The 72,089-nt window shown below is 33.6% G+C and overlaps 1 protein-coding gene and 1 non-coding gene across 5 annotated transcripts; one reads left to right on the top strand and one right to left on the bottom strand.

Annotated features, from left to right (window-relative positions):
- The first annotated feature begins 28,838 nt into the window (after positions 1 to 28,838).
- Positions 28,839 to 28,945, top strand: LOC121219752 (small nucleolar RNA R71). Its single transcript, XR_005916643.1, has one exon. It is a non-coding gene; the product is annotated as a small nucleolar RNA R71 (small nucleolar RNA).
- Positions 28,946 to 33,788: 4,843 nt separating this feature from the next.
- On the bottom strand, positions 33,789 to 47,798 carry LOC107940548 (probable LRR receptor-like serine/threonine-protein kinase At1g56140). Of its 4 annotated transcripts, XM_016873992.2 has the most exons (24): positions 47,528 to 47,798; positions 47,196 to 47,385; positions 46,959 to 47,030; positions 46,251 to 46,322; positions 45,363 to 45,434; positions 45,201 to 45,272; positions 39,411 to 39,482; positions 39,215 to 39,289; positions 39,022 to 39,093; positions 38,810 to 38,881; positions 38,616 to 38,687; positions 38,469 to 38,540; positions 38,286 to 38,351; positions 37,244 to 37,306; positions 37,011 to 37,055; positions 36,811 to 36,872; positions 36,318 to 36,697; positions 35,984 to 36,179; positions 35,720 to 35,881; positions 35,388 to 35,506; positions 35,079 to 35,289; positions 34,766 to 34,997; positions 34,480 to 34,630; positions 33,789 to 34,370 (listed from the first exon to the last, which is right to left on the bottom strand). In XM_016873992.2, the coding sequence occupies exons 1-24, from the start codon at positions 47,721 to 47,723 to the stop codon at positions 33,972 to 33,974; spliced, it is 3,195 nt and encodes a 1,064-aa protein (XP_016729481.2). In that variant the 5' UTR covers positions 47,724 to 47,798; the 3' UTR covers positions 33,789 to 33,971. The 4 variants fall into 4 exon arrangements, with proteins under 4 accessions (XP_016729481.2, XP_016729482.2, XP_040953572.1 ...); XM_016873993.2 differs by lacking the exon at positions 39,411 to 39,482; XM_016873994.2 differs by lacking the exon at positions 34,480 to 34,630 and having other exon boundaries at positions 34,115 to 34,370.
- Between the last annotated feature and the right edge of the window lie 24,291 nt (positions 47,799 to 72,089).

The raw sequence follows: 72,089 nt of genomic DNA, 5'->3' as shown, positions 1-72,089 counted from the left end.
TAGTGTGATGATTTTTGACAATTTAAAATTTTGTTTTATATAATAAATAGATCCTGACCGAAGTGTAGCAGATGATGTTGAGAGTAACGCGCCGGCTTCCACTCAAGGGACCGCGCATGAAGAAAGTAGACATGAGACGCATAGTCAGGATGAGGCTCGGGAAGCCTTCCTTCGAATGATGAGTAATTGGTATACAAACTTTGTTCGTGCAAATCTGAATGTTCAACCTCCTCCACCCCCTCCTATTCCTTAACTGGTCCTCGTAGCTCCGCAAAGTGTTGATTTGGTAAGATCAAGTAAACCTCCCGTTGACAAAATTCGAAAGCATGGGGCTGAAGATTTCAGGGCTAATATTGATGATGATCCAGAAAAAGCAGAGTTTTGGCTTGAAAACTCTATCCGGGTATTTGATGAACTATCTTGTACTCCTAAGGAATGTTTGAAATGTGCTGTATCTTTACTGAAGGATTCAGCATACCGTTGGTGGAAAACATTAGTATCGGTGGTTCTAAAAGAAAGAGTTACCTGGGACTTCTTCTAGGAGGAATTCAGAAAGAAATATATAAGTCAGCGGTTTATTGATCAGAAACGCAAGGAGTTTCTTGAGTTGAAGCAGGGCCGAATGTCTGTGGCAGAGTATGAAAGGGAGTTTATTAGCCTCAGCAAATATGCCCAAGAATGTATACCTACCGAGGCCATTATGTGTAAAAGATTCGAAGAGGGTTAAACGAAGATATCAGATTGTATGTTGGGATTTTAGAGTTGAAAGAATTTGTAGTACTGATTGATCGAGCTTGTAAAGCTGAAGAACTGAGTAAAGAAAAGAGAAGAGCAGAGATTGAAGCTCGAGATGTAAGAAAAAAGTCAATGAGCAGGACATTTCAATCTCAACCAAAGAAGCTTAAAGGGATGGATTCGCGATCAACTGGTTCAGCTGGGTATTCATGTAGAGATCGAGGGAAATCATACCCCAGAGCTAAAACTCAAACTACCTCGATGGCAAGTGTGGGCAATGTGGGGAATACTAGACCGGAGTGTCAACAGTGTGGGACATGCTGGAGAGTGTTGGGGATTTAGACGAGCCTGTTTCGAGTGTGGTTCTCAAGAACATTATATAAAAGATTGCCTTGAGAGAATAGAGGAAGAAAGATTGCAGAGAGCTAGATCAGGTGATATTGTTTGTAGAGGTAGACCATCGAGGATGTTGAGAGCAAAGTCAGCGGTAAAAGTGTGGTGAAAGATATAGTTGTGAAATAAAAAACTAGAGAGTCTGCCAGAACTTATGCCATACGTGCTCGTGAGGATGCATCATCTCCTGACGTAATTACTGGTACATTTTCTCTTCATGATATTGATGTTGTTGCTTTGATTGACCCTGGGTCTACTCATTCATATGTATGTGTGAATTTAGTATCTAGTAAGAATTTTCCTGTTGAAAATACTGAATTTGTGGTTAAAATATCAAATCCTTTAGGCAAATATGTCTTAGTCAATAAGGTTTGTAAGAATTGTCCTCTGATGATTCACGGTCACTGTTTCCCGGCTAATTTGATGTTGTTACCATTTGATGAGTTTGATGTTATTTTGGGGATGGATTGGTTGATATTGCATGATGCCAAGGTAAATTGTAGACAGAAAATTCTGGAATTGAAATGTGAAAATGGTGAAATTCTCCGGGTTGAAGCAGAGGAGCCGAATAAATTGCCTGTGGTGATTTCACACATGTCTGCTCAGAAATACTTGAGAAAAGGATGTGAAGCTTATCTTGCTTATGTGTTGAATACTGATATAACTGGGTCGAAGCTTGAATCAGTGCCGGTAGTTTGTGAATTTCCGGACGTATTTCCAAAGGGATTGCCTGGGTTACCTCCGATTAGAGAAGTTGAGTTTGTTATTGATTTATTACCTAGTACTGCACCAATTTCTATTGCACCGTATCGGATGGCTCCGATTGAGTTGAAAGAATTAAAAGCTCAATTACAAGAGTTAACAGATAAAGGATTTGTGAGACCAAGTTTTTCTCCTTTGGGTGCTCCTGTATTATTTGTGAAAAAGAAAGATGGCTCTATGAGACTTTGTATTGATTATCGTTAGCTTAACAAAGTGACTATAAAGAACAAGTACCCTTTACCAAGAATTGATGATTTGTTCGACCAACTAAAAGGAGCAACAGTGTTTTCAAAGATTGATCTGAGGTCGGGTTACTATCAGTTAAGAGTTACGGAGTCCGATGTGCCAAAGACCGCTTTCAGAATGAGGTATGGCCATTATGAATTTCTGGTAATTCCTTTTGGGTTGACTAATGCTCCGACTATTTTTATGGATTTAATGAATCGAACTTTCCAGCCGTATCTAGATAAGTTTGTGGTGGTGTTCATAGATGATATTTTAATTTATTCTCGGGATGAATCCGAGCACGCCGAACATTTGAGAACTGTGTTGTAGATTCTGAGAGAGAATAAATTATATGCTAAATTTAGCAAAAGTGAGTTTTGGCTTCGTGAGGTTGGATTCTTGGGGCATATAGTTTCAAGTGAAGGTACTCGGGTTGATCCAAGCAAAATTTCAGCAATTGTTGATTGGGAGCTACCAAAGAATGTGACCGAGGTTAGAAGCTTTCTGGGCTTAGTCGGATATTACAGACGGTTTGTCAAGGGATTCTCGATGATTGCCTCTCCTATGACTAAGTTATTGCAAAAGAATGTCAAGTTTGAATGGACCGATAAATGTCAACAAAGTTTCGAGAAATTGAAGGCTTTATTGACTGAGGAACCAGTGTTGGTACAACCTGAGTCAGGGAAGGAGTTTATAATTTACAGTGATGCATTGTTGAATGGACTTGGGTGTGTGTTAATGCAAGAGGGCAAAGTAATAGCTTATGCTTCGAGACAACTAAAACCGCACGAGAAGAATTATCCAACGCATGATTTAGAATTGGCTGCCATTGTTTTTGCTTTAAAAATTTGGCGTCATTATCTGTGTGGTGAGAAATGCCGAATCTTCACTGATCGTAAGAGTTTGAAGTATTTAATGAATCAAAAAGACTTGAATTTGCGACAATGAAGATGGCTTGAGCTAATAAAAGATTATGAGCTAGTGATTGATTATCATCTAGGAAAAGCTAATGTTGTTACTGATGCCTTGAGCAGATAATCTTTATTTGCTTTGAGAGCTATGAGTACGAGATTAATTGTATCTAATGATGGTTCAATTTTGGCTGAATTGAGGGCTAGACCGTTATTCCTTCAGCAAATTCGGGAAGCACAAAAGAATGACAGTGAATTGCAAGCCAGGGGAGCTCAGTGTGAAGCAGGTGCTGATTCAGATTTTCAAATTAGATCAGATGATTGTCTAATGTTTCGAGATAGGGTATGTGTACCGAGTAATGATGAGTTGATCCAGACCATTTTATGTGAGGCACATAGTGGTGATTTGTCAGTTCATCCAGGTAGTGTGAAAATGTATAATGATTTGAAGAAATTGTATTGGTGGCCGGGCATGAAAAAGGATATCTCGGAATTTGTATCAAAGTGTTTAATTTGTCAACAAGTGAAAGCTGAGCATCAAGTACCATCGGTTTTACTTCAGCCGGTAATGATTCAAGAGTGGAAGTGAGATAGCATCACGATGGATTTTGTGACGGGATTGCCTTTGACTCCAAAAAAGAAGGATGCTATTTGGGTAATTGTTGATAGATTGACAAAGTCAGCCCATTTCATTCCGGTACGCGTTGATTACTCACTTGACAGGTTGGCGGAGTTATATGTTGCTGAAATAGTGAGACTACACGGGGTGCCTAAGTCTATTATATCGGATAGAGATCCGAGGTTCACATCGAGGTTTTGGATAAAGTTGCAGGAAGCTTTGGGTACAAAATTGAACTTTAGTACTGCGTTCCATCCGCAAACTGACGGGCAATCAGAAAGAGTGATTCAAGTTCTTGAAGACATGCTCCGGTGTTGTATTTTAGAATTTGAAGGCAGTTGGGAGCTATCAGTCAAGTATACGGATGACACCGTATGAAGCATTATATGGGCGTAAGTGTAGAACTCCTTTATATTGGACTGAGCTCGGTGAGAACCGGATTCATGGAGTTGACTTGGTGAAAGAAACTAAAGAAAAAGTAAAAGTAATCCGTGACTGTTTAAAGGCTGCTTCAGATCGGCAAAAGTCATATGCAGATTTAAAGAGGAAAGAGATTGAATTTCAAGTGGGCGATAGAGTGTTCTTGAAAGTATCTCCATGGAATAAGATTTTGAGATTTGGTTGTAAAGGAAAATATAGTCCACGCTTTATTGGACCGTATGAAGTTATTGAAAGAATTGGACCTGTAGCTTATCGGTTAGCTTTACCGGCAGAGTTGGAAAGAATACATAATGTATTTCATTGTATCGATATTACGACGCTATCGTTTTGATCCTTCACATATAGTTTCTCCTACAAAAAATGAAGTTCGACCGGATATGACTTAGGAGGAGGAACCGATAAAGATTCTGGCTCGAGAGGTCAAACAGTTAAGAAATAAAAGTGTAGCCTTAGTGAATGTGTTGTGGCAAAAACATGGAATGGAAGAGGCTACGTGGAAGCTGGAGGAAGTTATGAGGAAACAGTACCCAAACCTCTTTTTCGGTAAGATTTTCGGGGACGAAAATCCCTAAGGGGGGAGAATTGTAACAGCCCGATTCTGGGCCTAGTCGAAACAGTGATTTCGGGACCAAAAATCTGACAAGGGAAAATATTATTATTATTATATTTTTATGATCTACAATTTCACGGAAAAATTTCGTAAAAATTTCGTTCAAAAATTTCGACGTTTGGGCACTCAATTTAGTAAAAAGGACTAAATTGTAAAAAGTGCAAAAGTTGAGTTCTACATGTTAGAAGTGTCTAATTGTTATGAAATTATAAATTGGTGGTCCTTATATGGTAGTTATACCATTAATTAATTGATGGACAAAAATAGACATAAGAAATGGGTGAAATAGATTTTTTTAAATGGGGGCATTTTAGTCATTTAGTAATAAAAAGAATTAAAAAGGGAAAAAGATGGAAAAATGTGCTCATCTTCTTTATGGTGAATGAAATCAGCAAGGGGAAAGCCATAGTTAGGGTTTTTAAGCTTCCAAGCTCAATAGTAAGTGCATCTTAGCCTCGTTTTTAATGTTCTTCGCATTTTTGAAATCCTCGTAACTCGGTTTAACTTATTCCACCATTAATTCATGTTAGGGGTTCATTTTTGGAAAAATACCCATAGGAGAAATGTGTTTATTTTTCTGTTTTATGGTAGAATATGAAGCTAGAAATTATGTTAAACAACTTTTGCTAAGCGATTTTAAGCGAAAACGAGTAAATAGACATAATCGGTAAAAATAATTAATGTTCAAAAGTATGTGTTAGAGTGAGAATTTGATGTTGTCATAGAAGGGAAAAATGTTCAGTATGTCATAAAACATAATAATAAGAGATGAAGATTAATTTTCGAGCTTAGGGACAAAAGTGTAAATATGCAAAAGTTTGGGGGCAAAATTGTAATTTTTCAAAAAGTTGGGTGGAGGACTATTTTATTAAATGTGAACATTAAATGAGTTAAATTTGCTATTATAGATCAAGAAAGACGAGAAGACCACCTCAAACGGGGAAAAGAGAAGATAGTGAAATAAATTGCAAAATTACGATATTTTGCACCGAGGTAAGTAAACATGAGAATTAATGCATTATTTTGATATTATTCATTATATGTTGAGACTTAATTGAACATAAAATAAATACTTGGTATAGATACTAAAATTGTGGTTAAGTTGGGAAATGTGGTAAAGTGTTGAAAAACACGGTTTTCGGTTGAACACTCGGAATAGGCGGAGTACATTGAATATAAAGGGGGTTGCTAAGTGCTGATTCCCCGATTCATTGGTGGTTGCTAAGTGCTGATTCCACCGTATTTTAAATGTGAAGGGGGTTGGTAAGTGCTGATTCCCCCAAGGGGTTGGTAAGTGCTGATTCCCCGATTCATTGGTGGTTGCTAAGTGCTGATCCCACCGTATCTTAAATGTGAAAGGGGTTACTAAGTGCTGATTCCCCGATTCATTGGTGGTTGCTAAGTGCTGATTCCACCGTATCATTGAATGTGAAAGGGGTTGCTAAGTGCTGATTCCCCGAATCACTGGTGGTTGCTAAGTGCTGAATCCACCGATAACAGATAACATTCCGTGTGTTCAACGAGAAAATTTGAAAGGTGAATATATATATGGTGGACAAGATTAAGTGGGAAATGTTTGGGTTTGAAACTGTATCAACCCATATGTAAGATGGGAGGAAATATCAAAAGTACAAAAGAGCAAATTTAAATACAAAACTGTTTTGAACAACAACAGTGGGGCAACTTTGAAAAATCACTATAAAATGGTGGAAAATGAATTAGAAGTTGAGTAATATATGAAATTGAAGTTGAATGAGTCTATATGGAAGAAAAAGGGGAAGCAAAAGAGTTGTATATTTTGGGATATTTTAATTTTTTTGAGACGGGGTTAAATTGATTTCGAAATCCCCTGTTCCAACTTTGAAAACTAGCCAAAACTTGTACAAAAATAATTATGGATTTAAATTTACATGCTTGAATTAATGAATGAGTCTATTTTTAAGAGAAAGAAACGAGAACATTTTTTGAATTCTTTACAGGGATTTAAGTAAATTTTAGTAAGGAGAGGTCAGAACTGTTGAGTAGTGAAATAGGGGAATATTTAGAGAATAAACTGTACTAATTGGCGAAACAAAAAATTCTTAAAATTTTGTGGTGGAAAGGTATATGAATATAGTTTTGGGGAAAATTTACAGAACTTAATTTGGAGCCGTGTAGCTCCAGATAAAAATAAATTAGTGACCATGATGCAGAAAAATAGCTTGCTGGAAATTGAACAAACAATGAAATTTATGTGTGATTAAATTTATGTTACTATGTAATCATGTGAGGAATTTATTTATTTGTCATATGTTTACTTACTAAGCTATATGCTTACTCGTTTTTATTTTCCCTTGATAATAGTGACATCAATCAGCTTGGAACTTGAACGACGTCAGATAATCATCCACACTATCATCAACTTTTTGGGTATTTTGCAATTAATACTTTGGAAACATGGCATGTATAGATGACTTTATGTAATGTGGTATAAATATGTATATATTTAGTATTTTTCGGTTTAATATGTTGGTGTTTATTAATGGATAAATTATGTCTGAACATATAACTGTAATTGGTTAGAAATATTGAAGTTGTTTGAAATTGTCTTTGAAAATTTGCAGGGGGTTTTATGTAAAAATAAGCAGAAATACTGTCAAAATTTTTATAAAAAAAATTTATAAGTGTTTGAGTTCTAGTAATACCTCATACTCTGTTCCTGCAAGGAACACTGGTAAGGGGTGTTACTCATAATTCTCATAAATGATGTTTCGTCATAATTCACAAATAATCATACATTGATAATTCAACTAAAAGAGCACTAAAGATTCAAACAATCCAAGACGAAAATTTTTAAAGCATGAAAACATAGGTATTTCCCCTTATCTAAGTAATTAGCTTTAATTCAAAATAGACAAGAATCGACATCCTCACTAAAGATTCACTCAAATCACTCAAAGTGTTTAAGGTTCAAGAATAAGCACTCAATAGTCAAAAATGAAAAGTCATTACCAAAGGCTTGCATGAAAATCATATCTCCACCACTATAAAATGAGATGATACACAAATCAAAAGACCTTTAAGAGGTTGTAATTGAGCTTAGGTTAAGGGTGTGGAGAAAGGCTGAAAAAGTTAATTAAAGTTGAGATCGAATTGATAAATTACCAAACTAGAAAAATAAACAAATGTTGAATTAAAAACAATTACATCAATCGAAAACTGTTCAAGAATAACACGGGCTTCTTCTTAAAATATGAATCTAACTGTTCAAGCTCAATTAACATAGAACTAAATAATAATCAATATATTTTTTCTTCAACTTTTTTTTTACTTTTTTTAGAATGAGAAATAATTCAACAAAAAAACTAAAGGGGCTTAATTAGGCAATTAACCAAGTCAAATATCGATAAAAAGGGAGTTAATAAATCGAAAAAAATTCTCAATGAGCAAAAAAATGAGTTATGGGTTAACATTAATAGATAAATTAAGAAACGATGTGTTAGACTCAATGGGGTTCACTAAAGGTTAATTATGTAGGTCGGCTTTTTATGGGATAAGTGGGTTAAACCTAAGTGCCTTTATCATCTTAGTATATCAAATCAAAGGTGTGGTCTCGACATGCATAATCGAAGCAAGTTCTAGAAAAACAAATCAAATTGACAGACTCATAACCAATAATAAAAATGAACAAGAAAAATGTATGCTCTAAAGGCTCAAAATCTCACACAAAAAATTATGGTTATTGATGTCAATCTTGAAAATCTCAAACTTCAAGGTAATACCTCAATTCCGGGAAACAACCTACAGATTTTTAATTCTGAAAATAAACTTATCAAGCTTGATTCTCTCATGTCTTAAATTTTAAAACAACCAATACATGTTTATCTATAAATTTAATCCAAAACACATCAATAAAATCACAAATCGATAAAAATTCATTCTAATAGAAGTATGAGAAAATTACTTAAACACAAGACATAATTTAGGGATTTTCTAATAATTATATAAATAACCTCCCCACACTTAAGATTTACATTGTCCTCAATGTACAAACATAGATAATCACAATATAAACAAAATATCATAAGAGAGGGAGAAAACTGAAACTACCTCGAATATTGGATGAAATCCCCAGTATAGTGAAAAGTGGAATTAAGGGATTAAAACTTGATTAGAAACAACCATAAAATAGAAATATAGTTCAAAAGATAAAAACGAATTAAGTTTAAGAAAATAACATTAAACATAAAAATAAAAATAAAAATAAAAATAATAGACTAGTGGTCCTCATCATTAGAAGCGTCGGTGTCATGAGTCGTCAGTGTTGAGGAGGAGATATGGAGATGCTGACAGATCTGTTGTAATGTCGCGTCAATAGTGTCGAACCTTTGAAAGCAATGCTGCTCGAAATGAGTGAACCACTCTGAGAGGTCCACTAAAGTAGCAGCAGAAGAAACAGGACGGTGACTCGAAGGTGGAGGATGAGGTGGGTCCTCGTGATGCAAAGGGACATCATCAGTGAAGTCCGTTGGTTCATTCTGAGAGTTAGAATGAACTAATCGGTACTGAGGAGGATCTACTCCACGACGCCGCTCGATCATCCTCATATGGATCATGCTCGAGATTTTCTATAAAGACATCTGACCGGCGAGTGTAAGCATAGAGGATTGCTCCGGTGTGTCAAGGAGACCGAAGTGTCGAGCTATTCGAGTCATATAAGGGCCTAAATAGATAGGACCCTTCCTGTTGCCGTCTATCTGATGGCGGAAAGTGATGGCAATGAAGTAAGCTAAATAAAAAATATGCCCAGTGGTCATACTCCATAAAAAAGGCATTGGTAGTACTAATAACTCCGGTGCTCTCTTTCTTACCAGTCAAAGTTTGAGCTAAAAGGGCTTGAATATACTGTAAATCCGGAGGGAGAGAAGTTGCCTTTGAGCGACTCACGTCATAGGGTGTCATAGTCACTGTAAGATCTGTCTAACAACTAGCTGGTGAGTAGTGGATGTGTCAATGTAGGTGGAGGAAGATTTCGGAACTCATAAACTCCTCAGTATATAGACCCAAAGCAGTGCCAAACTCAGTGACAATCATATGGCACACCAAGCCACCAAGTCTGAAAGTTATGGTGCCAGGCTCATCATGAGTCTTCATCGCATGCTGGAGTGTAAATGTCGAGTAGAACTCTAAATTCAACTCCATATATGTCGGCTCGATGATAGAGAAGAACTGGTTCCACGGGGCTGTGGCAAGAAAAGGGCCAACAAGATTAGATAGCTAGACTTGCTCCAAAGCGGCCCAATCAATACATTGGCCTAAGCCGAGTGGTCGCACTTGAAGTAACTATAATAAGTCCTCCTAGGGACTCGTTGAAAATAGGAGATAAGGGTGACAGGCTTTAGTAGGGGCGATCGAGGAGGAAGTCGCGCTAGGGGTCCTCCACTTTTTTAATGTGGGGACAGCGACCTTGAACTTGGTTCGTGTGTTCGTCATAATGAATTTACAATAAATCAATCAAAATAAATTAAATGGACAAACAAACATAATTGAGGCACGCTAATAAGAAATAAAAAATCTAAGTGAAGCTCAACAATCAGAGTAAAAGAGAAATTGACTTGGAACATAATAAAAATAATAAACAAAATGCTACTACCAAACAAAAACCTAGTAAGAATAAATAAAACTAATAATGATCAATAATAAAATGAATAATCAAGACTAGCAAGAATAAAATCAAAAATAAAATCAATTAAAACAAAATAAATGTATAATACTGTTGAATGAAAGGAATAAAATAAACTAAAGTAAAATAAAATAGTAAACATGTCTAGAACTACATTAAGAATAAACAAAATCAACATTAAAGAAACTAAATAATTAATAATAAATAAAGAAACAAGTAAAAGAAGTAAAAATAATAAAATAAAATAATATTAATAAAGAAATAAATAATAATAGAGCAATGGAGAAGGGTCGCGCGGCGGCTGGTGGTCGACGCAATGGAGAAGGGCTGAATATAAGAAGGTGTGGTCTGTGCGATGGGGTTGAGTGGTGTGTGTGGTTGAGGCTAGAAAGGGTAAGGTGATGAGAGAAATAAGGGGAGAAAGGGTGAGGAGTGGTGCGTTCGGGGGAAAGAGAAGGGGAAAGTAAGGGAAAGGGAAGAAAGGGAAATGAGAGGGGAGAGGGTCGTGGGTGGTGGTGGTGAGCGGAGTGACGAGGTAGAGATTTGGGGGGCAAGAGGGCGGACGAGATGGGTGAGGGAAAAGTGAGGGAGGAGAAGGGGAAGGGGAAAATGGTGGGTGCGACGATGGGGGCTTGGAAAGGGAAAAAGAAAGAAGTAAGGGGGTTGGGTTCGGTGAGAGAAGGAGAAGGCCGAGGGAGAACGTGGAACAAATAGGGACGGTGGCCAAAATGATAAGCAGCGGTTAGGGTTTTAGTGTTTGGAGAGCGGCGACAATGGTTGAAAAGGGGAGGAAGAAGACAAACTTAAAAAAATAAATTAGGGTTTGCTTTAAAAAGGGTGACACGGTCGTGTTTAGGCCCGTCCGTGTACGTTTTAAAAATATAAGCCTAGTCTTCACACGACTGTGTTGCCTGGTCGTGTGCGACCTCTTTCGCTTCTTCCATGTCGATGTGCACTTCCGCACGCCTGTGTAGCTAGGTCGTGTCTTGCACACATTCGTGTGCCTTGCCCGTGTAACGCTCTGACTTGTTTAAAAATTGAAAAAATTAGTTTCGAGTTTCACACGGCTTTGTTGCACGGTCGTGTAGACTATTTCAGGCCATGTCTCTGTCAATTTTTTTGAAATTTAAGTCCCAAGATTCATACGGCCAAGGACACATCCGTGTGTCCAGGCCGTATAGGTCACAAGGCCGTGTAACTCACTATTGATTTTCTTAAAATTTTAAAAGTAAGTCTTAAGATCTACACAACCAAGGACACACCCGTGTGCCCAGGCCCATGTCGCTAGGCCATGTAACTCACTGTCAAACCCTTTTTAGTGCAGATGGCTTGGGACACATGCGGGCGTGTCCCAGGCCGTATGGGTCAAAAAAACACTTTCTTTTATATTTAATTAATTTTAAAATTTCCATGAAATAAAAATAAGAAAATTAGCAATGTTAACACTCGAGTTGCCTCTCGAGAAGCGCTTATTTAAAGTCTAAGCTTAACTTACCTTGTGCGTATTATTACAAAGGTTCGTGGAGCCGAAGCTCCTCTATATCATTTCTAAATTTGTCACCACTATAAAGTTTGAGTCGATGATCGTTTACCTTTAATGTGCCATATGCTGGATGGGTTACCTATATCATACTGTATGAGAAAATAGTTTGTACTACGAATGGGCCTGAACATCTTGATTTAAGCTTTTTGGGAAACAACTTGAGCTTTGAATTGTATAAAAGGATAAGATCTTCAACTGTGAATTGTTTGGGCTACTTCAAACGGGCATCGTGGCGTCGCTTTGTCGCTTCTTTATATAGTCGTGAGTTTTCGTAAGCATTTGCTCGCTACTCATCTAACTCGTTCTGCTGCATCAATCTCTTCTCACTTGTAAGTTTAAGATCATAGTTTACGAATTTTATTGCCCGGAATGCTTTGTACTCTAGTTCAAATGGTAAATGTTTTCCATATACAAGTTTGTAAGGAGATGATCCTATGGGTGTTTTATAAGCAGTTCTATAAGCCCATAAAGCGTCATCTACTTTTATCACCCAATCCTTTCTACTTGAGTCTACAGTTTTTTCTAGGATACGTTTAAGTTCTCGATTCACAAGTTCAACTTGTCCACTAGTTTAAGGGTGATAAGGGGTAGTTGTTCTATGATGCACCCCATAGTTCTTAAGAACTTTATCAAATTGAGCGTTACAAAAATGCATACCCTATCACTAATAATTGTTCTAGGTGTTCCAAATCGAGAAAAGAGCTTCTTAAGAAATCGAACTACCACTCTAGCATCGTTGCTAGGTAAAGCTTGTGCTTCTACCCATTTTGACATATAACCGACTGCTACTAGGATGTATTTATTACCAAACGAGCTAGGTAATGGGCCCATAAAAGCAATGCCCCAGATGTAAAAAATTTCACATGAGAGCATATAAGTTTGAGGCATTTCATCACGTTTAGAAATATTACCTGTTCTCTGGCATCTATCACAAGAACATACTTGTTAGTGTCCTAGAACAGTCGGGCCAATAAAAACCTAATTCAAATGTTTTATGTGCCGTCGTAGTCCCACTGTAATGCCCTCCTGTTGGTCTTGAGTTGCAGTGTTCCAAGATTTTACTCGCTTCTAATTTTGTAACATACCTTCGAATTACTTGATTTGCACATACACGAAAAAGAAAAGGATCCTCTTAAAAATAAATTTTCACATCAGCAAAGAATCGCTTCTTTTCATGATCTGTCAACCCTTTTGGTAGGATGTTAGCAGCTAAGTAATTTGCGATATCCGCAAATCAAGGGGCTTCAGAATCGGTTATAACCAATACTTTTTCCTCTGGGAATGAGTCGTTTATCTCATTCTCATTAAGCTTCTTGAGATGTGAATTATCTAGTTTAGAAAGGTGATTTGTTGCAAGATTTTCAGCTCACTTCTTATCCTGGATTTCCAAATTGAACTCCTGCAATAATAAAATCCATCTTATAAGTCAAGGTTTTTCATCTGATTTAGTAAGGAGATAACGAAGAGCTGAATGGTCAATGTAAACAACAACTTTAGATAATATCAAATATGGTCTAAATTTATCGAATGCAAAAACCACAGCTAGCAATTCATTTTTTGTAGTTGTAATAGCCCATTTTCTGTGAAATCGGAACAGTGGTTTCGGGACTATAGATCCAAAGTCAAAAAAATTATTTTAATATTATTTTAATATCTATAGCATGATAGTATTATAGTATAAAAATTTTGTTAATAAATTTTACTGTTTGCATGCTCAAAAGGTGTTAAATGGCTATATAACTTTATGTTGGAGGTCCTTATATGGTAATTAGACCATTAAAGGTGATAGTGGATGTGCATGGCTTAACAATTATGAAATTTTTAAAGTTAGGTAAGGGTAATTTGGTAAATAGGTAATTAAAGGTTAAAATTTAATAAAAACAAAATGGTCATCTTTATTCATCTTCCCCAACTGAAACTTATAGCAAAAAGGAAGGTTTTGGGAGCTTGAAACTTTTGGTTAAGAAATCTCTTGCATGTAAGTGATTTTTAAGCTCGTTTTTAATGATTTTTATGTTTTCAGGATTGCTGTAACTTAACCTAGCTAACTTGGGGACTAATTTGCAAAATGGTTAAAAGTATAGGGTTTTACCATGAGAGCATTTTAGTTGTTTTTGAAGTTTAATGGAAGAAAATGAATCTTTGTTGTTAATTAAACAACTTTTGTTAAGTGATTTTTTATGAAATTGCCAATTAGGGGTTAAATTGAGAAATGTGAAAATTATTTGCTAAATGTGTGAAACTGTAAAATATATAGGCTGTTATGAGCATGTATCAAATTTGGCTAGGCTTAGGTATAGATGAAATTGCATGAATTTCGTTTTATGAGCCTAGGGACTAAATTGTAAATAAGTTAAAAATATAGGGGCAAAATGGTAATTTTTTCATAACATGAATTTTGGATTGAATTGTATAGAATAAATATTAAATTAGTTAAATTTGATTATATATATCAAGAAAAGCAACGTTCGGAATTAGATCAGGGGAAAGATAAAGTAGTGGATTGATTAGTCAATTTTCTCCATATTAATTCGAGGTAAGTTCGTATGTTAATAAGCATTAAATTATATGTGTTTTAAATGATTTATTATTATAATTGGGATGATATGAATCCATGAAAATATTTGATGAAATTTCGACGACGTAAGGATCCCGGTTGAACCTTAGGAATAGATAGGATACAAATGACATGTTATTTGGGGTTACCGTGTTTTGGGTGCTGGTCTCATATGTCCTACCGGTGGCTGAGTTTTTGGCTTGTGTTGCAGTTACTTTACAGCTTGTGTGAGTAGCACCATGTAGCTACGTCTTGACTGACAGCTTGTGTGAGCAGACCTAGTTATGGCTCGAGAAAGAGCATTGGTACTAGATATGAGATAGTGGTGGTTTTAACCACGTATTGGCACTTAGTGTGCGAGATACCCCCGTATTCGATAGTATTCCAAATGGTTCAATGGGCACAGTGTTGTTATGAGGATTATACGAGTTCAATACGAACTAGTACAGTTATTTATGAGAAATAAGGGAAGTGGTATATATTGACATATTGATTCATGGCTAACATGGTTAATGATTATGTGTTAGGCTTTTGGGCCAAATTGAGTTGTATTATGCTTTAATGTTATTTACCTAAATTGTGGTTGATCGGTAAGTTGTATTTTTAGTTATACGAACTTACTAAGCTTAATTGCTTACTCTGTTTTATTTATCGTGTTTTATAGTGCCTCAGAAGCTCATTTGGTTTGGAAGTTGTCGAATATTGCATCACACTATCAAACACTTATTTTGGTACTTTGGGCTTTATATTTTGGTTAAATGGAATGTATAGGTTATTTGGCTAATGTAGCCTATATGTTTTGGTCATGTACTTAGCCATTTGATTTTACATGTTTTGGTATATTTTGTTATGTATAGATGAGTAAATGGCCTTGTCATGTTGATGTTTGTTTGCTATGTGAATGCCTTAGTTGTGAATTGGTATTTTGAGTACCAAATGGTTGAAATTGAGAAGTGGCATGCATATTAAGTTTTAGGTACAATGTCTCATATATATGTTTGACCATTTAGGTAAAGGTTGGAGACAAATTTTGGCATGTTATAAATGGTCTATTAAGGTACCTATGAGTATCATGATTGTGTGTGATATTATAACATGTTATAAAATTCATATTGGTTAGTTTTGAATGCCTATTTATTCAATGATTGTATGTACATTGTTGAGCTTAGGTTGGTACCAATTTGGGTGAGAAATATGGCATGGAAAATTGCCTATTTTTGTCCACAAGGGCAGAGACACGGATGTGTGTCTTAGCTGTGTGTGACACACGGCTAGGTGACACGGCCATGTGTCCCCTGATAGTTATATAGAAAGAAAGCTAGTAGGTTCACACGGCCTAGCACACGGGCGTGTGGCACAGGTTAGTATACCCTCTAGTTTTCAGACGGCCTAGCACACGGCCTGACACACGGGTGTGTAAGGCCATTTCAAAGGGTACACGGTGTGGCACACGGGCGTGTAGTCTAGTTGTGTGACCCAAGTCAGTGAGTTATACAGGTGCGGACACGGGCTGGGACATGGCTGTGTGTCCCCATTTTGAATGCCCACACGGCCTGAGACATGGGCGTGTCTCTTAGCCGTGTGAGACATATGGCCTGGCTACACGAGCGTGTGTCCCCTACACAATCATGTTTTTATATAGTAATGGATTCCAATCGAGCAGACTCTGGTGATGTAGAAAGTTATGCACTGGCCTCCATTCGCGGAGCAGCGTCGTCTGGATCGAGACTGTATCTGAGGGTCGTGGATGAGAGGCTAAGGAATCCTTGTTCCAAATGATGAACGAGTGGTTCACTGAGTTTGTCCAAACTAATCCGACTGCTCAGCAATCTCCACCCTCACCTTTTCCCCAACTGGTTCTCGTAGCTCCTCAAGTGTTGGAACCTGTATGCATGAGCAAACTACCAGTAGATAAAATTCAAAAATATGGGGCCAAAGAGTTTTGAGCTACTATTGAGGACAATCTGGAGAGGGTCGTGTTTTGGCTAGAGAATACAATCAGAGTTTTTGATGATTGTCTTGTACGCCAATAGAATGTGCCAAATGTGTTGTCTCTTCTGAAAGATGTCGCATACCAGTGGTAGAGCACGTTAATTTCTATTGTACTGAGAGAACGAGTCACATGGGAATGTTTTTAGACAGAGTTGAAAAAGAAATATATAAGCCAACAGTTTCTTGATCAAAAGCGCAAGGAATTTTTTAGAGCTAAAACAGGGTCGTATAACCATAGCCGAGCGTGAAAGAGAGTTTATCAGACTAAAAAAGTATGCCTGAGAGTGCATTCCAACCGAAGTGGTTATGTTTAAACCTTTTGAAGACAGGTTGAATGAAGATATTAATCTTTTAGTTGGAAACTTGAACTGAAATAATTTGTGATTTTAGTTGATAGAGCTCACAAAGCTGAGGAGCTTAGAAAGGAAAAGAGAAGAGCCGATTCTGAGGCTAGAGATTTGAGAAAGAGGTCAACGGGTAAATCATATCATTCATCATCAAATAAATTAAAGGATTTCCATAATCATTCAACAGCTTCAGTGGGGTATTCTAATAGAGATCACAAAAAGCAATACGCAAGTCCAAAAGCTCAAGCCACTTCAGTAACGAACGTTGGTAGTGTTAAGGCCAACTGACCTGAGTGTCAACAGTGTTGAAGATGACATTTTGGTGAATTTCAGATGAATGACAGAGCTTGTTTCAAATGTGGCTCGCAGGAACATTTTATTCGGGACTGTCTTGAATTACTCGAAAAAGATAAACTTTAGACTACTCGACCAAGCAATACAGCTGCAAGAGGGAGACCACCCCAAAATACTGGAGATATGAGTGGTAGCCGAGGTGCAACGAAGGATTCTGCTGTGAGATCCAAGGCACGGGCGCCATCCAGAGCTTACGCTATTCGCGCTCGTAAAGATGCATCGGCGCCAAATATTATCATCGGTACTTTTTCTCTCTATAACACTGATGTAACTGCTTTGATTGATCCTAGATCAACCCATTCTTATGTATGTACGAATTTAGTGTCTAGTAAGAGTTTACCTATTGAGTTTACTAAATTCGTGGTTAAGGTATTGAACCCCTTAGGTCAATATGTCCTAATTGATAAAGTTTGTAAGAATTGTCCTTTGAAGATTCGGGGTTACAGTTTTCCAGCCGATTTTATGCTTTTACCGTTTGGTGAATTCGATGTGACTTTGGGCATGGATTGGTTGACTTTGCATGATGATGTTGTAAATTGTAGACGAAAGCTTATTGTATTAAAATGTCAGAACGGTGAGACTCTTCGTATTGAATCCGATGATACGAGTGGGTTGCCTATTGTGATAACTGCTATGTTAGTGCAAAAGTATGTGAGAAAAGGTTGTGATGCCACCTTGCATATGTACTGGATACTAAAGTGTCTAAATCGAAGATTGAATCAGTGCCAGTAGCTTGTGAATATCCAAATGTGTTTTTAGAAAAGTTACACGGGTTGCCACCGATCAGACAGGTCGAGTTTGCTATTGAGTTAGTACCGGGAACATCACCGATATCGATAGCTCCATACAGAATGGCTCCTACAGAGTTGAAAGATTTGAAATCGAAGTTGCAAGAGTTGACAAATAGATTCTCGCCCTGTGGTACACCAGTTTTGCTTGTAAAGAAGAAATATGGATCTATGAGATTGTGTATCGATTATTGATAGCTTAACAAGGTTGCGATTAAGAATAAGTATCCATTGTCGATAATTGATGATTTATTTGATCAACTAAAGGGTGCATCGATATTCTCAAAGATTGACTTACCTTCCAGATATTATTAGCTGCGGGTTAAAGATTCAGATTTGCCGAAAACTACGTTCAGAACCGGGTACAAGCATTATGAATTTCTTATTATGCCATTTGGGTTATCTAACGCTCCTACAGTATTCATGGATTTGATGAATCAAATCTTTAGATCGTATCTGGACAGATTTTTTTTGTGTTCATTAATGATATCTTGATTTATTCCCGAAACGAGTTTGAACATGCCGAGCATTTGAGAATTGTGTTACAAAATCTAAGAGATAAACAACTGTTTGCGAAATTCATCAAATACGAGTTTTGGCTCTGAGAAGTTGGATTTTTGGGACACATTGTTTTGGCAGATGGCGTCAGAGTTGATCCGAGCAAGATTTCATCAGTTATTAATGGGAGACCACCAAGAAACATATTCGAGGTTAGAAGTTTTTTAGCATTAGCGCACTATTATCAGAGATTTGTAAAAGGGCTCTCCATGATAGCTACACTGATGGCTCGATTATTGTAGAAAGATGTAAAGTTTGAATATGTGATTGACTTTGTCTGATGATACCTCAATATTAGCTGAGTTAAAAGCTAAACCGATGTTTCTAGAGCAAATCTACGAAGCTCAGAAATGTGATAATAATTTGCAAGCTAAGCGAGTACAGTGTGAGTCGACTTCTGATTCAGAGTTTCAGGTCGACCTCGATGATTGTTTGTTATTCGGAGGTAGAGTTTGTGTACCAAAGAATCCAGAGCTTATACAAAAAAATTTGCACGAAGCTTACAGTGGTAGCTTGTTTATTCATCCGAGGAGTAATAAGATGTACAGTGATTTGAGACATATGTACTGGTGGCCGAGTATAAAACACGACATTTCTGACTTTGTGTCCAGATGTTTGATTTGTCAATAGGTCAAACCCGAACATCAGGTGCCTTCAGGACTGTTACAACCAGTGATGTACCAGAATAGAAATAGGATAGAGTTACGATGGATTTCACATCGAGATTACCCTTATCTCCGAAAAAGAAAGATGCTATCTGGGTTGTGGTTGATCATTTGACGAAGTTGACACATTTTATTCTAGTACGTACAAACTTCTCTCTTGTCAAATTACCTAAGTTGTATATTTCTGAGATTGTCAGATTGCACAGAGTGCCGGTCTCTATTTTTTTGAATAGAGATCCGCGGTTTACATCCCGATTTTGGAAGAAGTTACAAGAGGCTTTGGGTACCTGGTTGCATTTTAGCACTACCTTTCACCCTCAAATCGATGGTCAGTCTGAGAGAGTGATTTAGATTCTTGGCTTCGTTGTTGTGTTTTAGAGTTCAAAGGTAGTTGGGAAAAATAATTACCGTTGGTTGAATTTACGTATAATAATAGTTTTCAATCGAGCATAAAGATGGCACCATATGAAGCTTTATATGGTTGTAAATGCTGAACTCCATTATACTGGACCGAGCTTAGTGAGAAAAAGGTACACAGGGTTGATTTGATTAGAGAGACCGAAGAGAAAGTGAAGGTGATTCGTGACAGTTTGAAAGTAGCTTCAGATCGACAGAAATCGTATGCGGATTTGAAATGTAAAGATATTGAATTTCATATCGAAGATAAAGTGTTTTTGAAAGTATTGCCCTGGAAAAGAATTCTCCGTCTTGGTCACAAAGGAAGGTTGATTCCGCAATTTATCGGACTATACGAGATTATCGAGAGAATAGGGCCAGTGGCATATCGACTTAAATTATAGTCAGAGTTAGAAAAGATTCACAATGCGTTTCATGTATCTTTGTTACGACGGTACCGGTCAGACCCTTCGCATATAATTTCTCCGACAGAGGTTGAGATTTAGCCTGACATGTTGTATAACGAAGAACCGATCAAAATTATGGCACGAGAGATCAAAGAGTTAAGAAACAAAAACATAGCCTTAGTAAAAGTTCTTTGGAAACGTCACGAGATTGAGGAGGCTCCTTGGGAACCCGAGGAAACCATGAGAAAACAATACCCTAACCTATTTTCTGGTAAGACTTTCGGGGACAAAAATTCCTAAGGGGGAGAGTTGTAACAGCTCATTTTCTGTGAAATCGGAACAGTAGTTTTGGGACCACAGATCTAAATTCAAAAAAAATTATTTTAATATTATTTTAATATCTACATCATGATAGTATTATAGTATAAAAATTTCGTTAAGAAATTTATCGTTTGCATGCTCAATTTGATGAAAAGAACTAAATCACGTAAAGTGCGAAAGTTGCGTTCTATTAGCTAAAGGTATTAAATAGCTATAGAACTTTAAATTAGAGATCCTTATATGATAATTAGACCATTAAAGGTGATAGTGGATGTGCATGGCTTGGCAATTATGAAAATTTTAAAGTTTGATAAGGGTAATTTGATAAATAGGTAATTAAAGGTTAAAATTTAATATAAACAAAATGGTCATCTTTATTCATCTTCCCCAACTGAAATTTTCAGCAAAAAGGAAGGCTTTCAGAGCTTGAAACTTTTGGTTAAGAAATCTCTTGCATGTAAGTGATTTTTAAGCTCGTTTTTAATTATTTTTTTGTTTTCGGGATTGTAGTAACTTAACCTAGCTAACTTGGGGACTAATTTGCAAAATGGTTGAAAGCTTAGGGTTTTACCATGAGATCTTTTTAGTTGTTTTCTAATTTTAATGGAAGAAAATGAATCTTTGTTGTTAATTAAACAACTTTTGTTAAGTGATTTTTTATGAAATTGCCAATTAGGGGTTAAATTGAGAAATGTGCAAATTGTTTGATAAATGTGTTAAATTGTTAAATGTATGGGCTGCTATGAGCATGTATCAAATTTGGCTAGGCTTAGGTATGGATGAAATTTCAAGAATTTCATTTTAGGAGCCTAGGAACTAAATTGTAAGTAAGTTAAACGTATAGGGGTAAAATGGTAATTTTGCCATAACATGAATTTTGGATTGAGTTGGATAGAATAAAGAGTGAATTAGTTAAATTTGATTGTATAGATCAAGAAAAGTACCATTCGGAATTCGATCTGGGGAAAGATAAAGTAGTGGATTGATTGGTCGATTTTTTTCGTATTAATTCAAGGTAAGTTTGTATGTTAATAAGCATTAAATTTTATGTGTTTTAAATGCTTTATTATTATAATTGTGATGATACGAATCTACAGAAATATTAGACAAAGTTTCAACGACGTAAGGATCCCGATTGAACCTTAAGAATAGATAGGATACAAATGACATGTTATTAGGGGTTACCGTGTTTTAGGTGTTGGTCTTGTACGTCTTACCGATGGCTAAGTTTTCGACATGTGTTGTGGTTACTTTACAGCCTGTGTGAGTAGACCCAGTTATGGCTTGAGAGAGAGCATTGATACGAGATATAAGATAGTGGTGGTTTTGACCACGTATTGGCACCTAGTGTGCTACATACCCGCATATCCAATAGTATTCCAAATGGTTCAACGGGAACAATGTTGTTACGAGGATTATATGATTTCAATACGAACCAGTACAAGTATTTATGTGAAATACAAGAAGTGGTATATATTGACATATGGATTCATGGCTAACATGGTTAATGATTATGTGTTAGGCTTTTGGGCCAAATTGAGTTATATTATGCCTTAATATTGTTTACCTAAATTGTGGTTGATTGGTAAGTTGTATTTTTAGTTATACGAACTTACTAAGTTTAGTTTCTTACTCTGTTTTATTTTTCGTATTTTATAATGCTTCGGAAGCTCGTTCGGTTCGGAAGTTGTCGGAGATTACAACACACTATCAAACACTTATTTTGGTACTTTAGACTTTATATTTTGGTTAAATGGCATGTATAGGTTATTTGGCTAATGTAGCCTATATGTTTTGTTCATGTATTTAGCCATTTGATTTGAGTTGTTTTGGTATATTTTGTTATGTATAGATGAGTAAATGGCCTTGTCATATTGATGTATGTTTGCTATGTGAATGCCTTAGTTGTGAATTGGTATTTTGAGTACCAAATGGTTGAAATTGAGAAGTGGCATGCATATTAAGTTTTAGGTACAATGTCTCATATATATGTTTGACCATTTTGGTAAAGGTTGGAGACAAATTTTGGCATGTTATAAATGCTAAATGGTCTATTGAGGTACCTATGAGTATCATGATTGTGTGTGATATTATAACATGTTATAAACTTCATTGGTTGGTTTTGAATACATATTTATTCCATGATTGTATGTACATTGTTGAGCTTAGGTTGGTACCAATTTGGGTGAGAAATATGGCTTGGAAAATGAGCTATTTTTGTCCACATGGGCAGAGACACAGCCGTGTGTCTTAGTCGTGTGTGACACATGGCCAGGTGACATGGGCCTGTGTCTTAGCCGTGTGTCTTGTGTCCCCTAATACTTATATAGAAAGCAAGCTAGTAGCTTCACACGGCCTAGCACACGACCTAGCACACGAGCATGTGAGGCCATTTTGAAGGGTACACGGGCGTGTGGTCTGGCCGTGTGACCCAGGTCAGTGAGTTACACCGGTGTGGACACAGGCTAGGGCACGGCCGTGTGTCCCCATTTCGAATGCCCACACGGCCTGACCATACGAGCGTGTGTCCCCTGCATATTGAAAAATTTCAAAGTTTTTCTAAAAATTTCTTGAGTACTCGATTTAGTCCTGAACCATTTTTAATGTCTATTTTGGGCCTCGAGGGCTCGTATTAGGAACTATATGAATGAATTTGAATGGTTTTTGATTCGAATGAAAAATGAACATGAAATGTATGATTGTTTGATCTATAAGTCCGATAATGCTCTGTAACCCTGTTCTGGTGTCAGATACGGGTTAGGGATGTTACGGTAGTAGTGTAATTTTCCTGTGCATCTGTCAACGTCTTGCTGGCATAATAAATTGGTTGAAAATGCTTGTCTCTTCGCTATCCAAGAACTGCACCTACTGCAAAATCACTCGTATCATACATAAGCTCAAAAGGTAAATTCCAATCAGGTGCAACCACAATCGGAACATTAATTAATTTTTCTTTAAATGTATTAAATGCTTCTAAGCATTCCTAACTAAAATCGAAGGCTACATCTTTTTCTAGCAAATTTGTTAAAGGCTTAGATATTTTAGAAAAATATTTAATAAACCTTCTATAGAACCTAGCATGTCCTAAAAAGCTTCGAATAGCCTTAACTGAACTAGGGGGAGGTAATTTTTAAATGGTTTCAATTTTTGCTCTATCAACCTCAATCTCTTTACTAGAAATTTTATGGTCCAACACAATCCCTTCTCGAACCATAAAGTGACATTTTCCCAATTTAACACAAGGTTTGTTTCCTCACATCTCATTAGAACTCATTTTAATTTTTGAAGACAAAGATGGAAAGAATTACCAAATACCGAGAAGTCATCCATAAATACCTCCATAATGTCTTCTACAAGTTCATCAAAGATCGCCAACATGCATCGCTGAAAAGTAACAGGAGCATTACATAATCCAAAAGGCATTCTTCGATAAGTAAACGTACCATATGGACATGTAAATGTCATTTTTTCTTGGTCCTCAGGAGCTATCGGGATTTGAAAGTAGCTAGAGAGTTCATCTAGGAAGCAATAATACATATGCCCAGATAATCTTTCCAACATTTGATCTATGAATGGCAGAGGAAAAGATATTTTCTTGTGGCATCGATAAACATCCTATAGTCAATACAAACTCTCTGTCTCGTGACTGTTCTCGTTGGAATCAACTCATTCTTCTCGTTGGCTACAACAATCATGCCTCCTTTCTTAGGAACAACCTACCCAAGACCTACCCAAGTACTATCAGAAATAGGATAAATAAATCCAGTATCTAGAAGTTTAATTACTTCAGCCTTAACGACTTCCTTCATGTTAGGATTTAGCCGTTTTTGAGCTTGCACACATGGTTTGTATTCATCCTCCATTAAAATTTTATGGGTGCAAAAAGAAGGAATGATCCCTCTAATGTTAGAAATCTTCTAAGCTATAGCTCTTTTATGCTCCTTTAATACTTGCAATAACTCATCTTTCTCATTTGGCTGCAAATCTGAAGCAATAATCACTGGTAATGTAGAATTGTTTCCAAGAAACGCATACTCTAGGTGATTTGGTAATTGCTTCAGTTCCAATTTTGAGGTTCTTCAATAGGGGGTTTTAATTTTAATTCATCATTTACCTCAATGCCCTCATAATTCTTCTGTCTCAGTGAAGACTTATTAGAATCTAAATCAATTTTTGTCTCACTTATCACAACAATGTTGTCATCTACCTCCTCTCATTGGACAAGACACAGTTCCAACATGTCCTTATGAACAATTTCCTGTAATGAATCTTGAATAACATGGTCAATAAAGTAAATAAAATAATAAGAATCATTTTGTTCTCTAGAGAATCACATGGCATCATAGATTTTAAAAATAATCTCTTCGTCACCTACCCTAAGCACAAGTTTATCATCACCTACATCAATGATAGCCCTAGCAGTGGCTAAAAAAGGGCGGCCTAAAATTAAAGGCACCTCAACATCCTCATCAATTTCAAGCATAAAAAAATCAACAGGGAATGTGAATTTAACTACTTTTACAAGGACATCTTCAATAATACCTCTAGGATATTTAACTGATCTATCAGCTAAATAAATACTTATCCTAGTGGGTTTTGGTTCTCCAAGACCAAGTTGCTTGAACATTTTATAAGGCATCAAATTAATGCTAGCACCCAAATCAGCTAATTTTTTTCTCAATGTTTAAACTACCAATAAAATAGGGAATAGTAAAACTTCCTGGATCTTTCAGCTTAGTTGGTAGTTTATTTTGAAGAATAGCTAAACATTCCTCGTTGAGTTCCACAGTGGATAGCTCTTCAAACTTCCTTTTATTTGTTAATAGCTCCTTCAAAACTTTTGCATATGTGGGCATCTGCAAAATAGCTTCAACAAAAGGTAAGTTAATATGCAATTGTTTGAAAAGTTTAAGAAATTTACCAAATTGTGCATCCATGCAGTCTTTCTTTAACCTTACTGGATATGGGATTGGTGGTTTATATTTTTTAAGCACCGGTGTTTCAATCACTTTGGGATTTACCCCATCGCCATTTTCCTTATCAGATTCATGTTCCAGCATTTTTTTAGGTTCAACCAACACTTTCCCATTCCTTAGTGTAACTTCTTTCACATGCACTTTTGGGTTGGGTTCGGTGTTACTAGGTAAACTACCTTGCTGCCTTTTTGAAACCAATTTAGCAAGCTATCCAAGTTGATTTTCGAGCCCATGAATTTACACTTGCTAATTTTTTAAAGTTGTCTCGGTGTTTTGAAGATGGGTCTCTGACACCGAAATAAAATTTTCCAACATCTCTTTAAGGTTCGATTTCTTCTCTTGCTGGTAAGGTTGTTGAAAGCCTGGAGGGGGTTGTGGTCTTTGGTTTCCTCGACCACCCCCATGAGAAATTTGGGTGGTTCCTCCATCCTGCACTATAGTTATTACTACTATAAGGATTATTTTTGAGGTCTAAAATTATTACTGTAATGGCCTAATTTTCCCGGCCCGAACCAAATAGAACAGATAAGACCAAACAATAAAAAAACCAGTCTAAGGTCCAAATACAAAATTTTACTACATTGGCCCAAAATTAGAAGGCCCAATTAGCCTAAAGTTTCACAGACCCAAATTTAAATTTACCCTAGCCCAAATACCTAGCCTAATACAACCACCAACCCAACCCCGGCCCAAGACAAAGAAAGAATCAAAAAACCCTAGTAGTTTCTGAAATAGCCTCAACCACCGCAGTCGAGCCGCACCTCACGCGCGCCTCCGTACGTGCCACGCCCACCCTCCGTACACCGTACCTGCAAGAAGGACAAACAAACGACAGCAAAGAAGAAGCCAATAACAAAAAGCCAGATGATAAACACAAAAATAGGGATTTCTTTTGTATTTTTCATTTTTTCTGGCTATATAAAAGCCATTAAACGGAATCTGTAAAGGTTACACACAATATCAATACAAAGATACAAAAAAATCTCAAGAAAACAACAAATATAGCATACTTTGGAGGTGATTTCTGATTCTGATTTTCCTTTTTCTCTTCTTTATTATTTTTCTTTCTTTCTTTTGATTTGTTTCCATGAACTCAGTAAAGGATAAAAAAGGGAGGTACTTACCTTCGTATAGGCGCTGCTGAAACCTCGTTTGCTCCATCCAAGTCGAAGTCAAATGAGGTTTTGGGTTTGAAGGCGGCGGAGTAGGGCGAAAGGATTTAGTTTTTTTTTCTTTTCTTTTTTCTCTAATGGTTTAAAAGAGGGGGTTAAATATTGGGGATTTTAGGGTTTCGATTTAGTCTGTACGGGGTATAAGAAACGGCACCATTTAGGGCCTGTTTCAATGGCTCTAAAATGGTGACGTATTAGCACTGACTCGATGACCCGACCCGAGCACGGCTAGATCCGCGCGCTTCGGTCTCGAAGGGAATATTTGTGCCATTAACCCTCCTGATTTGTTTCATATTTTAATCTGGTTTTCCCTTATTTTCTAAATTTGCTCCGCATTTTTGATGTCGTTTCATTTTGGCCCAGACTGTTGTAATGCGTTTTGATGGATAGGGAATATTTCCCGTTTAGTCCCCTACGTAATGCGCATGCTTCATTTGGCCCCTCAACTTTATTCTATTTGCGTTTTTTCTTTCTGATTTTGTTTTAAATTCTGTTTAATCCCTATTTACCCAATCAAATTGTTTAAGCTTTATTTATTAATTTATTTAGCTATTTGTCATCCTGTAATTTTATTGAATTCTAAATATTAAATACTATTTTGCACATATTATATATATATATTATTTAGTTTAAGTCATTTATTTTATATGTTATTTTAAAATTAGTTTATTTTTGGTTTATTTTATTTAAAATTTCCAGTATGTATATGTGTATATATTATATTAAATTTGTATATGATTATTTTAACTTGCTTTATAGATTATTATTTTAAGTTGCTTTATATATTATTTTATTTTAAGTTATTCTACATATTTCTTATTTTAAAATTAACCCATACTACTTGCTTTAAATTGATTCATATTCACTATTTAAAACATGTTTACATATACTGTTTACTTAGTTTTATCATCTATTTTAATTATTTTGCATGCCTATTTTTAAACTTTATTTTATTATACACTTAATTTATTTCAACTCGTATATATATATATTTATATTATTTATATTAAGTTTTTCATCCCATATGTATTACTTATTTAGATTAATATATGTATATTATTGATTTTTAATTCATTAGCTTTTAAATGTTAATATTTACATGAAACCATTGCTCTTATGTATATGGTATTGTTTGATTGTATCAATTGATTGTTTGTATTCATTAGTGTACATTTTGGTTGTAAATCATCTTTCTATCGCATTTCTATTTGTTTAAAAAGTTACATTTAATATCATTCAAGTATCGAGAACATTTTATTCAAAGAGTTTTCAAAAATAACGCAATACTCGACATTTGGGATCTTCGAAAAGATTGAGCCCTAACGTATTGGGTTCCAATTTTCCTCGTTGAATCTAAATAATTGAGGATATGCTTTAATCAAAATATAAACAAAAAACTTACTCTCGGAAATTCGATACTTTGTGTCCTAATGTATTGGACATGACATGTTGATTCCTCGAGACGAGAATTTTTCAAAAAAATGATAAGGGCAATATTCAATGCTCGGAATTTTGAGAAATTATGCCCTAACGTATTGGGCTTTGATTTTTCATCTGACTTAAAGCAATTGAATATCCTTTTTAAACTTCACCACACGAGTTTTGAAAATCAAAAGACAAGCTTATTCTTGAGGACTAAAAATGTCGTGCCCTAATGTATTGGGTGTGACATTTTATTACTCTGAGATGAGAAGGTCTTTAGCATTCGCTTCGATTTATCCAAGCATCTTTTATAAAATTAACATTAATAAAAAGGAAGGATCGTATTTTAAAATCTTTTCAAATTCTCGACACTAAGACATTAAATAATCACTTGGTACCAATTTTGGGCGTTACGAGGGTGCTAATCCTTCCTCGTGCGTAACTGACTCCCGAACCTATTTTCTCAAAATTCGTAGACTTAAAATCGTTTTCAAGGTGATCTGATCACGCCTCTTTAAAAGATCGGTGGCGACTCTAATTTTCATCTTTTAAGTCGACTACTAATTTTTTTTATTTTTCAAAAGACTGGTTTCGACAATTACCCATATAATTTATTGGCTCATTCTCCATGCTAGGACCGAAGGGTAAATATTTTGAATTATTTATTCAACCTCCATTTGCATCGCATTGCATCACCGAATGTACTTGCGTAAAAACACATAAACCATCAATTTTTTTATTTAAAAATTCTACCTGATTCGGTAACATGGTGACCGCATCTAAGTTAAAAACACTGGCCACTTTTGTCGGCACTATCCTCATGACTTGCCACTGATAATTATTCACTGACATCTCCTCTTTAAACTCATAAGTCGCTTCAAATGTTTTATTGTTCAGTGTACCACCGACTGCTGCATTGATTAACTGCCTAGTTGAGGGATTCAAACTGTTGTAGAAGGTTTTAACCTGTAGCCATGGAGGTAACCCATGGTGAGGGCACCGTCTCAATAAGTCCTTATACCTCTCCCATGCATCATATAGGGTTTCTAAGTCGATTTGAATGAAGGAAGAGATATCATTCCTCAACTTGACCTTCTTAGCCGGTGAGAAGTACTTCAGTAAGAATTTTTTAGTCATTTGATCCCATGTAGTGATAGAACCTCGTGGTAAGGAATTCCACCATTGTTTAGCTTTATTACTCAACAAAAAAGGAAACAACCGTAGGCGAATGGTGTCGTCAAAAATGCCATTTATCTTGAAAGTATCATAGACTTCCAGAAAATTAGCCAAATGAGTATTTGGATATTCGTCCTGCAAACCATCGAACTGAACAAATTGTTGTATCATCTGAATAGTGTTTGGCTTCAGTTCAAAATTATTCGCAGAAATGGTGGGTCTCACAATACTTAATTCATCCCCAGTTAGAGTGGGCTTAGCATAATTGTACATAGTACGAAGAGCAGGATTCAGATTTGCAAGAGTCGTAGCAACCACATGAGGTAACTGATTATTCTGATTATCAGCCATCTCCTCAGTAATAATAACGTCCTCTTTCTCTTCCACTATACTCTGTCGACTCTGCCTTGCTTCTCTATAGTTTCTGCGAGCTGGACTTTCAATTTCACTATCAAATACTAATGGTCTCAACGGGTTTCTTCTAGTCATAAACTAAAGGAACCTGCCAGAAGAAAATAAAAGAAAAATTAGAAAACAAAAATTAAACTCAAAACAAAAATAAAATGCAATAAAAATAAATAGCTAAATTAATAAAAATCAAGTGTTCCTAATATTTTAGTCCCCGTTCAACTACGCCAAAAACTTGATGGTCACTAAACTAACTATAATTACGATAAAGGCAAGCGCACCTATCGAACAATAGTATAGTTATGGTGAGTAGGGAATATTGTATCCACGAGGACTAAACTAACTATAATTACTGTTTTTCTATTATTTAGCCGAAAATTTAGAGTGATTGTTTTTAATCTAAAATTACTAAACTAATCTAACTGAGAACGCAACAGAGAATGAAATAGGAAAAATAATCAAAGACAACCAATGAGAAAGGCAATACCTAGTAAAGAATCCACCTAAGCTTCACCTATTATTCTGAATCTAAATTAAACAATTTATTCACTTGTGTCTTGATCCATAGAAATCCCTAAATTATGTTAATATCTCTTTCGAGAGTAAGAACAACTAACTCTAGGTTGATTAATTGAAATCTCTTTTTAATTAAAAACCTTATCATCGCATTAACTCGATCTATGGATTCCCCTATTAGATTTGACTCTAATCCGATAGATTTATGTCGTCCTATTTCTAGGATTGCATGCAACTCCGCTCAATTATGTTAGACCTACTCTTAAACATAGACTTTTGCTCCACTGAAATAAGCATATTAAACATGAATTAATATCCTGATAATATTAAAACACGATATAAGCATCCATAATTGAGAACAAGAATCAAGTATTTATCATGTAATTCAGAAATCAAATAATAAGATTCATCATAAGTTTTATCTTCCCTAGGTATCTAGGGAATTTAGTTCATAATCTGAAATGAAAACATCTCAAAATCAAAAAAACCACAAGACATAAAGAAATTCAATAAAACTTCGAAAGAAGTTAAAAAGAGATCTTCAATCTTGAAAGAATCCACTTCTGAGTTGGATCCGATGGTGTTCTTCGAGTGATTTCTTCAATCTTCTCTGAGTGCTCCCTTAGATCTTCTCCAAATTGATATTTATAGACTTTAGAATGCTCAGAAAGCCTAAAAATTAGATTTTTCTGCGCATTTGGGAAGAAGGGTGCGATATTGACACAGGTTGGCACATGGGCGTATGGCCATCCCGTGTGGAAATGCTCAGGCTGTGTGGATCCTGGAAAAAGCTCTATTCATTCGATTTTGGCTCGTTTTTCACTCTTTTCACTTCCAAATGCTCTCCTAAGTATAAGAACATGAATTTAAAGGATTAGGAGCATCAAATTCACTAATTTACGTCATTAATCATCTAAAAATGCATTAAGAATGAGATTAAAATATATGACTTTTACAACTTATCAGCTCCACGATAAACTTGTATGACGTTTGACTCAGTAATAATAATCTTGCAACTATTAGAGTTTGAAATTCCTAATAAGATGAGGTTTTTCTTTAAGTCTGGTACATACCTAACATTTGACAGCGTTCAAATAATTTCGCCGTGCATCCTGATTTGTACTGTTCCTATTCTGATTATCTTCTGTGAAGAATTATTCCCCATTAGCACAGCTCCACCTTCAACTGAATTGCACGTAGAGAACCAATCCCTATTTGGACATATGTGATAGGAGCACACTGAATCTAGATCCATTCAGAAGTAAGCTTGGAGCTTTCACTCGTTGGAACCAACAAGAAATCCTCATCTCTAGCATCAGCAACTTATGCTTTCTGTTTACCATTCTTATTGTTTTCAGGATCCGTTTTATTCTTATTCTGAAGTTTATAGCATTTTACCTTAATGTGACCTATCTTCTTGTAATAGCCAAATTGTTTGTCTTGGTTCTTAGATTTAGATCTTGCCCTAGATCTACTTCAATCTGGCTTTAGGGATTGTTGTCTGCCCCTTGCAACTAGAACTAAGGCTTGCTCATCTAACTTCTTATTTTGGCCTAACTCATTGTCGAGTTTATCCTTGCTCAATGATTCCCTTTTACATCCTCGAATAAGAGATTATCTCTCCCATAAATTAGAGTTTCCCTGAAAGTTTTATAAGAAGAGGGCAAAGGACACAACAACATAGCCTGATCCTTGTCGCTAATATCTGCTTCGAGATTCTTTAGATCATTAAGAAAGGTAACAAAATCACTAATATGGGATCTAATGGACTCACCTTTGGCCATTCTGAACGTGTAGAGACGTTGTTTTAACACTAACCTATTGGCCATAACCTCCTATAACACATTATTCGTAAGGCATAGTTGAATTGCAGATAGAGCTTTTTCATCAAGCTCTTCTCATTTTGACTAATTCATATCTGTGGGCTTCTTCCCTGTAACGACTTTTTTCAGATCGTTTTGAACCAATATTGTCGTCATACAAACTTGTCATATACTGAAATTTGTGATTCCGTCGAACTTCTCAATATTAAACCTTATCGCTGCCATCTTTGAATGGGTTGAATATGAAGATCGAACTAGCTCTGATGCCAGTTTGTTGGGAATTAACTCGTGTATGCAACTAACAAGTAAACAAAATAGAAAATTGAAAAGATCAAACATACAAATTTACGTGGAAAAACTTCTTCGAATAGGATAAAAAAACTACGGGTAAAGGGAGATTTCACTAAATAAGAAAATAGTACAAGGGATGGAGAGAATTGAAAGAAAACCTGAAATCCAAAAAGAAAAAACCCTTCAAACTCAAATAACATAATTCTCCCAATCCTAATATTTTCTGTTGTTGTATCTAAAACCTAGAGTAACTAAGTCCTATTTATAGGCTGAAATTCGTAGCATTTATGACTAGAATCACCTTAGGTTAATCAGAGTTTAAGTGGAAAACATAAAACAAAATTTAGCTAAGAGAAGAAAATCGAGAAACTTGAAGAGCACGTCGCCATGTTGTGATGTGGCGTTCAGTCATTAGGACGAAGAAGGATTGTGTCTTCGAGACGAGGACTTCCTTCTCGTCGTGATGTCGGCTGCTCGTCGGGACGAAAAACTTCTTCTCGTTACGATGCCATACACTGTTTTGATCGAAATACGAAACATACTTCCACATATGATAAATAACATAATAATAAATATTTTATAAATAGTAGTAATATTAACCATAGCAAATAAAATTGTAGAAAGATACTATCATAATACATGATTGGTAGCTATGATAGCATAGGGATAAATTATTAATTATGTACCATCATTTATAAAATTTCAAAGTGAAATTATACTTTAATATAATATTTACTACGGTAATTGATTAAGTAATTTTCGAATTATATATAAAATATTAGTAAATAATAATATAAATGTAAATGTAGTAATAAATAATTTATAATACAGGTGAAAAACATTATGCATAAAATAATAAATGATATATAACATACATAAAAATAATTGATAATAAAATACAATTTTATATTTTATATTTACAATTTTAAAAACTATATATTTATATAAATATTATAAGCTTTATGATACTTGATTGAAAATATATATTCCCATTGAAAAATTAATTTTTTTAAAAATAACTTATAATTAAATTAACAATTATCTGTTTTTAAAATTATTACACTAAATTAATTAACATAACTTCATTAAAATATTATAATATTCATATTTAAAATAATTCACATTTAAATGCATATAGTAGAATTAAAATATAGAAAAATTATATATTTATTTCTATTAATATTACGATTTAAAATTTGAGTGTATTTATTTAAATTTTGAAATTAAATTAAAATTTTATATTACTTATATTTTATAAAAATTATTAAGTAAAATCAGTATATATAAATTTTATAATCTTACTTGCATAGCACCTGTCATAAAAACTAGTATGTGTGTGTTCTGTTGGATGGGATAGAGTGAATGTTACCAACCCAATTTTAACACGTAATTTAGCATGTCAAATTACCAATTACTGAACAAATTACCATTAATGAATAAAATATTTGTTATCTTTGTCAAATTTGAATTGCTACCTTACAAAGCTAAAAACAAAAAATTTAACATTTTATATACATTTTCACATTTCAATTTTTTTGAGGTTTGTTTTATAGTTTATATTTAAAGTTTATGATTGTTTTTCTTAATAATATTATTTCTAATGTTTAAATCTCGTTTTTCTTTGAAAGCGTAATGTAGACATCACATTTTTAGTTTATTATGTCGATAATTATTACATGATATCCTAAATTTAAGTTGAAGCTTTGAACAAAAGAAAAGAATTCCAAACACCATAAGTCTTTGTTTGTCTGAATTTCCTAATATTGTTATATGTTTATTACAATACAACTCACTATATATAGAAATGATAGTTTCTAAAACTACAAAGTAGACATAGTTGAAGAAACAACATAAATTCTATGTTTTTTAACACAGTATAGCAGGCATAGAACAAACATCTCTCACCTTCCTTCTCGAATACTCTCCTTAAATTCAGTAATATTTACTTGAGAGAGTATTGGCTGATCATCTGCCTCTATAACACTCATGTTCTTACTCTTGATGTCGCTGCTGTTAAGATCAAATGCAATGGATGTTTGTGCTTCTTCATCCATAAAGGTGCTTGTTATATCCTTAAAATCCCAGTCAGTTATATAACTTGGTTTTGTTGTAACATTGCTGACTTCAATATCTCCCGCAAGCATCCCAACAACACGGGACATGGGTGGCCGCATAGATGGTGATGTTTGGGTGCATAAAAGTGCCACCCTTATCACTCGGAGAGCTTCATTTTCATCGAACTCTACTAATTTTGGATCAAGCAGACTCAAGAGTTGGTTATTTTCATGCAGGGTCCACACCTAGACACATTGTAGGAACATATTAGTAATCATGAGTAAGTCATTCAAAATTTAACGAGGTTTTTGAACAAATAGTACTGCAAAAGGGAAAGGTTTACTTCTGGATTACCCATTCAAGAAGATAAGTTCTGTCATTTTCTAAGGCATTATATGAGTTTGGTCTACCACTTATAATCTCCAAAGCAACAACACCGAAGCCAAAAACATCTACTTTCTCTGTAAGATGCCCGCGCATTGCATACTCGGGTGCCAGGTAGCCACTTCAAGATAATTACATTGCATTGATGAATAATGTTTATTGATTAAAATACTAAATCTAGCAACTTGGGAACAAAAATAACATGCTATACTAATTAATGCATGACTCATGAACAAAAAAGGTTGAAAGGTCTTACATTGTTCCAGCAGCACGAGTGGTGATGTGTGTTTTCTTGTCATCATAAAGCTTCGCCAATCCAAAATCAGATATCTTCGGGCAGAGCTCTGCATCAAGCAAAATATTGCTTGCCTTGACATCCCTATGAACAATCCTTGGCCTAGACTCCTCGTGAAGATAAGCTATCCCTCTTGCAGTTGATAAACAGACATTGAAGCGTGTTGGCCAATCAAGATGCAAATCATTTTGTCCTGCATTTGTAGTGTAACAAATCTCCTACAGTTTTTCATTAATCAACAAAGAGTGGAAAGCATAAAATTATTATATCATACCCCAAAGTGCCTGATCAAGGCTCTTGTTCACAAGATACTCATAAACAAGGAGGCGCCTATTTCCTCCAATGCAGCACCCGTATAGTTTGACAAGATTACGATGTTGTACTGCTGATATGGTAGCTATCTCGGCAGCAAATTGATCTTTTCCCTGGTTTGATGCTACTAGAAGTTGTTTCACAGCTACAACTCTCCCATCAGAAAGTGTACCCTAAAAACATACTAGGATTTAGTAAACGCTCCTCTCTTGGTAATTTTATCATTGTACGATAAGCAAATTAACACGGTAAAAATGTTAGACATGTTTACCTTGTACACAGCTCCGAACCCCCCTTCTCCTAACTTCTTTGAAGGATTGAAGTCTTCAGTGGCAGCTTTTAACTCAGAATAACTAAATGTGTTTGGTCTAGGGCTGATGCCAAGAAGCACTGTAGAGTTAAGTAACACAATTAGTAACATGCTGAGCATCCCAGTTTTAAAGGCAGAAGACTTCCTTTCTTTTCAATTAATGGGTGTCTTTTCGTATAAACTAATCCATTGATATTGAAGATAGATGTAAAGATGCACCTTTTTCTGATATGAAATGAATAATCATATTATATAATTGAATGAATTATTTTATGATAAACTAATGCTCTTACCCTCCTCCTCCTCATCTTCTCTGGTTCTTTTCACATAAAGGATTACAAATACAAGTATCAAAGCCAATGCTACAATAGGAACTGAAACAACAACAATCAATGTTGTGTGGTTCTTCTCTTTAGGATTGCCCGGCGGTATCCCACTAACAGTTGGTATGAAATCTGAGAAACAAAACAGATGTATTAGAAATAAAGAACAAAAAAGATAAGCACATAAAGCATGCATATATTACATGAGGATTCAAAAGTGTTAAGGTGCCTTACTTGGAACAACACTAATAGCTGAAATAGATGGACCGTAATAACCTTCTTCTGGTGTACCGGTAGTCCCCTTACCAGCCCAAAACAGGTGAATTTCAAGATGGTTCTCAGTTACATTAGCAGTGAAATTCCTAGTTATTGCTCTCTGAACACCACCTGCCTCCTTTGATATATCAAAATCCTTTAATCCTTGGGTTCCCTAGTGAAGCATTGATGAGATATTATAGCAGGAAGTATTTCTAAGTGTAAAACTATATGAACATAATTGTGATAATAGAAACACTGCAAATATAGGGGAATAGAATGATATGAATTTCTACTTCAAATGAAATAATACCTGAATATATATATCGAAAACACGCCTTGCTAGACTAGTCCAAGTACCTGAGCTTCGATCATGGAAACCTGTCTCTGCAAAGAACAGTCTTACAGTATAGGGTCCATTCTCGAGGCCTAGGCCATAATATCTGAGTGATCCAGGGGATAGCCTTGAAGTTTGATACATCATTGGAGTGTTGGTACTTCTCACTTGTCCTCCATTGTTTTCCACATACTGTTGATTTTGTCTATCTGCAAACATACCTACATTGCTAACTGCCCAATTACGTGTACTGGTTATATTAAAATTTGCTGCACCAAGAGTGCTATTATCAGCCTCAAATAATATCCCATCAGATATCAGTGCTGGTCCGCCACACTTGATTGAAAAGTTTGCATCTACCAATGTCGGACATTAAAATATGTTAGAAAAGCATTAAGCATTGGCCTGGATTAAATATTATAAGTAAATCCTCAACAATAGATAATGGTTTCAAAGTTTTAGCTTGTACATCGTGGAGCATTTCTAAAGCATGGGAAGCTTCTTTGAAGGCATTCTAATCCTGGTAAAAGCCTGAGAAATTTCAAAACAATTTTGTGATTAGGAACTTTAAACGAATGCATTGCATAGTAGAGATAATAGTAAGCATTTGTTATCATAGAGATAAGTTCAGGAGAAGAGAAAATGGGATGCCGCGGGATGATAACTCACCTTATGTTTGAGCTGTTAAGTGTGAAGTTGTTGGCCACAAAGTTCCTGCATAAAATTCCATGAAACAAGCTCTTATTGGTATTGATTTGCATTTGGTTCATTTTTTACAGTGTGATATCAACAATAATAAAGCTCCATTTGAGCATCAAAAAAGAAGCCATATGCTACAAATCAGTGTTAAAATTGGAAAGCCAAAGGTAAGTAAAGGAAGCATCCTGGTTTAAGATACATACAGTTGTAAGCGTGAGTTTATCCAAGAAGGCAAGTTTCCTGATAGAAAATTGTATGATAAATCTCTGCATACATAAGTATCTTGGAAGAAAGTGAGTATGCATCATGAATATATTGCCAAAATCAGGAGAACTTAACTGCTTTACTCTATTTGATGGTTCACTAAATGGAAGATGCTCACTCTTTTTTTCATCAAGATATAATGATAAATATTAATACTATGATTAATGTTAATGAATGTATTTAATTGATTGAAAACAATAAATATATTAGCTAATAAAATAAGTGAAATTTAAACTAAAAATATTATCAAATTTTATCATACATTTTATGAATTCTAAAACAATCAAATCAATGTTTTTATCAATTTTTTTCTTTATTTATTTATGGGCCATTTTCGTTTATTGCCTGATTTATGCTGTTATTTTATTTGGACCTGTTTTACTTGGACCCAAGTCCAAGATGCAGGAGAATGTTTGCTTCTTTTACAACTTTATTTTTAAATAAAACCAGTCAATTTAGTCAAAAAAAGAAAAAGAAAAAAGAAAACAATCAAATCAATAATACTTCTGAGACCAAACATAATTTACCGATAATTATTTAGAGGACCAATTTGTAGAGTAGTCTCTGCTAGCCCCTTAAATCTCCCCTTGGCTGATTATGCTTAATATCATATGATATATGTTTGGACAAATGATATTACGAGCTCCAGCTCTAATATCAGCTTGAGTTAGATTTAAAAAATACTAGTTTATAATATTTTTTATATATTATATAATTTTTATTATATGAAACTTAAAATTATTATATTATAATGCAAATATTAAAATACATATTAAGTTATTTATGTTTAGAATTTTAATAAAAATATAGAATAATAAAAGAAATATATAATTATTAACTATTAAATTAATAAGCTTAGTCAATTATATATGGTATGAATACCATGCATAGGTTTGACCCAAACCGGGCCAAACTCAGCCTATGAATACCTCTAATAGATAGGATTACTTACATGGTCCTCTAATAGATAAGATGACTTACATGGTCCGAAGAGTTTCACTCTTTTGGCTAGGAATGGAACCTGATAGTCTGTTATTTCCAAGAAACCTGACAAATTCAATAATAAGAAAGAGATTAATAATGTTAAGTAAAAACTGTAAGTCTTAAGTTGATATTTTCAGCTATGGAGGGGGATAGTTTTAGGGGTTTTTTTTTGTTACTTACAAGTATATGAGAGAATTCATATTGAACAAAGCATTTGGAATTTTTCCTGTTAAGTTGTTGAAACTTAAATCCCTATAACAAAAAGAAATTAGAAACACGAAGCAAATAATAAATTACTGAAGAAATTAACATTTAGATAAAACTTACAACTTTTGTAAAGATTGTAGTTCTGTGATATAAGATGGAAAAATACCATTGAGCAAGACATTTCTTAGAACCCTGTGTGAAAAAAAAAAGAAAATTAAATATGTTAATTGCATAAATATAAATAAAAATTTTCATCCCTAAAAAATGAGAGAGAAAAATTAATTAAAACAAGAAGTAAAGAATAGTTAACTTACAAGTCAGTCAAGTTTTTTAGATTTCTAACAAAATTAAGAGAAGAACTCCCATTGTATATACCTTCAATTCTCCTACATGATATTTGAGTGTAAAAAAATAAGTACATACATATATACATACAAAATTGCATCATGCATGAATATGTGGGCAAAGGGAGAGTCCAACAGTGGTGGTAAGTATACTATCAGGAAAGTAAGAAATTTGTAATTACAATGATGTCAATGAGGTTAAATTTGCAAAGCTGGATGGTATTGGACCTTCAAAAGAGTTCCCTTCAAATTTCCTGTATAAACATTTGGCAAACTAGTCAGACTAATTAGAATCTAGGTAAAGCTATCCTTCTAGATGTTTAACTTAGAGAGAACTTATACGAATATTATAACCAAGATTTTTTGATGAATTACAATGATGTAAGCTTTGTCCAATTAGTGCCAACAAAGTCTGGTATTTTTCCTGTGAATGCATTGTCAGATGCCCACCTAAAATTCAATAGAGATTATTGTTATTATTGTAAGGTAAGTACTTAAGACAATTAAGGCAATTTGTAGGACCAAGAGAGGAAAATGCAATAATATTTTTTAAAAAAAAGGTCTTTCTTACACAATTCGTAGTTCTTTAAGGTTAGCAAATGTTAAGGGAATCTCACCACCTAATCCACAACTGTTAATGTATCTGCCAAATTTATAAACCAATTGTTGTTATAATTTCAAGGATGACCAGTAAACATAATTTTTAATTGCAATCTATTGAAATTTATAAACCTAATCAAAATGTTTCTTGTTGTGTTAGCTCAACAAGGTTAAACGGTGTATTAGTTGGATGTGAAGTCAACATTCTTGAATGAAGTATTCGAGGAAGAAATACATGTTGAGCAACCGTAGGGCTTCATTACACCAGGTCAAGAAGAGAAGGTTTAACTCTTAAGGAATGCTTTCTACGGGATGAAACAAGCTCCTAGAGCATGGTAGAGCAAGATGGATGAGCATTTGTTGAACTTAGGATTTGTGAGAAGCCTAGGCGAATCTACTCTCTATGTGAATAAGTTAGGAGTAGATCTAGTCATTATATCTCTCTATGTAGATGACATATTGGTGATAGGAAGTGATGCAACTTGGATTGAAACATTTAAGAAGGTATGTGGAGGTATTTGAGATGACTGATCTTGGTGAGATGCATTACTTTCTGGGAATGGAGATCAAGTATGGTCAAAATGAGGTGTTTCTCTGCCAGAAAAAGTATGTGAAGGATATTTTGAAGAGGTTTAATTGGAGGACAGCAAAAGTGTGAGTACTCCAATAAACTAAAAAGAAAAACTTCAGAAGATGGATGGGGCAGATCCTGCAGATAAGAAGGTGTACATGAGTCTTGTTAGATGTATCTTGTACCTCACATCCACTAGGCTAGACATCATGTACACTATAAGTGTTTTGTCTAGATTTCTCTACTGTGCAAGTGAAATTCATATGATTGCTTCAAATAGGGTATTAAGATACTTAAAGGGGACACTTGCATATGGAATCAATTTTAGTAAAGTTGAGAAGTTCAAGCTACAAGACTATTCTAATGATGATTGGGCTGAAGCATTGATGATATGAGAAGCACTTCAAACTATAACTTCACATTTAGGTCAAGTTGTTTCTTTTAGTGTTCAAGAAAGAAAGAGATGGTGGCTCAATCAACTACTGAAGCTGAATTCATTGTAGCTACAAATGTTGTGAATCAAGCCTTATGGCTGAATAAGCTAATGGATGATATGGATTTGAAGCGAGAAGGAAGTATAGAGGTGTTTATGGATAATCAAGCTACTTTAGCTATTTCATTTAATCCTGTATTTCATGCAAGAACAAAGAATTTTAAAATCAAATATTATGTTTTTGAGGTGTTTGTGGATAATCAAGTATAGAGGTTAAAGTTCTTTGTTCTTGTAATTTTTATGTTTTTGAGGTCATGAAAGCTAACTCATCTACCAATTTACAAAATTGTTAAAGTTTTTAAAAGTTTCCATTGATGATTTCTTGAAGAATTTAGTGTTAAATTGTTAGATTTTAAGCTTAGATGTGAAAAATGACTAATTAATGTTTAATTGTTAGTTTTTAACATAAGGACTAGAATGTAAAATTTGTAAATTTGACATGAAATTTCTATAATAATAGATAATGGAGGGTCATAGACGGATGTTATTGAGATCAGTTCTGAAATCGAAGCTCAAAATTAAAAGTTATTGTTATTTTGATTTTAGGGACTGGATTGAATAAAATGTAAAAATTCAAGGGTATTTTAAAAATTAAATTAAACTGGCTCATGCATATTATGGGATGATCTAAAAGTGTTTGATATTAATAAATCAAATTGAATAATTGTATAGATCAGGAATTGGATCAAATCGAAAATAGTTAGGGAAAAGACAAATTTGTTGAATAGTCCTTGAAGTTCCAGCTTAATTGCATATTTTACCAAGTAAGTTTATATGGTATGATTGTTTTTAAATTGTTATGTATTTGAATTATGAATATGTGTATGTTTGGTTGTAATTTGAATTGTTTGTGATTTGTTACAAAAGGTGATATATGGAGTAAATTGTAAAGAAATGGTTATATATGTTAAAGATGCCCAAGTGAACATAATAAAGGATTGGATACGATTGGCATGCCAGTAGAGTTATACGCACACTTGTACAGGATATCTGATTATACGGGGTAATTGATTGTATGAAGATCGTTACAGATTATATTGGGATCCAACATTTTGTACGGATCATTAAGTATTGTATTTCTCTACGGAGACCTTGGTGTGGTGGAGGGATGTATTGTTTTATGATTATATGTATGATATCCTATAGTCTTTGCACTTCAATGCGTTGGTGAGGTGTAGTTACTGCTCGCCAGAGCAACTGGTGTGGTTTAGTTATTACTCTGACAATCAATCTGGTGTGGTGTAGTTACTACTGTAACGAGCAATCTGGTGTGGTGTAGTTACCCGTGTATCCGAATTTATTCACTAGAGTTTATTGGGCTAAATGGTTAATAAAAAGTGACATTTGCTATGAAATGGTATGAGTTTGATATGCAAATGACTAAATGTTGGATTGATTATGAGAATGGTATTGAAATGTTGATTATATGTGAATTGAAAGGTTATATGTTTGAATTACAATATAATATGGTTATATGTTAAACTCACCTTATTTTTATGTGATTTTCCATGTTTAGGCAAACTTTGCCAAGCTAAGTAGCTTGTTGTGTTCAGTTGTAAGCTAAGGTAAGCTTTTGTTTAATGCCTATGAACTTACTAAGGATTCGATATGCTTACCTCATTGTTTTTCCCCTTTTCCTGTAAATTTCAACTTGTAGAACGTGTCTAGCGGGTTGTCTAGAAGCTCACACTATGCCATTTTCAAATTGGTAGCTTTTCGGTTGTTTTAAGTTTGGTTTTGTGGCATGTAAATAGGTGTTGTGAATTTGTTAAGCTTTAAATGTTAATGGTGGTTTGAAACCTATCTAATGCTAGATATTGGCAATGTTAATCTTAGTTGAAATGATTGGTTTTGGTAAATGTGTTTGGAGTTTTGAATGGTAACTAAAATAGCATGTTTGGAGTTTTGAATGGTAACTAAAATAGCATGTTTGGACATGGATTAACATAGATCAGAAGTTGGTATTTGAATGACTAGTTGGTTGGATGAATGATATGAAATTGAATAAGTAGAAATGATATAATTTATGATAAATGGAACTTATATTGAATTGATCATATGAAAATGGTTAAATGATTTGCTTTGGTGTGTCTTTAGTATTGTTTGAATCAAGTAAAAATGTTGATTTGTTGTGAAAATTGAATAGGTTATTTGGTAGCATTGAAATATGTATCAAATGGTTCACTTTTACCGAAAACAGAGTCCTCGTCTCGATGAGTTATCTTCCTCATTGCAACGTCGACTGAAAGTGAGTCACGTTGTGACACCGAGTGGCCTGAGGTCACAACATGACATATTGTTTGACGATGTTACGACATCGGCCTAGAGATTTTGAAACTTTACAATTTGGTCTTATTCCATAATCGTGTCAACAAAACGGCTTTCGTAAGTTCGATTAAGACTCAGATTTGATTGTGTATCATAATGTAAATGTGTTTAACATATAATTGTATGTTTAAATGATTATGTTATTGTATAATTGACTGTAGTTACTTTGTTAATGAAAGTGGTAGCTTGTAGCTCTGACCTAACGATAGGATCGGGCGAGGAGTGTTAAGGTTTATTGTAGATCAAAGGACCAGATGATAGATATTTTTACTAAGTCTTTCCATGTTAGTCGATTTGAGTTTCTTAGAAACAAACTTGGTGTCTGCAACACTTGAATCAAGTGGAGAATGTTAGTGTCTCAAGGGCTACAAAGTCTTTTTTGTCATTAAGGTAGCCTAAGTTAAAGTATTAGTTTCTAGGGAGATCGTTAACTTGTTAGTAGAAGTAGGAAGCTAAGTTTGCTAGCTTGACAGTAGGAGTTAGAAGCTGAGTTTGTTAGAGTTTTTTTAGCTTGAGTCTTGTATATACGCATTGCTTGATTAATGAATTTTCATCATCCTTTCCCATTTTTTCTTTTTGTGCCTTTAGTTAGCTCTCTGTTGATACAACATCTTTCTATCTTGCTTCTCTTTTTTTTTTTACCATATCATTTCACATGCAGAGACAACAAATACTTTTTCTGAACAACATTTTCCTTCACCCATATTCCAGATGTTGATAGAACATAGAAATATTGTTTGTAAAGATGATTATTTTTAGCATTGTCCTCTACTTAAAGAAAGGGAAACATGTAGACGATTATACTCTACTTCAAGATGAGCTTGATTCTGATAATAAATTTGACACATTTGTTGCTGAAGAGAATGTTGCAACAAAAACTCAACCACGAAAATTGGAGGCTTAATGAGTTAGGATGATAAAATTTTTAATTACTCAAGTAATTTTTCTTGACCCTAAACTTCATCAAACCAAAAGAAAAGAAATTGTATCTTTAATTTCTTATGGATTTGAAAAGTGGTGAGATGTGATTCTCATCTCCTTAATTGGGGGAGGGGGGAAGGAACTTGAAAGGGAGAATGGATGTTTTATTTTCTTCAACGAATGTTTATTTTTGGTTTTCCAACATTAGACTTGTTAGGATTTGGGAACCGATAGTCCGAATGACCGATAGGATCTGGGCCTTCGACCTGGAAAAAGAATGTTTGCCTATAAGCACAGTCAACTGAGAACCTCGCGGGAATGCAAGATGTTCACAGAAAGAGTTCACGCAGGGGAGCCCGCGTAAGCTTCACACAAATGAGATCGCAAGAGGAGAGCTCGTGTAAACCTTGTAGGGACGAGGTCACGAGCCATGTCTGTGAACAGGACTCCCGCTCGTGACTGGCAGGTGAGAGGCTCGTTGGGAGAGTCAGTCCCAGGATTAGAAAGGACCACGTACCCCGCAGGCAAGCGTCCAATAAACCAAAGGAGGCCCAGAGAATGTCAACACTAGGGATAGGGAATGTCAGTACCCTCGGCGGTCAAGACAAAATAGTGGGCCCTATTGTGAGCTGTAATAGTAGCAGTAGGAATGTGTATAAATATCCCTATATTTCCCTTCATACAGGACAAGAGAATAACACTCAACAAGACTCTTATGGTTTGTTTGGTACCGCTACTTTGGTATGTTAGCATGCTGGACCAGAGGGTTGTTTATGGACTCATTTATGAGTACATCTCGTTTCTTGTTTATAACATTGTGTATGGGACGTTATTAATTTTGGTTATATATTTTTGTTAAAAATGCCTACAGGGAAATTGTTAATGCAAACTACCGAAAGAATGTTACACAGCATGCTGCAACATCACATTACAACATTTTGTGCAATGTTATCCAAGTCTTTTACATATGGCAATTTTGGCTTGTATTTTTTTTAGTAGCAACATATTTAGGATATTTATCTATAAAAAGGAAAGTAGATATGGGAGAATCCTTTTCTTGGAGAGGATTGAAAATTTGTTACATTTGTAGGAGATGGACTGAGAAGTTCATGAACGAATAAGAATATTTATTCCCACAACCAAGTCGAGCCTATTTAGAGAATGTTCATCTTTCAACACTTGGTGTGAATTTAGAGAGCACAAATCACTTCATCGTGGAACATTTCTTCCCGTGCAAATTGTTATTTATGAGGTTTTACAAAAGGAAAAGTTAGTTGGTAGAGTGATTGAATTGGTGGGATTAACTAACGGATCACAAGACCTTGCAAACACAGACATAGGTGACTCTAAACATCTTAGGTGTTCTTATGTTTTCTTTAAAGTATACTATTCTCTGTCTGCAACAACGTTTCACTCCCTACAAACAACTAAAGAAAGTTATAACTTACAGCTCTCCAAGCTCCACTAAATTACCAAGTTCTGGAGGCAATGTTCCGGAGAGATTATTATTACCCAACGACCTGCATCAGATTCATCCACATTTAATTTTACCAGCAAATGTTTGCTTAAAAACAAAACTAATTTATCCTTTACAACGGTTGAAATCTTACAACAAATATAGCTTCTTAAGATTTCCAAGCTCCTTTGGAATGGGTCCATTGAAATTATTTTGGGCCATTGACCTATATAAATAATCCAAAGAAAGGTGTATTCTTGAATATAAGAAATTAGTAAACAGTAATAGTGAAGAAAAGATACATAAAATTAAGTAATAAAATGATTTCTTATTAGTTATTCCAGTATGTTGTAGAGCTGTATAGGCTGGGCAGGGCCAAGGTTCGGTTCTAGGCCCCTTTTTGGAACAATCTGCCTTCACCAAAAAAACCCATTTTATTATTCAAAACATAATAAAATATTAAAACATGTATTTTAATTGATATTTTATATATTTTATAATTAAATTTAAGTTAAAAATTCATTTTTTATTTAAATTGAATCCGGGTTGAATTAATTTGAAGTGTGAAAATCTTTGTTTAAATCCGACTTAAATCGAGTTGGACTTATCGAGTCAGACGAATTATCCAACCCTTAAACAAGTCTAGTAAATCAAAAGAGTAATTGTAGTTGACAGTTTATTAATTCACCTTCTTTTAAGAATTGGGTTGAGTTCCACCCGTCAATAGCTTCAAACATGTAAACTTGCTTCAACTCTTAATTTTGCAAATATGGTATGAACATGATTTTTCAAAAGACTTTTCAAGTATATAAAAACTAAATTTTTAAAAAGAATTAATATGTCAAACGCTAATCTAATTTTTGGGTACAAGTAATTTCATGATGGGATTGGGAGGTTTATGAAAAACCAATTAGACTTGGAAGTGTTGAACGATAACACAACAGCCTATACGTTTATTTTTGAGTGTTTGTATGATATTGTTAATGCCCGAGAGCCAACAATGAAATAACGAAATACTTTTATAATTAGATTGAGTACTCACAATAACCATAATTTAGACATATTTCCAAGAAATGTTGGTAAAGGGCCAGAAAAGAAGTTTTTATCAATCTTCCTGCATCACCAAACAATATAAATTATTATAATCAGTTACTATAAAATTAAGCACATATTATAATCATGATAGTCGGTACCGTACTCATACGTAATATTTTAGTCCTAAACTAATATAAATAGTTTATGTTTCGTTCCAATCAAAATTTTAGTATATTTCAATTATTTTGATGTATTTCGGCCCATTTTGATTAATATTGAGTGTATATGGGCCCATACTAATTTACACAAATTTTTTATATTTTAAATTAAATTTTAAAATTTGTATCTTGACCATTTTAGTTTTTCTATAATGACATTTAAAATTAACAATTATTGAATATAATTAATATTTTTAAAACTTATATTTAGACATAAATATATTTACGTAGGTGTGATTGAGATATATTTAATGTATATATAATATATAATTTATTAAGAAATTATAAATATGAGTGCATGGATATGAAAAAAAATCAAAAACATGGATAAATTTTTTTAAAAAAAAATGTGATTATGAATACGTACTGAAACCGACAAAATGGTGCATATACCGATACGACAGATTGTAACCATTTCAAAATCTGTAACCACTTGGAATATATTCAAAATGAAAGTTGGGTTAATAAGATAGAAAAGATATTAAGAATATTCTTACAAGAACTCCAGAAAAGGCAAATCTAAAAGCTCCTTTGGTATCACTCCTCGTTTGTCTAGAGCATATACCCTCCTGACAAAAACAAGTACAACATCAGTACAAATTAGACTTCCCGCAAATAGTGAAGGTTTTTGCTGTGTATAAATCCTAAAAACCACATGAAAGGGCTAGCTTTTAATTCATATACTATAGTAATGGCTTTAAAATATTGCAGAAACGTGAGAGAAAGAAGCATACAAGCTAGTAATGTGGCAAAGAGTGTTATTTTTGAAAGAGCAATCACATCTAATAGCAGGATTATTAGTAGGATCCTCAAACACAGATGAACTTTGGGTGAGAGCAGTTCCACTGCATGGCTCTCCACTGATATTCCATGAATCCACCGCTTGTATACGCCATTGTTGGAAGATTGAGTTCAACGCCCTTACTGTTTTACATTCATAAAATAATGGGTTAAAACATGATATGAAACTTAAACCCAACAACAATTAATCAAAAAAGGGGAAACAATATAGCCTTTCCCCTGTAAGAAATTATTTGTTGATTAAACAAAGAGAGGGAGAGATCACCTTCTGAAGGATCGGTGGTGGCGTTCTGGGCATTAATGGATTGGATGCACCGAAAGAAAACAAGGAAGAAGAAGAAGAAGTAGAGCAAGAAATTGGAAGAAGACGACAATGGCTTCATCATCAGCCTTAAAATAATCTTTTTCCCTTTCTTCACAAAAAGGATATCGGATTTGGGAGTACGACTGTTTCTCATCATCACTCGCCCACTTTCATCTACTCCGTGCAATAAGCCAATAGGGTCTCTCTCGTCTTGGTCTTGGATGGGAAATATATTATTGGGCATGAATTAAGCTTGGGTTTAAATGCTTGGAGCTTTTACCAAACCTCAATTTGTCAATTTTGTTTTAATGCTCAGGTAGTGCGTCAGAGTTTGTCCACTTGGATGGAAATTCCATATTTAATTGTTTTTATCTTGACTGCAATTCCATATCTAAATTTTAACTAAACAGCTTTTGGATGTTTTTACCAAATTTGGATGGCGAAACATTTGTTTTGGCCCATTTTTTAAATAAAATGAAATTAAAGAAAGATAAGTTTTAGCCCATTTTTCTATAGAAAAAATTCGCTAAACTTATCGTACAAACTTTTTATTGATCTATTTTTTTCATTGGGGTTCAATCCAAATCACGATGTCATTTTCTTGATCCTGAAAGAGTTTCATCAATTTTTTATTCAATTTTTTTAAGTTTATGTTCTACTCCAAGTAAATATCCATCCGATTTTGATTTGCGCATATTCCTTTTTCTTTCATGTTTTTCGTCAAATATTCAACGTATTTCTCATATTATTTGATTGATTAATAGTTTGAAATCGTTCTTGAAAATTGTTATTCAGGTTCTTAAATTTGTTTAAAAATTTTAAATTAGTAAAGATAAAATTGTACTTTGGTCCCCCTAAAATTATAAAAATTTAATTTAATCCTTTAAAAATCATAAAGATATAGACTATAAAAAATTAAAATTTCATTCGGCCCCCTTAAAAAATTGTTTTGGCTTCACCCCTGATTTATACTATATAGTATTAATTATTGATTAAGCTGATGTCATGAGTCAATCAAATATCAATATAATTAAAAAATTACTAAACAATCAAAATTCTTACAAAATAAATTATATTATGAAAGTATTTTTTATTTTTTATTTATAAAAGCCCAATAACAATCAACACTTAATAGAATTTGAACTTAAGAAAATGCATACTTAAATTTCATTTGATTGTTATGTAAATTTTTAATAAATATATTTTTTACATAATGGTTTTTTTCTTTCACAAATTCTACATCTACAGGCGGAATTTAAAAATAAAATTCGAATCAACAAAAATTCATATTTCAAATTTTAAGAATCACTTTTAACTTTCTAAAAATTTCTATACAAGTGAATTTCTTCCATAAAACCATTACTCATACGCACCTTAAAAATGTATTGTATCATAAAAAAATATATAACATATTTAACAATTGAAAGCTCATTGTTTTTATCTGTTAGTTATTTATTTCATTGTGATTGAACGAAGTAATTACTGGTAATACAATAGATATGAACATTAGAAAATTATTCACCTACATTTGCAATACCTTACTCAAAGAGTAATCTACTATCAACAAAAAGTATAAGTCACTACACCAAAATAGACTTTTAGCGGCATATTTTGTGGCGTTTAGATAGAAAACGCCGCTAAAAAAGGAGAAATAACGGCGCTTCATATAAAACGCCACAAAAAATATAATTAGTGGCGTTTTTTAAAAAAACGCCGCGAAAATCGAAACCCAACGACGCCGTTTTCTGACTTTTCGGGGGCTTTAGCGGCGTTTTTATGTAAGCGCCGCTAATGTTCTGAGGGCGTTTTTATGTAAGCGACGCTAATGTTCTGGGCTTTAGCGGCGTTTTTATCTAAACGCCGCTAATGTTCTGGGCTTTAGCGGCGTTTTTATTTAAGCGCCGCTAATGTTCTGGGCTTTAGCGGCGTTTTTATGTAAGCGCCGCTAATGTTCTGGGATTTAGCGGCATTTTTAAGTAAGCGCCGCTAATGTTCTGGGCTTTAGCGGCGTTTTTATTGATGCGCCGCTAATTCTCAGGCCTTTAGCGGCGCTTTTTTAAAAAACGCCGCTAATGCTCTTCATTTAGTGGCATTTTTGGAAAGCGCCGCAAAAAAATTATTTACCTATTTATTATTTAATTGATTTATTTATATTAATTAAAATTAGAAGTTTTCATTTAAGTTACCATTAAGCTGTTAAAATCGACGCCGACTATATGGCTTTCTCAAAACCCTTTAACCCTAAATTCATAATTCTTAAAACCCTAAACCCTTAAAAATTTCAAAAAAATATATTAATGTAAAAGCTTATATATGTTTGTAAACATGATGTACATGTATATACATAGATATATATTAATGTAAAAGCTTATATATGTTTATAAAAAATTGTGGAAGCAGTACTTAATATTGATTATAAATTTTGGGGTTTAGGGTTTAATTGGTGGTTTAAGGGCTATAGTATGTAGTCTAAGGGTTTTATAGTTTAATGTTTAATGTTTACTATAGTATGTAGTTTAAGGGTTTTATAGTTTATGGTTTAGGGTTTGTTATATTGGGTTTGTGATTTAGTGTTTTAAAGTTTGTTGTTTGGAGTTTAGTTTTTACAGTCAGAGTCTTAGTGTTTAATTATGGTTTTAAGGGCCAGTTAGGGTATTAGGGTTTAAAGGTTAGGGATTTTGATAAAAAATATAAAGTTATTTTAGGGTTCAAACAAGCAATAAGATTCTATTTAATTACTTTTAATTGTAACTTATAATATATATTTATGGTTTAAAGTTTAGGGTGTTAGGGTACATTTTGTGTTTAGTATTTTAGGTTCAGTGGTTAATGTTTGTTATTTGGATTTAGGGTCTGGTTTATGGTATAGTTTTTAATTGTTAGTCTCTTATTGTTTATGGCTGTAACGGTTTAAGGTTTATAAAAAATGAAAAAAATTAATTTAATTTTAGTGTTTATGCATTAGTGGCGTTTTAGTAAAAAATGCCACAAATATGTCACAGTATGCAAAACGATGACGTATTATTTTGTGTTTCTAGTGGCGTTTATAGAAAACACCGCAAATTTGTTTTAGAAATGACAAAACGTTGCATTTTGATCTGTGTTCTTAGTGGCGTTTTCTACAAAACGCCGCTAAAGGATAGAAATTAGTAGCGCTTTTTTAAATTGCGCCACAAAATTTGTGCCTGATACTGCAAAACGGTACGTTTTGATGCAAAATTTTAGTGGCGTTTTTTCGTTAAACGCCGTTAAAGGACTATGCTTTAGTGGCGCTTTAGCAAAAAACACCACAAATAAGTTTTAATAGTTTCTCAAACGGTGCCGTTTGTTCCTATGCTTTTAGTGGTTCTTATTAAGAAACGCCACAAAATTTAATTAAAACTAACATAAACGGCGTCGTTTTATTAACCCTAAATTTCCTTTAATTTTCCCCATGTCAGATTTCCCCGATTTTGAAAGTTCACTGCTTGTTTGAATATATGGAGAGTAATTTTAAAAGTTGTTTTGTATTTATATATATATGTATACTTTTATAATATAAAAATGAAATGAAAAATAATAATTTAATAGGGATGAATCTAGTTTAAGTTTAAAATGGCATTAATAAGGTAAATTATCCAATCGGTAATCCAATTTTTATAAGTTTTCATTTTAATATCTTATTTTATCTTTTTTCAATTTTATTTTTTATGTTTTGGCTTTAATTTCAATTTTATTTTTTTATGATTCAGAATCAAAAATAAAATCGTTCAGGATCGAATTCAAGTCCTCATGCCTAAAAATGAACCAAAGTAAAGGGAAACCTTGGATTTTATAGGTACAAACTTGGATTTTACAAGGAATTATTTGAATTTCTACAGAAAAACCAATTTATATACGTATTTTTGTAATTTCCCTTTTTTTAGAAATAATTTTATTTTAGTGTTTATTAAAAAAGACATGTGGAATTGATTTTATTTTAGTGTTTATGCATTAGTGGCGTTTTAGTAAAAAAATGCCACAAATATGTCACAGTATGCAAAACGATGACGTTTTATTTTTTGTTACTAGTAGTGTTTATAGAAAATGTCGCAACTTTGTTTCAGAAATGGCAAAACACTGCGTTTTGATCTATGTTCTTAGTGGCGTTTTTACCAAACACCGCAAAAGGATAGAAATTAGTGGCGTTTTTTTAAATTGCGCCGCAAAATTTGTGCTTGATACTGCGGAACGGTACATTTTGATGCAAAATTTTAGTGGCGTTTTTTGTAAAACGCCGTAAAAGGACTATGCTTTAGTGGCGCTTTAGCAGAAAATGCCACAAATAGATTTTAATAGTTTCCCAAATAGTGCCGTTTTTCCTATGCTTTAGTGGCGCTTATTAAAAAACGCCACAAAATTTAATTAAACTAACCTAAACGTCGTCGTTTTATTAACCCCGAATTCCTTTACTTTCTCCCCCAATTCAGATTTACCCGATTGACTGCAGTTCCCCAATTTCCTTTCGCTATTTTCCCTAAATTTCCCTAGGTTATTCTTCCCCAAATTTTTTCCCCAATCCCGAAACTTGCAATCCCATTGTGATCTAAACCCCCAATTCCCCAAATCCCATTATTTCTTATCCGGTTCGTCCATGCTACTTCCATTTTCTCCCAAACCGAAACTGTTTCCTTTCAAAATTTAAATCTTCCAATCCGCCGTAAAGCTCGAATCTTTAACCCGAAGGTATTGGAACTACGTCGCATACAAGACAGGAACAACGCCGTTACTCTATTCTGGTTCCTGCAAGAGCATTCGACCCCTTGCTTATTCTCGATTTTGGGGTGTAAGTGTTCTTCATTCTTTTTCCCGGTAGTATAGAATTTTAATTTAATTTTTTGTTGAATTAGTATTATCATTATAATAATCCCTTCTCTGTTATAAATATTGGTTGCAGTTAATTAGTTAAATGTTGTACTTAATTAAATTATTATCTACAACAATCCTTTCATACTAAAAGTTTATTTTTATTGCAATGAAAAATATAGTTCATCTAATATTATAAGTTTAGAGCAGGTTAAGACGCAGATCAATTTTGAGTAAATTTATCAAAAACCTAATACTTTTACGATTTAAAAATTGAATTGTAATTTGATTTTTTTTTAATTTTAAAAACACCTTAGAAACACTTATAAGCATCTATGGACAAAAGTCAACCCTCTTATATTTAATTTTCGGTAAAATGACAAGTAAGAAGGTTCAAGTAAGTTGTAGCATGGTGCCTTGCTTTCTGCTTTAATGTAATTATTTTGCTCATGTTTAAGGAAATTGTTGGTTCTATTTATAAAAACGAACAGTCAATAGTTACTGCAGGAGTGCGGCTTTGGGTTGCCATAATGATAAACTATGAATTTGGATTCCATCTTTTAAAAACTTCTGTTTATATATTCTAATTGTATTTTGTATTTTGGAAATCGTAAAACTGTTTATTTGTTATTGGTTATTGTTATTTACCATGTGTAGGTCTAAGTATATCATAAAACTAGAGGCATTTGTATGTCTATTTTATATGTTAATGGGAATTATTATTGAAGTTGCAATTGTTTATGCACTGAACTATCGAAAACAAATACTATTTTCGTTTGACTAAGTTTTATCTTAGTAGTTTTCTACCCTTAAATTTGACTAAGTTTTATCCTCTATAATATTTTTTGTATTCTTGTATATATTCTGACTTGTGGAATTGTCGGCAGCCCTCTGCTGCATTTAATCAGTTACTGCTTCCTGCTCCTCCTGCAACTATATTGGTTCAACTGAAGCTAGCATTTAATCTTCGAATTAATATATGGTAGTGATATTGATAAAGTTTTTATATTTGGTTCAACTGACTTACATAATATTTTCATGTGCTAATCTTATAATCTTACATCTGTTCTAGGTACTATCGAGCACCTGAATTAATATTTGGTGCAACCGAATACACCTGAATTAATATTGCTTGGGCAGGTACACGATTCGTTGCAAAAATTACTTGCTTATTTATATGCATTTTCCCTTTAAATTACTTAACAAATACCATTTTTCTGACTGCAGCCTCTGTTTGCTAGTGAGAGTGGAGTAGTCCAGGTTGTTGAAATTATTAAGGTACCTTTTAGTTCAAAATTCTAATCAATAATAGTTTTATCATGATGATTTTTGAAAATTTAATCTTTTGGGGCTCCGATTATGTATAGATTTAATTGTTGGATTTCCTTTCAATTATTTGGACTAATTGATATAGTGGTATTATGGTGGTGCATGTTGCTGCTGCCGCTTCTTTTTTAATATATAATCATGCATCTATTTCACCATGTCTCTATTTAATTTATTTAAGGAAAGAATGCACATTTATTTAATTCACCCAAATACCATAAATATTTTGGGAAAAAATGTCTCAGATAATGGAGCAAATTTAGACAGTAGTATAATGTGGAATATTTGATTTGATTTTGTATAGATTTTGTATATTAATGTATAGGGACTAATTGATGATACTTTTACTAAAGGAATCTAAACATAATGTTTTCATGTGCCCTGCCATCACCATTGCCGTTAATTACAGCATCAGTTACTGCATAGGATTCGTATGACCCAAATTAAATAAATAATTAAATTACATAATTGTATAAAATTGGGAGTATCCTTTTCTAATCTAATTTCTTTTCACATTTAACTTTCATTCATATCGATTATGATACCCTGTTTAAATCTTCTTCCATTTGTCAACTAATTCATTTCCAAAATCCCATTTTAAATGTGTAACTAATATTAACATGGATAAATAAATTGGTCCAAAACTATTAAAATATTTATATGTTTTCCTTTTTCATTATATTTTTATTTTATTTTATTTTATGCTATTTTAATTAGGAAAAATATATTTTGGTTTGTTCTCTTTTATTTTTAATTTACCTAATTAAATAAATTTTATTTAAAGTTATATTTTAAATATTTTAATTTATTTTAATCACGAATTTTTTAAAATGTTTAATTTTTTTTAAAGTTCAAATTTCATAACTTACGTATTTTACATAATTTACATAATTCGTAATTTACAAAATTTAAATATATAATACTTGGTTCTACATAACTTATTAATATTTATATATAGTTTTAATACATATAATTTTAAAATTATATATCCTACATAATATCCTAACTTACATAATAACCTACATAATAACTTATATTACAATACATAACCTACATAAATTAAAAAAGTTACATAATACACAAAAACAATAACTTACATAACTTACATAAGACATAACTTAACCTACTTAATACATAACTTACATAATTTACATAATACATAACTTACATAATTTACTTAATACATAACTTACATAACTTACATAAATATCCCTTATGTGGTGGAACTCAAATAAGTTAAATACACTTATAAGTTACCGTGATACTATACCTTAACTTAAATAAGAACTTACATACCTTAATTACACTTATTCCTAAATCCTAAACCCGTGCAATTTATTGTCAATGTCAGACTTCAATAATTAAGAAATGGATCGGTCTTGGATGAATTTGTCAAGGGTAAGCGACGGTTATCGAAATGGAGTACAGACTTTTCTAAATTTTGCATTTCAATATGCAAGCCAAGAGAACATGATTCTTTGCCCCTGTAAGAAGTGTGTGAACATAAGCTGGCATTATCGTGAAGTTGTATACGAGCATCTAATTGTTGATGGTTTTGTTCGGGGTTATAAACAATGGCTTTTTCATGGAGAATGTCCGCCTAGTACTTCCTCTTCAAGGATGGATGTATCTTATGATGGTAATGCTTACCATCAGTCTGTTAGAGGCGATGACATGGAAGGGATGTTGCGGGATGCATTTAATATGCACAATCATGGTTTGCAGTCGTTCCCAGCCGACTTTGTGGCGTCTGATGATTGTAATCTCGGTGGAAATGCTTTTACCGAACAGGGAAGAAGTGTACCTCATGAAGAGCCGAATGGAGAAGCGGCAAAGTTCTACGCGCTACTTAATGACATGAACGAAGAACTATATGAGGGATCAAAATTCTCAAAAATGTCTTTCTGTATTCGTCTTTTTCAGTTAAAATATTTGGGAGGGTGGACCGGGAACTCTTTAACAATGCTGTTAGATTTTTTGAGAGATATGTTTCCGTTTGCAAAAATCCCTCGATCATGCAAAGATATGAAGAAAATGATAAAAGATTTAGGCCTTGGGTACACCAAAATCCATAGTTGCCCGAATGACTGCATGTTATATTGGGCCGATCGGAGAAACCAATAGTTCTGTCATGTATGCGGCCAATCCCGTTGGATAAATAAAAACACAGAGGATGAGAATGACGATGAAAATGATGCACAGTCAAGAAAGAAGCCAGTAAAGATTTTGCTGTATTTTTCACTGATACCGAGGTTTCAAAGGCTTTTCATGTCGTCGAAGACAGCGGAGTCTATGACGTGGCACCATGATGGACGAACTGATGATGGATTACTAAGGCATCCGGCAGATTCTTTAGCTTGGAAATCATTTGACAATAAATTTCCAAGCTTTGCAAACGATCCTAGGAGTGTGAGGCTTGGGCTAGCATCTGATGGATTTAATCCTTACAAGATCATGAGCACTGCGTACAGTACTTGGCCAGTAGTGCTTGTTCCTTACAATATGCCCCCGTGGATTTGCATGAAGCAATCTTCTCTTATCTTATCCATGATTATCCCTGGAGAGAAAGGACCCGGGAATGATATCGACATTTATTTATAGCCACTTATTGAAGAGTTAAAACAATTATGGGCTGGTGTCGAGACATACGATGTGCTGAGAAAGGAGAACTTTAATTTACGTGCAGCTTTGATGTGGACCATTAATGACTTTCCCGCTTATGCCAATTTATCCGGTTGGAGTACCAAGGGTCGTTATGCGTGTCCTTGTTGTGCTGCACAAACATGTTCGCAATGGTTGTACAATGGGAAGAAGTTCTCTTACATGGGGCATCGTCGATGGTTACCGGAAAATCATAGATTTAGATTTCAAAGTTCTGTATTTGACGGTACTGAAGAGTTCAGAGAAGCTCCTTCGCAGACAACTGGGTCTGAAATCTTGTTGATGTTGGAAGATATGGATTTCAGTTATGGGAAGATGAACCAACCGGCAAACACGCAAAGAAATAAAAGATCAAATGATGAAGCTGATGATGACTCCGATGAAGAGGATGATCCTAATGAGGCGGACTTGTGGAAAAAAAGAAGTATTTTTTTAAGTTACCTTATTGGGAGCACCACCTATTACGACACAATCTTGATGTTATGCATATTGAGAAAAATGTCTGCGAGAACGTTGTCGGTACAATTTTAAATGTAGACGGAAAATCAAAAGACAATCTTCAGAGTCGACTTGATTTAGTTCAGATGGGAATTCGACCTGATCTTCATCCAAATCCACTTCCAAATGGGAAATATCGGTTGCCGCTTTCAATTTTCTCAATGTCCAAGACGGAGAAAGAACTGTTTTGCATGGTGTTGAAGGATATAAAGGTTCCAGATGCGTATGCATCAAATATATATCTCGATGTGTTAGTGTTAAAGATCGAAAACTATATTCGCTAAAATCACATGACTATCACATCTTGATGCAAGATTTACTGCCAGTTGCTCTACGATGTTGTATGTCGAAGAAGGTAACATATTGTATAATTGAACTGTCCAATATAATTAAAGCCACTTGTGGCAAAGTTTTTGATGTTCAAGAACTTCAGAAGGTACAAGATCGAGCTGCTTTGACTTTATGCAACTTGGAGAAAATCTTCCCACCTTCTTTCTTCATTATTATGGTTCACTTGATAATCCATCTCCCGCATGAAGCAATTCTTGGCGGACCCGTTTTCTATCGATGGATGTATCCCATAGAAAGATGTTAATTTATTTTTAAAATTTTTCCTCATTCACCTATAGTTGTTTTAGTTACAACTTTTGATAATTTGTATATTGTGTTTAGGTTCTTATCCAAATTAAAGTCTTATTGCCGCAACAAGCGTAATCCAGAAAGATCGATTGCTGAAGGCTACTTGGCAGAAGAATGTATGATCTTCTGTTCAAGATATTTGGAAGATGTTGAAACAAGGTTGAACAGACCAAGTAGAAATGTTGGACTCACGGAACATAACTCTGCCGATTCTTATCTGTTCCAAAGTTTTGGAGAACCAATTGGCAAAGTTGATATTGTAGAATTAGATGATTTATCGTGGGTACAAGCACATCGATATGTTCTGTTTCACCATGAATCAATGGAACCATTACGGAAGTAAGTTGTAGAAATTTGATAAATATTCATCAATCCAAAATTGTTTATCTTCTAACAAAGTGAACATTTTTTTAACATAGTGAGTACAAACAAATATTGAGATCTCGTTCGCGCTCCCAAAGAACACAACATCGAGATATCAATAAGTTGTTCACTGAAACTTTTCATGAATGGTTAAGCCAAACGGTATGCAATTGGAGCTTCATTTAAAAATAATAATGTTTTCTCATTACATTTTTAATTACTCAGTTTACTTTCCATTCAATAGGTTTAGAGTGGGAAGAATGTGAATGACGAAGTTAAATGGCTTTCCCAAGGTCCAAATCGAGTGGTTAAAAGATATAGTGCGTTCTTTATCAACGGATTCAGATTTCATACAAAATATCGCGAGAGATTGAGGAGAACGCAAAATTGTGGAATAGTTGTTAATTCCTCAATTACAAGTTATGCTAGTGCTAGGGACAATAATCCTGTCGAGGGAAATGTGGAATATTTCGGACTTCTTACTGACATAATTGAGTTAGATTACTACGGCAAATGGAAAGTTGTCTTATTTCGAGGTGATTGGGCCGATGTTAATACTGCTCGTGGAATTAAGCAAGATCAATTTGGTTTTACAATGGTCAACTTCACTCGATTGATTCACATAGGACAACAACTGATAGATGAGCCGTATGTATTCTCATCTCAAGTCAGACAAGTTTTTTACTCAAAAGATCCAACCGACGAGTGTTGGTACGTTGTATTCCGTAACATCCCTAGAGACTTGTTTGACATGGGCAGTGGAAGTAGAGATAATATCGATGATAGATCAGAAACTTTGCCCTTTCCGGAACAACACTTAAACGAAAATATCCCTAGTACTAGTACGCAATTTCAATGGGTTCGCCAGGATGCAAATGAAGATATTTACGAATAATGATGTAGTAAGAATATACGATTGTTTAATTATATGTATAACATAATTTAAATCTTGGTCTTATTATGTATTTCAACTATTTGATATTCGCTGTTACTATTGTAATTAGTTACTAAGTTTTCAACTATTTTATATGTATTGCAGAAAAAATGCCCAGAAGAAAAATGTGAGAGGTAGGCATTGTTCAAAGTGCTCCAAACTCGGCAGAAATAAATAGTGAAGAACAGACAGGAATTGGATCCTCGAATGTTCCGATTATACCTGAGGATCCTACAGAAGTTCAAAGTAATTTTACATTTAATTTACATACGTGTTGACTTGTAATTGGTTTATTTTTTAAAATCTTATATTATAATATACCGTTTTTCACCTGAAAATGGTAGGACGCGCAGAGGTCGAGGTTGTACGCTACTTAGCGAGTTGTACGAGTTAGATCCAGTCGAGCGTGTCAAAGTATGCAGAAACAGTTTTGGTCAGCCTGTTGGAACAGAAGCTCGACTATTAGCAGGATACATGGGCATTTTAGCACGAAATGCGAATATGTTACCTATCAACTACGAGTCATGGCATCAAATGCCCGATAGTAACAAAAATCAAGCCCTCGATAATATTAAGGTAACAAAACGTTAATGTCATCTGTAATACTTAGGAATTAGTTTTTTAAAATCTTATATTATAATATACCGTTTTTCAGCTGAAAATGGTAGGACGCGCAGAGGTCGAGGTCGTACGCTACTTAGCGAGTTGTACGAGTTAGATCCAGTCGAGCGTGTCAAAGTATCCAGAAACAGTTTTGGTCAGCCTGTTGGAATAGAAGCTCGACTATTAGCAGGATACATGGGCATTTTAGCACAAAATGCGAATATGTTACCTATCAACTACGAGTCATGGCATCAAATGCCCAATAGTAACAAAAATCAAGCCCTCGATAATATTAAGGTAACAAAACGTTAATGTCATCTGTAATACTTAGGAATTAGTTTCAGTTATATTTACTTTCTTAACTTGTGTTTTTTGTAGGCGAGGTTTGCCTTAGAAGTCTCGGATGCCTATGTAAAGAAGGCATTGGGAAAAAGATGGAGAGACCATAAAAGTACTTTAAAGAGAGATTATTATAAGGTAAAAACAACCCTCGATGAGAAATTGCAAAATGTCCCGCCGGGTATGCTGAGGTACCAATGGGAAGATGCGGTTAGATTTTGGCATTCGAAGAAAGGCGAGGTATGATGTACTTCTAAAATCTTGTAATTATTTTGGTTTATTGTATTTACTATTTACGTACTAATAATTTCATAACGTAGGATCGTGAACGGGTTGGAAAAAACAGCAGGGAGAAACAAAAATTCACGCACACAGCCGAGTCGAAAAGTTTTGCTTGTATAGCTGAGGCTGAGGTATTTTTAATTTTTTAATACTGTCAAATATGTGTTACTTTCCATTAAATAATATTTTTACTACTATATTGTAGGAACAGTCGTCCGGTCAAAAAGTTGGACGCCTTCAACTTTTTGACATTACACATAAGAAGAAAGATGGATCTCCTATAACTCCTGAAGCTGCAGAAATAATTGTACGTTTACTTAATACGATTTTCTAATACTTTAATTCATTTCTTGTAATGCTACTATTGTTAACTTGTGTTGCATTTGTTTTTTTAATATATATTGTGTTCCTAAATATGTGATTTATTTATTAGGAGAAACTAAATAATAAAAAGGCGGAGTACGAAGCGATTGCTTCTAGTGATAGTTCTGTTCATCTTGAAGACATTGATAACTGGATTATTACTGAAGTTATGGGTCCTGAAAGGTATGGCCGGGTTCGATTTCAAGGATCTTTTGTTAGCCCAACCCAATATTTTGGATCCAGCTCGCAGCAATACATGCCTTCGGGGAGTCAGGCTCAAGCTGAAGTTCAGAGGTTAAAAGACCAGATGGCTCAGATGCAAGCGACCACAGTTGAGGTTCAAAGGAAATATGAAGAACTCCAGCTACAACTTAAAGTATAATATTATTGTGAAAATAAATATTTTTATCATTTTAACATTTTTGTGAAAATAATAGAATATTGATATTAATATTATATTATTCGTTTAATTTGAAATATTATATAAATTTATTGCTATTGGCTGGTATAGATTTAGTTGCTTTTGATTTGTTGCTACAGGAGGGTTGAAAAAAAAAATTGGTATTTTTCAAAAACCCCAAAATTAGTGACGTTTTTTAAAAAAGTGCCGCTAAAAACAACCAAACAAATAGTGGCGTTTGTGTAAAAAGCGCCACTAAAGAACATTAGCTTTAGCGGCGTTTGTGTTAGAAGCGCCGCTAAAGAACATGAACTTTAGCGGCGTTTGTGTTAAAAGCGCCGCTAAAGAACATGACCTTTAGCGGCGTTTGTGTAAAAAGCGCTGCTAAAGAACATGTTCTTTAGCGGCGTTTGTGTAAAAAGTGCCGCTAAAGAACATGTTCTTTAGCGGCGCTTTTAAAAATAAACGCCGCAAATGTTTGTGGCGTTGTCATTAGCGGCAATTTTAGCGGCGCTTTAGGAAGCGCCACAAATACTTTTAGTGGCGCTAAAAAGCGCCGCTAAAGGCTTAAAAAACGCCGCTAAAAACCTGTTTTGGTGTAGTGAGTGAACTCACTCACCAAATTGCAACATCTTCCTCTCAAAAGCTTAGATGTAAACTAGTTGACTCAATCCAATTCACTTACAAAATTTTCCCTCAAAGACAGCTCCTAATTGAACAAGTAATGTGCTCTCTAATTCTTGTTGTAACCTAAACAAGTCATTCAATGTAAATACAAAATAGGCTTGTTGAAGTACAATCATTAATTCCTCTAAAATAGCCATTTAAAAAGGTTTCCAAATAATTAACTTACGGGGAAAAATCCTCTCAATATCAAACTCTTTTTAAGATTATATCCTTTTTCAAGAGAACTTCAACTCTATTAAAAGTTTAAATCTAATCCTTACTTGGCTTGATTCTTTCACATAAAGTCTTCACTATTATGCTGCTAACTATCCTCGAAAACTAGCAATTAACGGTCCAAGTAAAATTGGTCCATCAAATAATGTGGGTTATAATGTTTGCAACTGGCGTTGTGGCTGGCAGATATAACGGACGCTAATAATCTCTTTCTTTGGCATTTTTGAATAAAAAACTTAGCAGCGGATGACACACTTAATACTCCTCCCCCTTAAACCATACACTCAACAATGAATTTAAGTAGTGGAATCAACTATTAATTCAAAGTAACGACAACATTAACAGTTAAAACAATAAATAGAAAAATATCATGGTAAAGTTAGGAAAATATTAAGTAACAATCTAAGGACATTTCACCATCACATACAAGTCCGATAATATCAGTATAAAATTTAAAAAAGAGCAAAATTTAAAAGCAAACTTCAGTTCAAGTTTAGCAGCAAAAAAAGAACTTTCCATCAGCATCAGTAGCAATTATATTTGTTAATGTAAGTTTTTAAAGTGGTCTAGTTTGTGCCAATCAAAAGTGTCTACTTCCATCGTTCTTATGACAACCTGTTACTTGCTATATTTGGAGTTGGCAATTTATCAAAACAAAATCTTTAGGCTTTGAATAATATTGATATTATGGAGATATGAAAGCCCAACTTTGAAGAGAAAAACTTTTAAAGAACGAATTGGATTTGATCAAATCAAACAATTAAACCCCTTGGATTTTAGAGAACGAATTGGGTATCTCCTTGAAGATACTATTGCAGAATAAGTCTACATCAATTCACTTTACATTTGAATTTATTAGTATATTGCCTTTTGTTCTTTTGTAGCTGCTATTATTAAGGGGTTGGATTGTAATTGATCTTTACTATGTTAGCAAGTCTTGAAAACATCTATTTATTGAATGATTTGTTTTGGTCTTGTATGAGAACTTAGAGAGCACTTTATTATTCATTAAGGAACATATTTTGTGTTGCACATACGTTAGTGAAATAAACAATAATGTAAAATATTGATTTAAATCACAACATATATATATATAAACTAAAAAAAACAGAAATTGGAAATAAAACTTGATCGAAATTGTGTACTCGTAGGTAGGCAGAAATTCGACTGGTAGTTGAGGCATGTTTTCACAGTTTCCTTAAGACAGATTCGACCGATCCTTTGGTGCTGGAGAAATGTTGGTCGACTGTCTCCCAGGATACAACAACGAGATGAGCACAGTAGTAACACGGCTATAGTGATCAACGAACTGTAGCCTAGCTTTCTTCTATCACCGATAATCGGTTCAAAATATGTAGGGAAAAGATCTCAAAATTTTTGAAAAAAAATAGAGAAAAATTCAATGTGTCTTTTTCCTGCAGATTATTTCAGTTTTGGAAATTTTGACTAATGGAGTCATTAATGTCCGTGAATTAAGGAGCCATTAACCTCAATTTAATATTTGTCCTTTTAATTCCAAACAGAATTTGAAGAGGTAAGCTCTGTTGAGGAAAAATAAAATTATGTATTGGGTTAAAATATCTGTGCAAGCTTAGAAGGGATAAACTAGTCTAGATATTTCACATCATCCTCATTTGATGGTTGCACCCACAAGTTTGGATTTGCACTCCTTTGCATGTGAGGAAAAACACTAGCTTAGTCATTCAATAACCATCAAGTTGGTTCATATATATAAACATATTCTACACTTGATATCTAACCAATGTGGGACTAAGCTTTCCATTTTCCTTAACATAATTCACAAGTTACTTTGAGCATCAATTTCTCATTCACCACTCAACCATTTTGAGCATATGATATACTGTTGTAAAGGTCACATGGGGTAGAATATAAAACCATAATTTTATTATTCAAATCTCCACCTTTATTAATCAAGAATATGACTCAAAGCTTCAAAAAATCTATTTTTTCCAACATTTTGTGAGTACATTTGAGAGTAAATAGTTTGTGTTTACAAATATACTATTAGGGAGAGAATTTAGAGGTGAGTGTTCTAGTCTTTATGTACAAAAGTGAGGTCTTTATACTTGGAGGGTGAGAAGACTTGATCCAATTACTGTATTGTGGATTAAAGATAGTAAAATTGCTCACTAAGCTAGGCTCCATAGACATAGGGAAATCAAATTGTGTAAACAATTCTTTGTTTCTTTTGTTTACTCTATTTTAGTTGTTAATCGTTGTTGCAACCGAAGCAGCCATTACAGTCGAGCACTTCCATTCAAACAATTAGTTTCGAAAGAAATTAGAAATTGTAGGTTCCCACAACATCTGCAGCCAACCAACCAACTAGAATACTCTCCATATTCCTCGAGTTCATTCTTACCCTTTTTTAATTCAAGAATGTCAAGTGCATTCACTATTATTGAGCAATAAATTCTAACTTATATCGATGAGCGTTAATCCTCTAGCAATGAAGTATCTCTAGCTAATTCTCTTGATACTAGATGCTCTTGTCAAGGCATGCCAACTTTTTATCCAAATGTTGGCTTGACAGATATTTCAAGCCCCAGGGCTTATGCAGGGCCAAGACTCTCAAACAACCCCAAGGCCAGGCCTACTTCTCAAACACCTTATTTCAAAGAAAAATCTTTGATGCCATAAGCTATGGCTCCAGTTCTTGCCATTGTCATCAGCTTATGCAAAAAATGATCATCGACGTCGTCCCCCCTTCCTCCTCCTCCCATCACCGGGACCAAAATACAGTTAGTATTAAAAGAGTCCAACAACAAAAAAATCAGTGAAGAAAGCCATAAACAATAGCAAACCAGACAAGCTAGCCAAACTCTTGAACTTACGGAAGCAAAAAGTGATGTTGAGACTGCAAAAAAGTGCAAGCTTTGGAGGAGTTGAAGTGCTTGATTAAGGAATGTATATTACCTTTTAATTATGAGAAAAATTAGAAAAAAAAAGAATGATTACATGGCATGATTGGTCATCTTTCCGTTTAGGAGAAAACAACATAGTGACCAGTTGAGCAATTTAACTAACGGTAGTGATTAAATTAACAATTTTTTTGAAGTGATCAAAAGAAATCATATTTTAGGATGATTAATAGGGTAATTTACCTAATAATCAAATACTTTAATTAAAAAACTAATAAGATTCTATTTATATTGCTTTCACAGTGAACTTTTCTTTGTATGTTCACCGCAAGTTGGATTATCTATTTAAATATAGGTCCAAAATTGACACGTGTGAATTTTTGTTTTTTCTATTTGATATGAAAATATTTAAATATTATTTTTGCTCCTTTTCCTATGCCTACAATTAAGATTTAATTTTATATTTGAATTTATACAATTTGGTCCCTACTTTTTTATATGGTTTCCTTTTACATCACACTCAAACCATGATCCCTTGATCTCTTTTTTTCATTTTACAAAAATGATTAAATTTCAATTTTTGTTCCTCTAATATGTCTAAATTTGAGATTTGATCTCTATACTTTAATTTTTTACATAAATTGATCCCTATATTTTTATAATATTTTAATTAGTCCACATAGTTAATATTAACTTTTTTTTATTAAAACATTACATGGTTATATATATAATTTGATTACCCTAAGAGTCTTAGAAACTAACATATGATTTACAATTTCTTTTAGGTTTGCGTACGTCTTACCTTTTTTATTTTTGCAATTTTTAAAAAATGATTAAATTTCAATTTTGGTCTCTCTATTATGCTTAAATTTGATATTTAGCTGGCACACTTTAATTTCTAATGTAATTTGGTCCTTGTATTTTTATATTGTTATTAACTAGTCCAAATAGTTAATATCAACAATTTTTCGATTACATTACGTGATTATATATAATTTGAATGTCCTAAGGGTCTTAGAGATGGATACGTAGCTTTCTATTTCTTTTAGGTTTTCCTTGTTGCATTTTCTTTTACATTATAAGATAATGATCAAAATTCAATTTTAGCCTTATACTATGCTGAAACTTGGGATTTGAACTATATAATTTATTTTTTTATACAATTTGATTTTTCTACTTTATAATGTCATTAGTTAGTCTAAATATTTAATATTGTTAACTATTTTAATAAAATTGTTGACGTGAAATGGAACAATATTCCAACAAAAAAAAATTATTTTATCATGATGAGTTCAAATAAATATTTTTAAAAGAAAATTTTCATATAAACGTTTTTAATATTATTTTTATTGTTACATAATTATTACCAAGTGAACTTTTTTAATTTTAAACACTACACCAAAATAGACTTTTAGCGGCATTTTTAGTGGCGTTTGGGTAAAAAATGCCGCTAAAGATCAAGCATTCGCGGCGCTTTATGGAAAACGCCACTAAAAATAAGCATTAGCGGCGTTTTCCAAAAAGCGCCGCAAAAAACCTATGCCCAACGACGCCGTTTTCGAAGCTTTTGGGGTTTTAACGGCGTTTTTTTGAGAAAGCGCCACTAATGCTCAGGGCTTTAGCGGCGTTTTTGGGAAAGCGCCGCTAATGATCAGGGCTTTAGCGGCGTTTTTGGGAAAGCGCCGCTAATGATCAAGGATTTAGCGGCGTTTTTGAAGTAGCGCCGCTAATACTCAGGGCTTTAGCGGCGTTTTTGAAGAAGCGCCGCTAATTCTCTATTTTTAGTGGCATTTTTTAAAAAGCGCCGCTAATGCTCAGGGATTTAATATAATCTAAAATATTTGTTAAAAATAGAAAAATTAAAATACTATAAGTTCTTTTAAACAGAATATATGGCATAACCTTATATATGGAATAAAAGGCGGCATCACGTGTTAAACTAATTCAATTATTATTTAAAAATTTATATAAATAAAATAGACATAATGATTTATTTATCCTTCTAACTTTACAAAAAAATCATTACAATCCTTTATTTAATTTTATCTTTTTAACCCTTAAATTTATATTATTTATTAAATCAGCTCAAAATAGATAGGAAAAATTATTCTTTATTAACTTTACTAAACATGGAATCCAAAGGCCCTAAAATGAAAACAATTTTCACCTAAGTGTTTTTATAACTTATACACTTTTAAATTAATAATGGAAAAACTTGGAAAATTTTAATATACCTGTATTGGAAAAATTGAATATATCAATGATCAATTTAATTATTATAGTGTTCTTCTTTTTCCTGTGCCTTAGTTCTCTTTTATGCTATATAAGACATTTCTATATAACGTTAAACAACAGTAGTACAGTTAGCATGTTTCTGTTCTGCTTTTTGCAAATTAATACTATTGTTCCTTGTTAAAAAATTAAATAGTTTAGACAATCATTAGAAAGAATGCCTATTTGTGACACATGGAAGAGCTATGATTGAGATTGTTTGTTAGTATAGTTCAACCTGCAACTAAAGCTGCACATAATTGTTTGTTATATTTTTTTTTTGAGACTTAATGGCTATATATATTTTTTATTTTTAACATCTCTATTGTTTACCAAGTTTGTTGGTTTATCTGATCATTTGGTTTTGCATCCTTTAGATATTGAAGGTGTAGTGGAGGATTCAATCTCTTCAAGCTGGAAAAGGCAAGGCTTAGCACTTTTTTCAAGTAAAGTGTTATTTAATGTTGTATTCCATGGTCGTTTATCTTAGTCGAAACTTGAATTAGGTGTTATTGAAACAGGGTTTTGTAGCTACCTTGTGTACTAGCTTCTTTAATCATGATTGTTAATTATTACGTGTTTTGTAGCTTCTTTTGTATTTGACCAAGTTAATATAGATCAGATGAGCTGCGAGGTAGATTGCTCATTTATTTAAACATAATATTTTAATTCATTAATTTTTATATTTACCTTTAAAGTTAAAATTTTAATAAAAAATTTAATTTAATTAATTTTTTATCCTTATTTATATAGTTTAAAGTTTAAATTTCAAAAATAAAATAAAATAAAATATTTATTATAGAAATAAATATTATTTAATTAATTTTTTTAGAGGTTATGCTTTTAGTGGCATTTGTGAAAAAGTGTCGCTAAAAGTCAATGTTATAATTGTGTTTTTAATAGAAGCGTCGCTAAAGGTCATGAGCTTTAGCGGCGTTTGTGGGAAAAGCATCGCTAAAGGTATTGGTCTTTAGCGGCGTTTGTGGCAAAAGCCCCGCTAAATGTCCTGATCTTTAGCGGTGATTGTGGGAAAAGCGCCGCTAAAGTTACTTGTCTTTAGCGGTGCTTGTGAGAAAAGCGCCGCTAAAGGTCTTGGTCTTTAGCGACGTTTATTGGAAAAGCGCCGCTAAAGGTCCTGGTCTTTAGCGGCGTTTGTGGGAAAAGCGTCGCTAAAGTTAGCAACGCGGTCTTTAACGGCGTTTTTTAATAAATAATTTAACCATGACAACAATTGGATTTGAATTTTTAAAACCAAAAGGTAGGATTAGAATATATTTTAACCTTTAAATTCATACAGCATAATTTGACACTAACAAATAATCAATTCAATGCAAATCGAGAGAATGATAAATGAAAGTAAGAAAAAAAAGGATTGGGGTGGCCAGCTTAGACCCTAACTTCCATTTATAATCCATCCACTGTCCCACTTGTCAAATACTCATCCTCATTATATCGGTGCGAAACATGATATATTTTGTTATTGGGATAAATACCAAAATTATATATGAGTTTTGATACAATTTGTAGTATTATACATTAAATTTAATTTGGTGCATTTGTATACATCAAATTTTAATTTTAGTTCAATTTTCACATTTCATTAATCCGTTATCTATATAGCACAAATTTTCATCAAGTTATGTGTAAATTGTTGATATGAAATTTTATTAAATTAAAAAACAAACAAATAAATTTAAATCATTTTCACCTAAATTAAAAAAAATAAGCACACTTGGGAAGAGGGTTTCTTATTTCCCTCAAGAAATTTTTTTAATCTAGTAGGAAATAATTTAAATTTATTTATTTTTTAACCTAATAAAATGCCATATCAGTAATTTACGCATGACTTAATGGAACATTGCGTTACATAAATAATGAGGTTAGTGAAATGTGAAAATTGAACTAAAATTAAAATTTGATATATACTGTAATAACCCATTTTGCTCGGCGCAATAAATACCAAAAAATAAATTAAATTAAAACATCCACTATTAACAGCCTAGTTTTTATAAATATTAAAATCAAACCAAAAACCTAAAAAAAAATGTCCATTTACAGACTTAAAGCCCAATTCAGTCCTTAACCCAAATACTAAACCTAAACCCAAATTACTAGCCCAAAATCAAGCCCAAATACCCGCAGCCCAAAATAGAGAAAATCAGCAGCAGGGAACCTTAGAACCTCCAGCGCCGCAGCAAAGCCAGGCCTCCTTCTCGCACGTGTTGCGCCTGCACGCGTGTTGTGCCTCCGCGCCAAATACACGCTAGCCTCCACGTCCACTGCTTCGTACACCTGCAACAAACAAAACGAACAAAGCAGCAGGCAAAAACGAAAAAATAGCAGAGAGGGCAGAAAAAAAAAGATGTATTTTGATTTATTTTTCTATTGGATCCGGCTATATAAAAAGCCATTTTTCTATATTTGAAGGGGGGAACCCACGCATACAATCACAATATATCAATAGAAAGAATCAAAAACAAAGTTTTTTTGAGTTTTGAGAAGGTGATTCACCATTTTTGTTTTGTTTTTTTTCTGCGTTTCTCTATTATTTTTCTTTGCTTCTTTCTATTTGCTATACAAAAAGAAAAAGAGAAGGATCTTACCTGTGATATCACGCCGTAGGAATCCTCGTCTACTCTGTTCCGATCGGATTAGACGGGGAGTCTGGGATTTGAAACGATGAAAGATGGAGGGGAGAGCCTTAGGGCGTTTTATCTTCCATATTGCTGTGGCTAAGGCTTTGATTTAGTTTAAGAATGGCTAAAGATCAATTAGGTTTTTTAGTTTGAATAGGATTTCTGAAACGACACTGTTTGAGCCTTATCCCATGGTTCCAAAACGGTGTCGAATCGGCCTGACCCGCGCGGTGACCCAAGCCCGAGGGAAGGATCTGCGCATTTTTACTCGATGGTCTATTTGCGCAATCAGTCCTCCCTTGTTTTGTATTGTTCTAATTTGATTTTCTGCAATTTTTCGATTCATACTATATAGTTTACTCTAGTTTCAATTTGGTTCATTGTTAAACGGCGACGTTTTCATTACTTGAATTTGAATTCTTGAATTTTTGCGTTTAATTGTTGTATTAGTCCTTATGCTTTCGATTGATTGCAAATTTAGTCTTCTAAGTGTTGTATTTTCGATTTAATCATTTTTATTTTATTTTTATTTCTCTTTAGTCATAATGTTTTGTTAAATTTCATAAATATTATTGGCTCTTATAGTGAATATATTAAAGTAAATTTCATTCAAATTTAGTTTTTATATATAACATAATGTAAAATTAACTTAGTATTTTTTTATGTTTATTTTTAATTAATTTTAAATATTAGGATTAACATTGTTTTCAAATATTTTTTATTATAATTTTAAGGTACAATTATTTAAAATTATTATTAACATGTTTAGAGTTTATTAACATTGTTTTAAAATTTATCCTTTTTATTTTTAAACTTTATATCATTATATGTTTCATTATCTATATGTAAAAATGTTTTTTTATAATAATTTGACATACTTTGAACATATTTTAGTAACTCATTTTGTGTTATAACTTAATTTTCTTTTGATATAATGTTTTGAAAGCTACTATATGTGCTATTAAATTATTTTAAAATATATATATTATTATTTTGATGTTTGATATTATTATGATTATAAATTTTAAGTATTTTTATATCTAGATATGTACTTTAAGTCAATTTTAGTTATATATAATTTACTTCTTTCAAAACCTATCTAGGTGATTACTTTTTTTAAATCATATATGTATTAAAACTTTTACATGGTTATTTTATATGTGTTATTTGAGATAAATTAATAAATGTATTGCTTGTTTCAAATTTATTTTACATATTATTATTCCATAGTGTTATTCTTTTGTTTCAAGTCTATTTTGAGTTCATGTGTAAATGTTTCAACTTAATAATGTTGTTATTAATAAATGTTATTGTATTTAATTCATTTGATATTTGACAATTAGGATTGATATTTGCATAATATGATAAAAATTGTTGTAGCCATTTTTGTTTGAATTTATTCTTTGTTTATTTTTCCCCAATATGTATCTAGATTATGAATTGTATCTTTTACATTATGTATTGCTATTCAATCGGGTTTCATTTGTAAAAATTGTATTTTATTAAAGCACTACAATCATGCTATTTCATAATCTTCAAAAGAAAGGCTTGGTGTTCATTGTTTTCGATTGGATTCTGCCCTAACTTACTGGGTTTCAATTCTTTTCCATGAATTTAGATGGCCAAGTACTTATTTTGTTAAAACCATACAATTTCAAAATAAAATTTTTGAGATTTCAAGATGTCGGATCCTAACTCACTGGATATGACATTTTGTTATCTCGATTTTAAAATAAATGCAATATTTGATGTTTAAGAATTTCGAGAAATTAAACCCTAACTTATTGGGTTTTAATTTGCCGTTTGACCCAAATAATCAGATATCCTTCTCAAAATGCAGATGTTTTAAAAGTCAAGAGATGAATTTAATTTTGAGGATTTAAAATGTTGCACTCTAACTTATTGAGTGTGACGATTTATTTCTTTGAAATAAGTGAATCTCATTGTCTAATTCATTTTACTCAAATTTTCTTTTCAAAGGATCGTATTTTAAAATCTTTTCAAAGTTTCGACACTAAGACATTAAACAATCGATTCAGTACCAATTTTGGGCGTTACGAGGGTGCTAACCCTTCCTCGTGCGTAATCGACTCCTGGACCTATTTTCTCAAATCTCGCAGACCTAAAATTTATTTTTAATGGTGAACCGATCACACCTTAATAAAAAATCGGTGGCGACTCCATTTCCATTTTTAAAAGTCGATTTCCGTTTTTTTAAATAAAAAGTGGTTTTGACATATACAAATACACCAAATTAAAGTTGACGTATAGCATTGCAAATTATATCAAAGTTCATGTATAATTTTAATATTTATCCCTACCTTATTCCTAAAAGAAAATGGTATATTACCTATCTATACTATATGTAATTAAACTTAACAAATATTAATTTATCCCATTTGTATTTCATCCAACTTAGCTATCATTTATTTTTGGAATAAGTCTGAAAACTATACATAAACTATGGTTTAATGTGCAATTGTATACATAAAATTTTGATTAGATCCAATTCTTATAAATTATTGATATAACATCATTTTATGTTTATATATTACATACATAAATAATTATATTTATCCAATATAAAAATAAATTAATGTAT

Source organism: Gossypium hirsutum, chromosome D07, assembly GCF_007990345.1.
Source record: "Gossypium hirsutum isolate 1008001.06 chromosome D07, Gossypium_hirsutum_v2.1, whole genome shotgun sequence".
Classification (NCBI taxonomy): domain Eukaryota; kingdom Viridiplantae; phylum Streptophyta; class Magnoliopsida; order Malvales; family Malvaceae; genus Gossypium; species Gossypium hirsutum.
This window is presented reverse-complemented; position numbering and strand designations above follow the sequence as displayed.

Bases quoted from the DNA above. Each gene is read 5' to 3' on its own strand.
- LOC107940548 (XM_016873992.2), bottom strand. From the start codon at position 47,723: ATGATGAGAAACAGTCGTACTCCCAAATCCGATATCCTTTTTGTGAAG. The intron at 38,882-39,021 runs GTAATTACAAAT...AATATCATGTAG, and splicing joins TTAACCTCATTGACATCATT to GAGAATTGAAGGTATATACA. The intron at 37,056-37,243 runs GTATGTATCTTA...AATTTTATGCAG, and splicing joins ATAAACTCACGCTTACAACT to GAACTTTGTGGCCAACAACT.